This window comes from Bombus vancouverensis, chromosome 16 (genome assembly GCF_051014615.1).
Source record: "Bombus vancouverensis nearcticus chromosome 16, iyBomVanc1_principal, whole genome shotgun sequence".
Lineage (NCBI taxonomy): Eukaryota > Metazoa > Arthropoda > Insecta > Hymenoptera > Apidae > Bombus > Bombus vancouverensis.
The window spans coordinates 2,503,687-2,567,407 of record NC_134926.1 but is presented as its reverse complement, the minus strand read 5'-3'; the positions used below and the strand labels follow the sequence as shown (position 1 = coordinate 2,567,407).

The window sequence follows — 63,721 nt, the reverse complement described above, 5'->3', positions numbered from 1 at the left end:
AGTGACGGCTCTTTAGTTTTGTTTGATATCGAAGTAATTTTTCGTCTGTCGCTCGTTTTTCCTTATTCTACCGCAATTAGAACATTTATTTATTAATATTGTTTTAAAGTATAACTCGTGTGAATATACGTATATATATATGTTTATGTTGTGTGTCACTTCAGTATAGCTAATGTTTTGTAATTCTTCGATTGCGTTATTTATTGCTTTGAGTAGTTTATTTTATAGAGTATTCGATAATATAAAACATATGCACTCACACATATATATATATATATTTATATACGTATTTATATGCATATTTCTCTTGCCCATGTAGTGTTCATACGAAATGAAATGTTAATTATTTATTTTATATTAATTTCTTTTAATAAGATAGAACACGCACACGCACACGTATATATGTATATATTTCTGGCAAAGTGATTTTCATTTAGATTCTTTAGTGATATAGTGTTGTGTATTTGAGGTTATGTGTCAATCATTTGATTTCATATATACATATATATCTTGTATTGTGACAACATAGTATTGAAGGTTTTGTTTCTAGATTATTGTGCGTTTAATGTGTGTTTACATATTTGTGTTTGATAGTAGAATTTCTGTACCCAATTCCTCAAGTCGTTGCGCTGTTAATTGTTTTGAGCGTTTGGGCTATCGTCAGGTTGTCGCTTAGTCCCAAGTGTTGCGTTATGTGTTCTATAGTAGTTTTAGTTTAGAAAATAGATTATTTATATGTTTATGTAGAGACATGCATGTTTCGTAATGTAGTTCTTATTTTATAATTCTTTACTGGAACGTAAACTAGTTTTAAATATGTATCTTAGATTATCGATTTGAATCAATAATGTAGAATGAGCATACATAGATTTTTATATGTTTGCATAGAGACATGCATGTTTCGCAGTGTAGTTCTTGTTTTATAATTCTTTACTGGAACGTAAGCTAACTTTAAATATGTATCTTAGATTATCGATTTGAATCAATAACGTAGAATGCGCATACATTAATAGTAGTTTAGTTTATAGATTTTTTATATGTTTGCGTAGAGACATGCATGTTTCGTAATGTAGTTCTTATTTTGTAATTCTTTACCGGAATGTAGGCTAGTTTTAAGTATGTATCTTAGATTATCAATTTGAATCAATAATGTAGAAAGAGCATACATTAATAGTAGTTTAGTTTAGAATATAATTTATATATTTATATATAGACATGCATGTTTCGTAATGTAGTTCTTATTTTATAATTCTTTACCGGAATGTAGGCTAGTTTTAAGTATGCATCTGTTTGATAGAATGCGCACACATATATATATGTTTCTGACAATGTAACTTTTATTTCTTTAATAATTCAATATTGTATGTTTTATGTATTCGTTAGACTATTAGTTTTTGACTTCGTATATACTTATATTTCATAAATTGTTAATATAGTATTGGAAGCACTGTCTCTAATATTTACTAGTTTATTACATGTCTAGCATTAGTGTTTATACTTATATGTAACTCTCCAAGTTGATTGATTAAAATATATTTATATATACATGTATTTCTGGCGTTTCAATTATTTCCCCTTTTGTAGCTTTCTTATTTCCCGGTTTATTTGTTTGGTTCGTAACTCGTTCAATCCATTAGCTGGTTTTATTTGTTTTATTTTATACTGGTTGGATTTATTAGTCGCCCTCGTTTTGTTAATCCTTCCTTTAGTTTCGTAGCGCCGTGCGTTCGTTTGTGCATTCAAATCCTTATTCGCGCGTTTTGTATAGAATAGTTTTCTTGTTCTTGTTACGGCGCGTGCGGAGCGCGGGACGTGACACCCCCGCCCTTGGAGTTCAAATTTCCAAAGGAAATTTGACTGATTGTGTCACTGAGTTCGCTCAAGGCGGACGTAGATGTCGTTGGTTGTTGAGTGACTACTGGTGTTGTCGTCCATCGTTCCCAGGATGTTTACTGTTCCAGGGACGATTGTTTTTCCTGTCGCTCTTCTGGCCAATGTGTTCAGGACTGCAGTTTTTCCTGCCGGGAACATGACGTGGTCCCGTAGTGCATCCAGGTTTTTTTTTCGGGATATATATATATGTCGGATCAGGATTCGAATTTTGGGCGCGCGATGACTCTTCATGTGGACTAGCCATCGTTTCACAAAGCCGAGATTTTATTTACACGTATATACAGGTCTATCACTAAGATTAACAAATACTAAGTACAACTAATAATAAGTCTAACAAACACTAAGCCTAATGAATAATACGATCTACGAATAATTAAATTAAATAATACTATTAGCAATGTTTGAGTTCAAACGAATCCACGGTCACCGGGATAACTCCTTACTAAGCGAAACTAACTTAGACGCAAATGCGATCCTCGAAAACGCTCGATGTATCACTCTCCAAGGCAATCGCAAGAATGCCAGCCTCGTGGAGATTTTTCTCCCTGTACGATTGCATTTTGTTTTCTATCCCCGTTTGGAAGCATCGAGAAGGTTCCAAACGCCGTTGCTAGGCACACTCGTTGGAAGCATCGAGAAGGTTCCAAACGCCGTTGCTAGGCAGTTTCTGCCTGGAGTTTTGGTTACTAAATACAATGTATGTCCCATTGCATCGGCACCTCCGAGGCAACATCACACGTGGCTCGGCCCGCTCTCGAGGCCGCATGCCGCCACAACCACACTTCTCGGAAAACACATACAACCACTCCAGACCTCCGTTAGATAAAACATCCATCCCGTGACCGTGGCTACGTTCAGCGACCGATTGTCACCTCGAACCCAATCTCGCTTATTACAAATCTTAAACAATTACAACTATAATAAAATCTAGGCTAAGGTACTAGAGGATGTTCCCAAAATCTCCAAGGAAGGGCTTCGGCTTTCCTTTCATCTCCGACACGGCCATCCTGACTATCACACGTCCTCGGGTGTACCTTCGTCAACAAAACAAAAGGAAACAAGATTAGTGTCATTGTGATTAGCATTCAAAGTGCCAGTTGCATTCTGCGTGCTTTCAGTCGGGTCGTAATGACATGACGGACCATTCTCGATTTCACACCCAAATGGGTCTCATCCTTCGAATCGCACATACTCTCAAAGTTCGTTACATAACCAGCTTCGTAACACGATCGCTGTCAACACTAGACCGCCTCCAGCCTCGTGACATTGTCACTGTCGGTACTAGACCAGCTCCAGCTTCGTGACATCGTCGCTGTCGGTACTAGACCAGCTCCAAATCCGTGACATTGTCGCTGTCGGTACTAGACCAGCTCCAACCTCGTGACATTGTCGCTATCGGTACTAAACCAGCTCCAACCTCGTGGCATTGTCGCTGTCGGTACTAAACCGGCTCCCAGCTTCGTGACATCGTCGCTGTCGGTACTAAACCGGCTCCCAGCTTCGTGACATCGTCGCTGTCGGTACTAAACCGGCTCCCAGCTTCGTGACATCGTCACTCCCAGTGCCTGACCGCACTGAACTCCGTCCCATGGCCGCACCTGGGCTCATATAATTCTACGATCCTCTGGGATCGGGGTACTCGCATCGCCATGGTCACTGTTCTCGTCATCACAACAGACATCCAACTCCGCAGGAATGCGACTATCCGGCATTTTCCTTAACCTGTCATGACTGTACTTGTATGACCTTTTCCCATCCAGTGTTTTCAAGGTATATCGGTCTCCTTCCAGGACCTCCGATATCACAAACGGACCCCTGAATTTTGGATCCAATTTTGTCTGGTTCCTTTCTTCATTTTGGCGTAGTACCAAATCACCAGGATTAAACCTAACTACTTTAGCTTTGGTTTTATCGAATCTCTCTTTGTCATACCTAGCACTAGTTTCCATCTCCTTTATTGCCTGTTGTCTTACACTGGAGATATCTATTTCTTTTTCCTCGATGTTATCAGGTAGTAATAAGTCATACGGTCTTGCTGCTCTACCAATCAATAACTCTAAAGGACTCGATTTGGTTACGCGGTTGATGGTGCAATTCAAAGCCAATTGCATCTCCCCGATCGCGTCTTGCCACGAACGCCCGGTCGTTTCCACCGTTGTGAACATATTTTTTAACGTGCTCATAACACGCTCTACTTGCCCATTGGCCCTACTTGCACCGGTCGCGATCAAATGAACTTTGATTTGTTTGCTTGCACAGAATTCTTGAAACTCCCGGCCCGTGAAACATCTACCCTGATCTGCTATTATTCGACAGGGACTACCGAACAAAAACACGGCGGACTTAAGTGCCTTGATAACGCTGAGCGAATCCAATTTGCGTGTGTGATATAAGTGCACGAATTTCGTAAAGGCATCGATCAAGACGACGACATACTCTTTCGAGTCATTCTTGCCACTCAGCTTGCCCGTTATGTCCATATGCACCGTATGCCACGGTATGCCGGTCTTAGGTATAGGATGCAGTTCAGCCTGTATTTTACCTGAACTAGCCTTCGAAACTCTACAAGCATGACAGTTCTCGACAAACTTGCGAACATACTTCGCCATTCCCTCGAACCAATAATACTCATAGAGCTTCTCGAGCGTTTTATCCCATCCTAAGTGCATAATTGACTGATGCACATGGTTGATGACGGACCATCTAAAACCTCTCGGAACAATGGGTAAGCAAAGGGTTCTGCCCTTTCGTTGTACTTTACGGTAAAGTGTACCGGATCGCAGTTCGTAGGTATTCGCGATATCTTCCGCGAGCTCTTCGTTCTGTAATTTATTAACGATTTCGGAGATTTGCGGATCGCGACGTTGTTCCGCTAATAGCCAGTCTTCGGAGATCTCGGCCAGATTAATCTCTTTCTCTGCGGCCTTGTCTATCATACGGCGATTCAAGTCTACGGGGTTTCGCGAAAAGAAATCTACGTGGGCCATTCGTTTACCCTCTCGATACATGATGTCAAAATCGAATGTTTGCAAATAAGCCCACCACCTATAAACCCGGTCGTTTAAGTTTACTTTGTTGCTGGAGGCTTTCAAAGAATTACAGTCCGTAACTACTAAGAATTTCCGTCCATGTAAGTAGTGTCGGAAATGCTTAACGGCGCTTACTACTGCTAGTGTCTCCAGTTCGTACGAATGATACCTAGATTCCGCGGGACTGGTCCTTTTACTATAATATTCGATGACTCTGTTTTCCTTTTCGACTCTATGCATTAAAATAGCTCCATACCCCTCCGAACTAGCGTCGGTATGTAACTCTATGGGCCGATTGGGATCAAATATCATTAACACCGGCGCGTCGGTCAGAACGGAAATTATCTGTTGTCTTATCTTTTCGTGCCTGTCCGTCCAAGTTATGTGCTTGTTACTAGAAGTGAGTGCGTACAAGGGTTTCATCACTTGCGAAAATTTAGGAATAAATTTTCGGAAGTAAGAGGCCAAACCTATAAACTGCCTAAGCTGTGTGACGGTCGACGGTGCAGGTAAAGAATTCAAAGCTTGTATTTTTCCCGGGTTTGGACGAACTTCTCCGTTACGAATTACATATCCCAAATAAAGTACCGACGTCTTCAGAAAAGAACATTTAGCGAAATTGAAAGAAAATCCGGCGTTTACGAGAGTGTTTAGTACAGTGTGCAACCTTTCTAGAGCTTGATCTATTGAGTCGGCGATTATTAGAACGTCGTCCAAATAAACAACGACATACGAATAAGCGAGGTCGCCTAAGGCCTTGAAAATGGCTCTCTGGAAAACGGCTGGTGCATTTTTCAACCCAAACGGCATCGTCACGTATTCGTATTGACCGTCGGGGGTGACGAACGCAGTATATTCCGTCGAGTTAGGGTGAATGGGGATCTGGTGAAATCCGCTAGCCATGTCCAGGCTAATGAAGTATCTCGCACTCTGCAATCTCGCGATTTGGTCAGCAATAAGGGGTAAGGGATACCGATCCGCGACCGTATTTTTATTCAGCGCTCGAAAGTCTACGCACAATCTGTCTGAGCCGTCCTTCTTCTTCACGAGTATTATAGGGCTCGCGAACGGCGAATTACTAGGTTTTACAATTTGTGCTTTAATTAACTCGTCTATCCTCTCGCGTACTATTCTTCGCTCCTCCACGCTAAGCCTGTAAGGGCTTCTCTGCACGGTGACGTTGGGATCGATTAGCCGTATTTCCAACTGGCCCGTACTGACGCGAGTACGCGGGAAACCCGTAATGAATGATTCTTTGAATTTTTCGAGAACAGAGATTAATCGATCTTTATAGTTACCGATCACATCAGTGTCAACCTCGTTAATGTTGACCGCATCTTCTGCGACTTTACCACAAGCGTTAACGACCTTTGTTTTACAAATAACGAGGCTATCTTGCGCGATATTTACGTCGAATCCCTGGCTCAAAATCTCGCGACCAATCATGATGTCGTATTTTAGGTAATCGTCAGCAAGGACATGAAAAACTATCTCCAATGTAAGATCGTTAATACGAACAGTGGACAAAATCTGAAGTGTACTCTTAATACAAGTATTCCCGATTCCCCGCATCACTACCACATCGGTTATTCTTTTGCCCGAAAATTTCGAGGCTAGGGACTCTTTGATTAACGAACACTCGGCCCCAGAATCAAAGTAAAATGGATACGACTCACCCAGATGGCTTAATCTACCAGCCGGAGCTTCTACTACACAGGAGTCGATCCGGCGTTCGTCAATGGAATCGTAGTTTCTTTTCCGCGATGATGGGCAATTAGGCGCGATATGTCCCTCCTCGTGGCATTTGAAGCAGGTCACCTTCGACGATGCGGCTGGTCGTTTTTCCTTCGGGTTTCGTATATCCTGCTCCTTCCCCGTTTGTGTTTGCAGGCGACACTCCGTTCTCCTATGTCCGTGAGCACCACAGCGGTAGCACTTAATCCGAGGAACTGATAGCCTGCTGCGTTTAGCTTCAGGTTCCGTTAGTGAATTTCTTGGCGAAAATGTCGGCTGATCGTTGTAAAGGAGAATCCTCATTTCATCATGAAATTGGTCCTCCGTCCTGATATTATTCGCGAGCGTTAGTCGCCGAAAGCGTCGATCTTGTGAACTCAGCATATAAAGGGCGAGGGCATTGATCACTTCGGGCATCGTTAGATCTTGCAACTTCATCTGCAGCATGGAGCGGAGGCGACTACCGTACGCTCCCGGAGATTCAGTCTCCGACGGTCGTTCTCTGGATATCCTTATTAACGCCGAAGCGGCTGTCTCTCTGCCACCAAAACGCGAAAGAAATTGTTCCTTAAACGTTGGCCAGGTAAGCTTTCCACCGCGCACCATTTGTGAAAGCCAATGCGCAGCAGAACCCCTTAGGGCGCGATTTAGAGCGGAAAGTAACGCACTCTCTTGCATCGGGTGGTCTTTCAAAATCAGATCAGCATGAGAGCACCACGCGGATGGATCGGCGCCCGCGCCTTCGGGGTCAAAACGTGGTAACGTTGCATCCTTAGATTCCGTACTCGGTCGTTGCTCCCCCGTTTTGTGCGCTAGCGTCTGAATTAACTCGCGTATAAGGTCCATTTGCCCTTGTAGCACTTTAAACGGTTCTGATCCCACTTCTGATGTCGGATCAGGATTCGAATTTTGGGCGCGCGATGACTCTTCATGTGGACTAGCCATCGTTTCACAAAGCCGAGATTTTATTTACACGTATATACAGGTCTATCACTAAGATTAACAAATACTAAGTACAACTAATAATAAGTCTAACAAACACTAAGCCTAATGAATAATACGATCTACGAATAATTAAATTAAATAATACTATTAGCAATGTTTGAGTTCAAACGAATCCACGGTCACCGGGATAACTCCTTACTAAGCGAAACTAACTTAGACGCAAATGCGATCCTCGAAAACGCTCGATGTATCACTCTCCAAGGCAATCGCAAGAATGCCAGCCTCGTGGAGATTTTTCTCCCTGTACGATTGCATTTTGTTTTCTATCCCCGTTTGGAAGCATCGAGAAGGTTCCAAACGCCGTTGCTAGGCACACTCGTTGGAAGCATCGAGAAGGTTCCAAACGCCGTTGCTAGGCAGTTTCTGCCTGGAGTTTTGGTTACTAAATACAATGTATGTCCCATTGCATCGGCACCTCCGAGGCAACATCACACGTGGCTCGGCCCGCTCTCGAGGCCGCATGCCGCCACAACCACACTTCTCGGAAAACACATACAACCACTCCAGACCTCCGTTAGATAAAACATCCATCCCGTGACCGTGGCTACGTTCAGCGACCGATTGTCACCTCGAACCCAATCTCGCTTATTACAAATCTTAAACAATTACAACTATAATAAAATCTAGGCTAAGGTACTAGAGGATGTTCCCAAAATCTCCAAGGAAGGGCTTCGGCTTTCCTTTCATCTCCGACATATATATATATATATTTCGCTCGTGGCCAACGACGATGATGCTGAATATCGCCACGTTTGGCGCACGTCCGGGCGGAGTTTCTGTGGTGCGATTCCCTTGCCAAACGGGTAGCTCCGAGTAGCATTTTGTTGTATGTCGTACTTTTACTTGTACCGGAATGCATTTGACTATATGGACCGCTTCTCCTGCGATCAGAGCCATGCGTCCTGGGTTTTGGTTATGGTGTATGCAAATTCGTCGGGCGGTAAGTTTGCCAAGCTTAAAGCATTCTCTATTAGTTTCTTCTGTGTGTTGCGTCTTTGTGTCAGTATATCATGGTATAATGTTGTCATTTGTCGTTTTACTTTCGAGTTTATCAGAAATAAGAATAACTTTTTATTATTATTAATATATGTATAGAAAAAAAGAAAATTTTTATATTTATATATATATATATTATATTATTTTTTTCTCTCTCTTTTTTTTTTTTATTATTAAAACTTTTGTTTTATTTTAGGTTTTACGTACATGTTATCAGTGAAAATAAATATTATGAATGCTGGGTTATAATTATATACATATATGCATACGTATTGATAAGTAATATAGATGAGATTTGTTTTATCGTTATAAATATATAAGTATATATTATCAATAGGAATTCCAATTATAGCTTGTCTTTGAATATATATATATATATATATATATGTGCGTGTAATGGTAAATATGACGACTTATTTTACGAGTCACTTGCATTATCAATGGAAGTGAGTGTTATAAATATCGCCTACTTTACAACATGCGTGTATATATATTGGTAAACATAAGTGAAAATTATATGTATTGTTATAGATGTTGTTTGTTTACAGATGGATAGCAAAAGTATTTGGTTTCGTGAGTGGCGTACAGGTGCTTTACAGTTCTACGGTGCGGATTGCTATTCCTTGGACTAAAAAAAAAATTCTTTCGATGTCTGTCAGGTTTTTGTAAACGAACATGCATGGAAGGATTTTCTGCAGAGATTCAAAATGCTCTGTGGATTCCTCGTGAAACGTCTGGACAACACCTACATGTTCTTCCATCCGTCGTTCAGAGAATGGTTGATGAATTCGCCATCAGTTCTGTACACACCTACAAAAATAGTTAATATATACATATATTATATATTTTTTTTTTTTTATATATATGTTTCATTCGGACCTGTTCCTTGTATGAATACTGTATCTCTGTATATAGTATAATATATATAATATGTTATGATTACGTTAGTTGTTATTTACTATATATATTTGCCTTAACTCTCTCCCTTTTTTTTTTTTTTTTTTATTAGTACCTAACATTGCTATTATGATGCTGTATTACATTGTATTGGCTATTATTTGTATGTGCGCGCGACGAATTTTTCAACATGGTCGCTTGCGTATATCGTTTGTTTAATGTCAACAGTAGCGTGTTGTTGAAATAGTTAATTTGTTAATTATTATAATTTATTTTGTAGTGTTTCTGTAATATTGTTTGTGTTTCATGATATTGTGTGTGTGTCAATACTGTGTGCTACCTTAGTGCGATAGCATGGATTGTGTTGTTTTCGAATTTCGATAGTCATTGTTTTGATTATACGTGACTCGCATTTATATAAATCTCGTTTAATTTAGTTAATGTTTTTTTTTTTCGTCTTTTTTTTGTGTATTGTGTTACCAGTTATTTTGTGTAACGTAACTTTATTCCTTTGCACCGAGTTCAGTCATGTTGTTAATATTTAGTTAGTCTATCTTGATTAATTTCTAACCTATTCCTGTGTTTATTAACCTTTCTTATTTTCCCTATTAATTTATTATTGCATGTACTTGCTATTTGCTATTATTTTGTGTATGATATGAGTTAGTTCCCTTATTAGTGATTAAAATCTACTTGTTAGATTAACATTGTCTGTAATTCTTCAGATTCTACTCTTTCGATGTTGCATCACTTACCTAGATCATTCCCACAACATCATCTGATTCTTCGATATGCCTTGGATACTTACTACGGTTGTCTTCAATCGTCTTATATCTGTGGCCATAATGGTACTGTTTAGTTTATTTAGTTTAATATGTGTATAATGCATTGTGTGTGCGACCGCTATTGTGTATTACAAAATCCACTTCTACATGTTAGATATAATAATATAACAATACTACGTAGATTAATACATAATAAGATATCCTTTTACTTTCAATTAATCTATCTTAATTATTTTCTAACCACTTTCTACACTTATCAGCTATTTTATTTCTTCTTGTTAATCTGCGACATTCATGCATGTACACTACCTTGTATGGTGATTAATTGTTCACGAGGTAAGTTGCACTTCCACTGTTTTAGTTATTCGTTGAACTAACACGTTTTACATTCAAACAGTAATCGGAGCATTTGTAATAAACTTCTTTTTCTTTTCAGGTTTCCGCCATCTGTGTTGTTCGACGAACAGTGCCATGCTTCCATAGTATTGTTATAACATTTAGTACTGTTGTATTTTGCATTAAGGCAGTTGAAGTTAATTTGTTCATTTATTTTTCAGCTGGCTGTTGTACATGGTGTTTCGCAAACCGAGATCCATAACCTATTTTGCACGTAAACCTTCTCGTATGATGATTACTTGTTCACAAGGTAACTTTCACTTTCACTCTTTTAATTTTTATTGAATCAACACGTTGTATATTCAAACAATAATTGGAGTACACCTGATAATTTTCTTTTTTTTTCTTTTAGGTTTTTGCTATCTGTATTATTCGACCAACAGTGTCACACTTCCTTTTGATTTATCCACAATATAGTTATAACACTTAGTAACCTTGTATTTTGCACTGAGACAATTGAGACTAATTTATTCACTTATTTTAGGTAGCTGTCATACATTATGTTCCGCGAACAACGATCCATAACCTATACTTACACGTACACTTTCTTGTTTGTTGATCACTTGTTCACAAGGTAACTTTCACTTTCACTCTTTTAATTATTTATTGAATCAACACGTTTTATATTCAAACAATAATTAGAGTACACATAATAATTTTTCCTTTTCTCTTTTAGGTGTTCGATATCTGTATTATTCGACGAACAGCACTACAACATACACTACTGCACTACGTTGCCCACTGAAATCACTTTATTCATTGCTTATTTCGGTTATGCGCTAGTTTTAGCTTGTTTAAGTGCACCGTTCGCGGAATCCCTTTTACTTCAATCTTGACGTTCTGGTTCTGCAAGATTTCTAGCAGCTTGTATGGTCCAGTATATTGATCGGAGAATTTTCCTTTACTAGGTTCTTTTAGTAGATATATCGAATCTCCTGTTTTAAAATCTTGAGGGTTAATTCGTCGATCGTTAGTCTTAGTTTGGATTTTATCAAATTTTCTCTTGCCATTCGTTGTACAGTGTTAATTTTATTGAACAGATCTTCGAGATATTCTGCGCATGTTGGTTCCGTGTTCTCTTCGATTGTTACTTCACCAATAGGTTCTCTGGCTAGATGTCCGAAACTAATTTGTGCGGGGAGAATTTCGTTCCTTTCCTTCATTTTAGTTTTTATTTTGCGCCAAGACACAGGTTTACTGACATTGATCCAATTATCCAATTGCTTGCTAATAGCATTTAAGATACAAATTTTTGAGAGTGCCGCAGCCATATTAACCCAAAAATATTTTGTATATAGTATAGTGTGATACCATCCATATTTTCCTGGGGGAATCATAAGATCAGCACTACTTACTATGTTACCTACGTCAAATATTAGATGTAGTAACCAATAAAGTATTTTTAATCCAATTATAATCCAATGGCTAGCGTATTTATTCAAGTTTTTATATATATCTTCGACTGGTGATTCCCTGTTTTCTCCCTTTTGATTTCTTTGAGCTCGTTGAACTTGCGTTTCTTCAGCTTGAAAATGTTTAGAATCCTTTTCCTTAGTTACCCTTTTTTCTTCTTCATTTATTTTATTCGCAGCACCTTTATTTTTCTCTACCTTTTCAGGATGAATAGTTTTACTGGAAGTGCTTATTATAATTAAATTATTATTTATTTGTATGGAACGTTTAGGAATATTTTTGGTAGATTTGGAATTATTCTTTGAATTTTTATTACAAACCTTTTTGCTTATAGATTCTGTTTTGGATTTAGGGATAGCTATATTTTTATTTTCTATAGTGTAATCTTCCTTGCAATTTAATGATTTGGCTTTGAGTTCGATAAAGTTTCCTTCTGATGGTTTTATAGAAGTTTTTGAGTGAGATGTACTCGCTATCTCTTTTCCTATTATGGTTGAAACATTCACGAAATTCGTGGAGTCTTGCTTTTGTATCTTTACCAAGTCGAACGTGGAGAGGCGATTTGCACTTCCCAGCGGGTCCAATATCTCTGTGATGTTAGGCAGTGGATAAGCATTGCCTGTCGTCTCGTCGTTCAATTTCCTAGTTTCTGCTTTGTCTGAAAGTTCTTTGGCACTAATATTATTTATCTTGTTTGGTAACTCAGAAAATTTCTCACTCATGATCCTGTCTATGGCACCGTGCGTCCTTTTATTATTTAACGTGACATTATCCCTTATCACAGCAACGGAATGGTGTTTGCATTGAAAAGTTGATTGGTTGAAATGATCAGCATCTCTCTATTGATTTAGATCTCTATCGAGGTATTTATTTATGCGTTTTTCTTCCCAAGTTATTGCTCTTGTTTCTTTCCTGACATTTACTTCTATTCCCGGGTTGTTTAGATGTTTCTGCGACGGCGGTACAAATCTCCAGTCCTGGCGGTTGTTTACAGTATAGATACTATTGTATGGTGGATGAGCGTTGTTTTGGTTATAATTATCCGAAGGTGTCGGACGTTGGTATCGAATTCTATTGTTCACTTGTTTTAATTCTCGTGTTGCTTTCACGGCTTGGCGGTACGCATCGTCCAAGGATTGGTATCCTGCTATCTTTACTTGGGAGCCCCTTAACGAAAGCTTCCCTCGTGTCTCGATCTATCCTATCTTGAAATACGGTGCCGTACTCGTACCTTTCCCCGTTCATTATCGCCAGCCTGAGATCTTTGACGCGTTCTATGTAGTCCAAAATATCTTCTCCCGGTCGTTGAAATATTGTAGCTAATTCCCCTTTATATTCGTTAACCGTTTTTCCCGGACCGAACATATCTTTTAATTTATTCCCGAAATCGTTTGAACTTATTACTTCTGTGTCTTCTACGGCGAGAAACGCGTGTCCGCGAAGCTTATTCGTTAATAATTTTACTAACTGAGATTCTTGATGCCTAGGAACCATGTTTCGTGCACGCTCGCATGCTCTTAAAAATCGAAATACCGAGGGTCGATGTCCGTCGAACACTGGTACTGTCTCTATTGCATCTTTTAACTTAATTGATTGGGGATTAACTTCTATCGGTACTGTCGCTTGGGAAATTATCGGCGATGATACGGGTGTCTTGATTTCCTTTTTTATTTTCAGTGAACGCACATCGTCTTGTAATTTATTCATTGCTGTACTCATGTCGCGAAAATTCGCATCCCATGCTTTAAGTTTTTCCGATAACATCAAGATCATGCCTTTGTCCAACGATTCTAATTTAGTCGACATTATTTCTTAGGTATATATTTTATCGATAATCGTGACAACTTTAATCCCTTGTGGAGCGAATCGAACCGTTTAAACCAACTTTAATCCTCCGTGGAGCGTATCCCACCGCTGCCACCAAAAATTTATTACTTTACTCTGTTACGTATCTATTTGTTTAAATCGATCAAATCTAAAGTTAAATTTTACTGAAAATTTTTTTTTTATAGTTTGAGTTTTGAATTTAATCGGAAGGGAAATAAATTGAAATGATATTATTGTGTGTTTTAATACTGATTTAGATTTCTAATTAATACGGTAGTTGCTGCCACCAGAAATAGTCTAAGGACTATTTCAAAATATTTTATTTTTATTATTTTCTTTTACGTTTAATGGGTAGCGTTAACTGACGCTTAATGCAACTGGTAAACGAATTCCACTTTTCGGCTAACCTGCTATGCGCAGGGATACTAGCACGGGAGAGGATTAAAGCTGGGTACTATAAATATTTTTCCTCGTTGAACGGATTTTTATTTGAATGTAAAATGGCTTAGGTTATTATATATATATTTTATTAGCTAGATATATATATTTTAGCGTTGCTGGATTGGATAGGAATGTGAGATTTTTCGTTGTTTTATATAAATTTATTTTTACGTTTGACTTCTTCTTCTCTTTTAATTTCGCTGTAGTAGTTTGCCGTTAGAACCGAAATTCAATTCATTTACTACGATGGATTCTGTCACCACGATTTTCTTGCCTTTTGAGTTTAATAATCGAGGATGATTCTAACGATCCTCTCTGTGTGGGACTCGTGTGATTTCGCAAGCCTTGCCCAAAGACGGGTAATATTTTACCAACAGTGGGAGGAGGAATGCGAAGATCGATGGGTGTTTTCGATAATCGAAAACACCGTTTGCACAAGCCAACACAGCGAACGATCCTTTGGTTAAATTCTCGAAGGGAAATTGTTCTGTTATATCTCTCTTGCAATCGCATGCAATGATGACAAGAATATCGGTTAATAGCAATGCCGGTATTGTTCTTAATTTTCGATTGACCCCGACGATGTATTTAATAGTCCTTTCTGTGCGGGACTTGTGTGATTTCGCAAGCCTTGCCCAAAGACGGGTAATATTTTACCAACAATGGGAGGAGGAATGCGAAGATCAGTGGATATTTCAGTAGCTGAAAACACCGTTCGCACAAGCCGACACAGCGGACAACTCTTTTGTTAAAAGTTTAAACAATGATTCTATCTTCAAAACCGTTCACGAAAATAAAACGAAATCGATGATAGGAAGTTCTAATTCAATTCTCGAGGGCAACGAGATTACCAGAGAAGAAGGAAATTTTCAAAATTAATTTTCTTACCTTGAGGAGTAGGTGCTGTCTGGTGCCATTGCCTCAGCCGCTCCGGTGGTCGTCAAAGTTTTGTTGGGTTTATTATTTGAACTCGAATATAGTTTACTATCAACTCTTACTTTATTTATCTATTTTAATACAGACTGAGCAATTCACTTAGCTGGATTAATACCGCAATTACAATGCGCGTTTGTGTTTAAACGATGAAATGAGGACTTCAAAGATAAAATTTTCTTTTTACTTAGTCGCGACTCTCTTTTCTTGACCGAAAAACTAAAGACCCCGAAACGCAAAATACTATACAAAATTTCTAAACGCAGTGACGAGCGCAATAACGAACGTAGTAATAAATTAATAATGGGCCGTAATAACAAACGATCACAAGAATTATGAACAAACTAATGAGCGAAGAATAATGAGCCGTAAGGAATGAACACTATAAAAAATGAACGAACGCAAATTATAAGAAGAATGGACACTATAATAATGAACAAAGAATAATGAACCGTAATAAGAATGTTCACCAGAATAATAATGAGCGCTGCGCTATGTTGCTACGCTTATTTATAATGCCATCCCCCACGGGGTGGTGGTCCACTGGGGGTACGCTTCCGTGGGAATCGGGATGTTGCAGTTTGGGTTTCTTGGAATCGTACGTGACAAAATGTAAATTCCATATTTCGACTTAGTTTTTATCAGTCCTGTGTTTCTGCTGAGCTAGCGTCTAGGAGATTTTGAAGCATTCCACGCTGATCTAGTCCTTTCCGCGAGAAACTTCCACGTGCTGTACCGTGGGAATTACCGGTGTTTCTTCGGCGCGTGCAAGGGCTGGCGGCCGCAGCATCATTATCACTTCGATGCTCGCTCGGGCAACACGCGCGACATCCGCTGCTCTCCCACAACAAGGACCTCCTTCTTTGAGTTATTTTTCGTAAGTTTGGATATTCGCATATTCTGGTTGTTTTTTGCGATTTTAATGTTTTTTCCCTTTTTGTTGTTCCCCTAGGCTTCGGTGATCGACGTTCGGACAATGTTTGCGAAGGCATTTCCATCAGAGGTTCCTTATTATTATTATTTTTAGATGTATTTTGTTTTTATGTACGATGTATATATATATATATATATATATATGTCGGATCACGATTCGAATTTTGGGCGCGCGACGACTCTTCATGTGGACTAGGCATCGTTTCACAAAGCCGAGATTATTTACACGTATATACAGGTCTATCACTAAGCTTAACAAGTAATAAGTACAACTAATAATAAGTCTAACAAACACTAAGCCTAATGAATAATACGATCTACGAATAATTAAATTAAATAATACTATTAGCAATGTTTGAGTTCAAACGAATCCACGGTCACCGGGATAACTCCTTACTAAGCGAAACTAACTTAGACGCAAATGCGATCGTCGAAAATGCTCGATGTATCACTCTCCAAGGCAATCGCAAGAATGCCAGCCTCGTGGAGATTTTTTCTCCCTGTACGATTGCATTTTGTTTTCTATACCCGTTTGGAAGCATCGAGAAGGTTCCAAACGCCGTTGCTAGGCACACTCGTTGGAAGCATCGAGAAAGTTCCAAACGCCGTTGCTAGGCAGTTTCTGCCTGGAGTTTTGATTACTAATGCAATGTATGTCCCATTGCATCGGCACCTCCGAGGCAACATCACACGTGGCTAGGCCCGCTCTCGAGGCCGCATGCCGCCACAACCACATTTCTCGGAAAACACATACAACCACTCCAGACCTCCGTTAGATAAAACATCCATCCCGTGACCGTGGCTACGTTCAGCGACCGATTGTCACCTCGAACCCAATCTCGCTTATTACAAATCTTAAGCAATTACAACTATAATAAAATCTAGGCTAAGGTACTAGAGGATGTTCCCAAAATTTCCAAGGAAAGGCTTCGGCTTTCCTTTCATCTCCGACATATATATATATTTTTTAAATGTGTTATCTATTTTATGTACGTTAAATATATTTAATTTTATATTTCCCCCCTTTTTAATTAATTATATATATATATATATATTTTTACATTTGTAGTTGCGCATAGAATTTATTAAAGAAAAGTGTTAACAATGTGTTTTCGTGATTTGTTTCTCACGCCTGACTGCCATTAATCCCTAATATACCTGTCGCCATGACGCGTGTAAATCCAACATGGCTGCTCATAAATGTCATCAGCAAAGTTTTAGTGACGGCTCTTTAGTTTTGTTTGATATCGAAGTAATTTTTCGTCTGTCGCTCGTTTTTCCTTATTCTACCGCAATTAGAACATTTATTTATTAATATTGTTTTAAAGTATAACTCGTGTGAATATACGTATATATATATGTTTATGTTGTGTGTCACTTCAGTATAGCTAATGTTTTGTAATTCTTCGATTGCGTTATTTATTGCTTTGAGTAGTTTATTTTATAGAGTATTCGATAATATAAAACATATGCACTCACACATATATATATATATATTTATATACGTATTTATATGCATATTTCTCTTGCCCATGTAGTGTTCATACGAAATGAAATGTTAATTATTTATTTTATATTAATTTCTTTTAATAAGATAGAACACGCACACGCACACGTATATATGTATATATTTCTGGCAAAGTGATTTTCATTTAGATTCTTTAGTGATATAGTGTTGTGTATTTGAGGTTATGTGTCAATCATTTGATTTCATATATACATATATATCTTGTATTGTGACAACATAGTATTGAAGGTTTTGTTTCTAGATTATTGTGCGTTTAATGTGTGTTTACATATTTGTGTTTGATGGTAGAATTTCTGTACCCAATTCCTCAAGTCGTTGCGCTGTTAATTGTTTTGAGCGTTTGGGCTATCGTCAGGTTGTCGCTTAGTCCCAAGTGTTGCGTTGTGTGTTCTATAGTAGTTTTAGTTTAGAAAATAGATTATTTATATGTTTATGTAGAGACATGCATGTTTCGTAATGTAGTTCTTATTTTATAATTCTTTACTGGAACGTAAACTAGTTTTAAATATGTATCTTAGATTATCGATTTGAATCAATAATGTAGAATGAGCATACATAGATTTTTATATGTTTGCATAGAGACATGCATGTTTCGCAGTGTAGTTCTTGTTTTATAATTCTTTACTGGAACGTAAGCTAACTTTAAATATGTATCTTAGATTATCGATTTGAATCAATAACGTAGAATGCGCATACATTAATAGTAGTTTAGTTTATAGATTTTTTATATGTTTGCGTAGAGACATGCATGTTTCGTAATGTAGTTCTTATTTTGTAATTCTTTACCGGAATGTAGGCTAGTTTTAAGTATGTATCTTAGATTATCAATTTGAATCAATAATGTAGAAAGAGCATACATTAATAGTAGTTTAGTTTAGAATATAATTTATATATTTATATATAGACATGCATGTTTCGTAATGTAGTTCTTATTTTATAATTCTTTACCGGAATGTAGGCTAGTTTTAAGTATGCATCTGTTTGATAGAATGCGCACACATATATATATGTTTCTGACAATGTAACTTTTATTTCTTTAATAATTCAATATTGTATGTTTTATGTATTCGTTAGACTATTAGTTTTTGACTTCGTATATACTTATATTTCATAAATTGTTAATATAGTATTGGAAGCACTGTCTCTAATATTTACTAGTTTATTACATGTCTAGCATTAGTGTTTATACTTATATGTAACTCTCCAAGTTGATTGATTAAAATATATTTATATATACATGTATTTCTGGCGTTTCAATTATTTCCCCTTTTGTAGCTTTCTTATTTCCCGGTTTATTTGTTTGGTTCGTAACTCGTTCAATCCATTAGCTGGTTTTATTTGTTTTATTTTATACTGGTTGGATTTATTAGTCGCCCTCGTTTTGTTAATCCTTCCTTTAGTTTCGTAGCGCCGTGCGTTCGTTTGTGCATTCAAATCCTTATTCGCGCGTTTTGTATAGAATAGTTTTCTTGTTCTTGTTACGGCGCGTGCGGAGCGCGGGACGTGACACCCCCGCCCTTGGAGTTCAAATTTCCAAAGGAAATTTGACTGATTGTGTCACTGAGTTCGCTCAAGGCGGACGTAGATGTCGTTGGTTGTTGAGTGACTACTGGTGTTGTCGTCCATCGTTCCCAGGATGTTTACTGTTCCAGGGACGATTGTTTTTCCTGTCGCTCTTCTGGCCAATGTGTTCAGGACTGCAGTTTTTCCTGCCGGGAACATGACGTGGTCCCGTAGTGCATCCAGGTTTTTTTTTCGGGATATATATATATATATATATATTTCGCTCGTGGCCAACGACGATGATGCTGAATATCGCCACGTTTGGCGCACGTCCGGGCGGAGTTTCTGTGGTGCGATTCCCTTGCCAAACGGGTAGCTCCGAGTAGCATTTTGTTGTATGTCGTACTTTTACTTGTACCGGAATGCATTTGACTATATGGACCGCTTCTCCTGCGATCAGAGCCATGCGTCCTGGGTTTTGGTTATGGTGTATGCAAATTCGTCGGGCGGTAAGTTTGCCAAGCTTAAAGCATTCTCTATTAGTTTCTTCTGTGTGTTGCGTCTTTGTGTCAGTATATCATGGTATAATGTTGTCATTTGTCGTTTTACTTTCGAGTTTATCAGAAATAAGAATAACTTTTTATTATTATTAATATATGTATAGAAAAAAAGAAAATTTTTATATTTATATATATATATATTATATTATTTTTTTCTCTCTCTTTTTTTTTTTTATTATTAAAACTTTTGTTTTATTTTAGGTTTTACGTACATGTTATCAGTGAAAATAAATATTATGAATGCTGGGTTATAATTATATACATATATGCATACGTATTGATAAGTAATATAGATGAGATTTGTTTTATCGTTATAAATATATAAGTATATATTATCAATAGGAATTCCAATTATAGCTTGTCTTTGAATATATATATATATATATATATATGTGCGTGTAATGGTAAATATGACGACTTATTTTACGAGTCACTTGCATTATCAATGGAAGTGAGTGTTATAAATATCGCCTACTTTACAACATGCGTGTATATATATTGGTAAACATAAGTGAAAATTATATGTATTGTTATAGATGTTGTTTGTTTACAGATGGATAGCAAAAGTATTTGGTTTCGTGAGTGGCGTACAGGTGCTTTACAGTTCTACGGTGCGGATTGCTATTCCTTGGACTAAAAAAAAAATTCTTTCGATGTCTGTCAGGTTTTTGTAAACGAACATGCATGGAAGGATTTTCTGCAGAGATTCAAAATGCTCTGTGGATTCCTCGTGAAACGTCTGGACAACACCTACATGTTCTTCCATCCGTCGTTCAGAGAATGGTTGATGAATTCGCCATCAGTTCTGTACACACCTACAAAAATAGTTAATATATACATATATTATATATTTTTTTTTTTTTATATATATGTTTCATTCGGACCTGTTCCTTGTATGAATACTGTATCTCTGTATATAGTATAATATATATAATATGTTATGATTACGTTAGTTGTTATTTACTATATATATTTGCCTTAACTCTCTCCCTTTTTTTTTTTTTTTTTATTAGTACCTAACATTGCTATTATGATGCTGTATTACATTGTATTGGCTATTATTTGTATGTGCGCGCGACGAATTTTTCAACATGGTCGCTTGCGTATATCGTTTGTTTAATGTCAACAGTAGCGTGTTGTTGAAATAGTTAATTTGTTAATTATTATAATTTATTTTGTAGTGTTTCTGTAATATTGTTTGTGTTTCATGATATTGTGTGTGTGTCAATACTGTGTGCTACCTTAGTGCGATAGCATGGATTGTGTTGTTTTCGAATTTCGATAGTCATTGTTTTGATTATACGTGACTCGCATTTATATAAATCTCGTTTAATTTAGTTAATGTTTTTTTTTTTCGTCTTTTTTTTGTGTATTGTGTTACCAGTTATTTTGTGTAACGTAACTTTATTCCTTTGCACCGAGTTCAGTCATGTTGTTAATATTTAGTTAGTCTATCTTGATTAATTTCTAACCTATTCCTGTGTTTATTAACCTTTCTTATTTTCCCTATTAATTTATTATTGCATGTACTTGCTATTTGCTATTATTTTGTGTATGATATGAGTTAGTTCCCTTATTAGTGATTAAAATCTACTTGTTAGATTAACATTGTCTGTAATTCTTCAGATTCTACTCTTTCGATGTTGCATCACTTACCTAGATCATTCCCACAACATCATCTGATTCTTCGATATGCCTTGGATACTTACTACGGTTGTCTTCAATCGTCTTATATCTGTGGCCATAATGGTACTGTTTAGTTTATTTAGTTTAATATGTGTATAATGCATTGTGTGTGCGACCGCTATTGTGTATTACAAAATCCACTTCTACATGTTAGATATAATAATATAACAATACTACGTAGATTAATACATAATAAGATATCCTTTTACTTTCAATTAATCTATCTTAATTATTTTCTAACCACTTTCTACACTTATCAGCTATTTTATTTCTTCTTGTTAATCTGCGACATTCATGCATGTACACTACCTTGTATGGTGATTAATTGTTCACGAGGTAAGTTGCACTTCCACTGTTTTAGTTATTCGTTGAACTAACACGTTTTACATTCAAACAGTAATCGGAGCATTTGTAATAAACTTCTTTTTCTTTTCAGGTTTCCGCCATCTGTGTTGTTCGACGAACAGTGCCATGCTTCCATAGTATTGTTATAACATTTAGTACTGTTGTATTTTGCATTAAGGCAGTTGAAGTTAATTTGTTCATTTATTTTTCAGCTGGCTGTTGTACATGGTGTTTCGCAAACCGAGATCCATAACCTATTTTGCACGTAAACCTTCTCGTATGATGATTACTTGTTCACAAGGTAACTTTCACTTTCACTCTTTTAATTTTTATTGAATCAACACGTTGTATATTCAAACAATAATTGGAGTACACCTGATAATTTTCTTTTTTTTTCTTTTAGGTTTTTGCTATCTGTATTATTCGACCAACAGTGTCACACTTCCTTTTGATTTATCCACAATATAGTTATAACACTTAGTAACCTTGTATTTTGCACTGAGACAATTGAGACTAATTTATTCACTTATTTTAGGTAGCTGTCATACATTATGTTCCGCGAACAACGATCCATAACCTATACTTACACGTACACTTTCTTGTTTGTTGATCACTTGTTCACAAGGTAACTTTCACTTTCACTCTTTTAATTATTTATTGAATCAACACGTTTTATATTCAAACAATAATTAGAGTACACATAATAATTTTTCCTTTTCTCTTTTAGGTGTTCGATATCTGTATTATTCGACGAACAGCACTACAACATACACTACTGCACTACGTTGCCCACTGAAATCACTTTATTCATTGCTTATTTCGGTTATGCGCTAGTTTTAGCTTGTTTAAGTGCACCGTTCGCGGAATCCCTTTTACTTCAATCTTGACGTTCTGGTTCTGCAAGATTTCTAGCAGCTTGTATGGTCCAGTATATTGATCGGAGAATTTTCCTTTACTAGGTTCTTTTAGTAGATATATCGAATCTCCTGTTTTAAAATCTTGAGGGTTAATTCGTCGATCGTTAGTCTTAGTTTGGATTTTATCAAATTTTCTCTTGCCATTCGTTGTACAGTGTTAATTTTATTGAACAGATCTTCGAGATATTCTGCGCATGTTGGTTCCGTGTTCTCTTCGATTGTTACTTCACCAATAGGTTCTCTGGCTAGATGTCCGAAACTAATTTGTGCGGGGAGAATTTCGTTCCTTTCCTTCATTTTAGTTTTTATTTTGCGCCAAGACACAGGTTTACTGACATTGATCCAATTATCCAATTGCTTGCTAATAGCATTTAAGATACAAATTTTTGAGAGTGCCGCAGCCATATTAACCCAAAAATATTTTGTATATAGTATAGTGTGATACCATCCATATTTTCCTGGGGGAATCATAAGATCAGCACTACTTACTATGTTACCTACGTCAAATATTAGATGTAGTAACCAATAAAGTATTTTTAATCCAATTATAATCCAATGGCTAGCGTATTTATTCAAGTTTTTATATATATCTTCGACTGGTGATTCCCTGTTTTCTCCCTTTTGATTTCTTTGAGCTCGTTGAACTTGCGTTTCTTCAGCTTGAAAATGTTTAGAATCCTTTTCCTTAGTTACCCTTTTTTCTTCTTCATTTATTTTATTCGCAGCACCTTTATTTTTCTCTACCTTTTCAGGATGAATAGTTTTACTGGAAGTGCTTATTATAATTAAATTATTATTTATTTGTATGGAACGTTTAGGAATATTTTTGGTAGATTTGGAATTATTCTTTGAATTTTTATTACAAACCTTTTTGCTTATAGATTCTGTTTTGGATTTAGGGATAGCTATATTTTTATTTTCTATAGTGTAATCTTCCTTGCAATTTAATGATTTGGCTTTGAGTTCGATAAAGTTTCCTTCTGATGGTTTTATAGAAGTTTTTGAGTGAGATGTACTCGCTATCTCTTTTCCTATTATGGTTGAAACATTCACGAAATTCGTGGAGTCTTGCTTTTGTATCTTTACCAAGTCGAACGTGGAGAGGCGATTTGCACTTCCCAGCGGGTCCAATATCTCTGTGATGTTAGGCAGTGGATAAGCATTGCCTGTCGTCTCGTCGTTCAATTTCCTAGTTTCTGCTTTGTCTGAAAGTTCTTTGGCACTAATATTATTTATCTTGTTTGGTAACTCAGAAAATTTCTCACTCATGATCCTGTCTATGGCACCGTGCGTCCTTTTATTATTTAACGTGACATTATCCCTTATCACAGCAACGGAATGGTGTTTGCATTGAAAAGTTGATTGGTTGAAATGATCAGCATCTCTCTATTGATTTAGATCTCTATCGAGGTATTTATTTATGCGTTTTTCTTCCCAAGTTATTGCTCTTGTTTCTTTCCTGACATTTACTTCTATTCCCGGGTTGTTTAGATGTTTCTGCGACGGCGGTACAAATCTCCAGTCCTGGCGGTTGTTTACAGTATAGATACTATTGTATGGTGGATGAGCGTTGTTTTGGTTATAATTATCCGAAGGTGTCGGACGTTGGTATCGAATTCTATTGTTCACTTGTTTTAATTCTCGTGTTGCTTTCACGGCTTGGCGGTACGCATCGTCCAAGGATTGGTATCCTGCTATCTTTACTTGGGAGCCCCTTAACGAAAGCTTCCCTCGTGTCTCGATCTATCCTATCTTGAAATACGGTGCCGTACTCGTACCTTTCCCCGTTCATTATCGCCAGCCTGAGATCTTTGACGCGTTCTATGTAGTCCAAAATATCTTCTCCCGGTCGTTGAAATATTGTAGCTAATTCCCCTTTATATTCGTTAACCGTTTTTCCCGGACCGAACATATCTTTTAATTTATTCCCGAAATCGTTTGAACTTATTACTTCTGTGTCTTCTACGGCGAGAAACGCGTGTCCGCGAAGCTTATTCGTTAATAATTTTACTAACTGAGATTCTTGATGCCTAGGAACCATGTTTCGTGCACGCTCGCATGCTCTTAAAAATCGAAATACCGAGGGTCGATGTCCGTCGAACACTGGTACTGTCTCTATTGCATCTTTTAACTTAATTGATTGGGGATTAACTTCTATCGGTACTGTCGCTTGGGAAATTATCGGCGATGATACGGGTGTCTTGATTTCCTTTTTTATTTTCAGTGAACGCACATCGTCTTGTAATTTATTCATTGCTGTACTCATGTCGCGAAAATTCGCATCCCATGCTTTAAGTTTTTCCGATAACATCAAGATCATGCCTTTGTCCAACGATTCTAATTTAGTCGACATTATTTCTTAGGTATATATTTTATCGATAATCGTGACAACTTTAATCCCTTGTGGAGCGAATCGAACCGTTTAAACCAACTTTAATCCTCCGTGGAGCGTATCCCACCGCTGCCACCAAAAATTTATTACTTTACTCTGTTACGTATCTATTTGTTTAAATCGATCAAATCTAAAGTTAAATTTTACTGAAAATTTTTTTTTTATAGTTTGAGTTTTGAATTTAATCGGAAGGGAAATAAATTGAAATGATATTATTGTGTGTTTTAATACTGATTTAGATTTCTAATTAATACGGTAGTTGCTGCCACCAGAAATAGTCTAAGGACTATTTCAAAATATTTTATTTTTATTATTTTCTTTTACGTTTAATGGGTAGCGTTAACTGACGCTTAATGCAACTGGTAAACGAATTCCACTTTTCGGCTAACCTGCTATGCGCAGGGATACTAGCACGGGAGAGGATTAAAGCTGGGTACTATAAATATTTTTCCTCGTTGAACGGATTTTTATTTGAATGTAAAATGGCTTAGGTTATTATATATATATTTTATTAGCTAGATATATATATTTTAGCGTTGCTGGATTGGATAGGAATGTGAGATTTTTCGTTGTTTTATATAAATTTATTTTTACGTTTGACTTCTTCTTCTCTTTTAATTTCGCTGTAGTAGTTTGCCGTTAGAACCGAAATTCAATTCATTTACTACGATGGATTCTGTCACCACGATTTTCTTGCCTTTTGAGTTTAATAATCGAGGATGATTCTAACGATCCTCTCTGTGTGGGACTCGTGTGATTTCGCAAGCCTTGCCCAAAGACGGGTAATATTTTACCAACAGTGGGAGGAGGAATGCGAAGATCGATGGGTGTTTTCGATAATCGAAAACACCGTTTGCACAAGCCAACACAGCGAACGATCCTTTGGTTAAATTCTCGAAGGGAAATTGTTCTGTTATATCTCTCTTGCAATCGCATGCAATGATGACAAGAATATCGGTTAATAGCAATGCCGGTATTGTTCTTAATTTTCGATTGACCCCGACGATGTATTTAATAGTCCTTTCTGTGCGGGACTTGTGTGATTTCGCAAGCCTTGCCCAAAGACGGGTAATATTTTACCAACAATGGGAGGAGGAATGCGAAGATCAGTGGATATTTCAGTAGCTGAAAACACCGTTCGCACAAGCCGACACAGCGGACAACTCTTTTGTTAAAAGTTTAAACAATGATTCTATCTTCAAAACCGTTCACGAAAATAAAACGAAATCGATGATAGGAAGTTCTAATTCAATTCTCGAGGGCAACGAGATTACCAGAGAAGAAGGAAATTTTCAAAATTAATTTTCTTACCTTGAGGAGTAGGTGCTGTCTGGTGCCATTGCCTCAGCCGCTCCGGTGGTCGTCAAAGTTTTGTTGGGTTTATTATTTGAACTCGAATATAGTTTACTATCAACTCTTACTTTATTTATCTATTTTAATACAGACTGAGCAATTCACTTAGCTGGATTAATACCGCAATTACAATGCGCGTTTGTGTTTAAACGATGAAATGAGGACTTCAAAGATAAAATTTTCTTTTTACTTAGTCGCGACTCTCTTTTCTTGACCGAAAAACTAAAGACCCCGAAACGCAAAATACTATACAAAATTTCTAAACGCAGTGACGAGCGCAATAACGAACGTAGTAATAAATTAATAATGGGCCGTAATAACAAACGATCACAAGAATTATGAACAAACTAATGAGCGAAGAATAATGAGCCGTAAGGAATGAACACTATAAAAAATGAACGAACGCAAATTATAAGAAGAATGGACACTATAATAATGAACAAAGAATAATGAACCGTAATAAGAATGTTCACCAGAATAATAATGAGCGCTGCGCTATGTTGCTACGCTTATTTATAATGCCATCCCCCACGGGGTGGTGGTCCACTGGGGGTACGCTTCCGTGGGAATCGGGATGTTGCAGTTTGGGTTTCTTGGAATCGTACGTGACAAAATGTAAATTCCATATTTCGACTTAGTTTTTATCAGTCCTGTGTTTCTGCTGAGCTAGCGTCTAGGAGATTTTGAAGCATTCCACGCTGATCTAGTCCTTTCCGCGAGAAACTTCCACGTGCTGTACCGTGGGAATTACCGGTGTTTCTTCGGCGCGTGCAAGGGCTGGCGGCCGCAGCATCATTATCACTTCGATGCTCGCTCGGGCAACACGCGCGACATCCGCTGCTCTCCCACAACAAGGACCTCCTTCTTTGAGTTATTTTTCGTAAGTTTGGATATTCGCATATTCTGGTTGTTTTTTGCGATTTTAATGTTTTTTCCCTTTTTGTTGTTCCCCTAGGCTTCGGTGATCGACGTTCGGACAATGTTTGCGAAGGCATTTCCATCAGAGGTTCCTTATTATTATTATTTTTAGATGTATTTTGTTTTTATGTACGATGTATATATATATATATATATATGTCGGATCACGATTCGAATTTTGGGCGCGCGACGACTCTTCATGTGGACTAGCCATCGTTTCACAAAGCCGAGATTATTTACACGTATATACAGGTCTATCACTAAGCTTAACAAGTAATAAGTACAACTAATAATAAGTCTAACAAACACTAAGCCTAATGAATAATACGATCTACGAATAATTAAATTAAATAATACTATTAGCAATGTTTGAGTTCAAACGAATCCACGGTCACCGGGATAACTCCTTACTAAGCGAAACTAACTTAGACGCAAATGCGATCGTCGAAAATGCTCGATGTATCACTCTCCAAGGCAATCGCAAGAATGCCAGCCTCGTGGAGATTTTTTCTCCCTGTACGATTGCATTTTGTTTTCTATACCCGTTTGGAAGCATCGAGAAGGTTCCAAACGCCGTTGCTAGGCACACTCGTTGGAAGCATCGAGAAAGTTCCAAACGCCGTTGCTAGGCAGTTTCTGCCTGGAGTTTTGATTACTAATGCAATGTATGTCCCATTGCATCGGCACCTCCGAGGCAACATCACACGTGGCTAGGCCCGCTCTCGAGGCCGCATGCCGCCACAACCACATTTCTCGGAAAACACATACAACCACTCCAGACCTCCGTTAGATAAAACATCCATCCCGTGACCGTGGCTACGTTCAGCGACCGATTGTCACCTCGAACCCAATCTCGCTTATTACAAATCTTAAGCAATTACAACTATAATAAAATCTAGGCTAAGGTACTAGAGGATGTTCCCAAAATTTCCAAGGAAAGGCTTCGGCTTCCCTTTCATCTCCGACATACATATATATTTTTTAAATGTGTTATCTATTTTATGTACGTTAAATATATTTAATTTTATATTTCCCCCCTTTTTAATTAATTATATATATATATATATATTTTTACATTTGTAGTTGCGCATAGAATTTATTAAAGAAAAGTGTTAACAATGTGTTTTCGTGATTTGTTTCTCACGCCTGACTGCCATTAATCCCTAATATACCTGTCGCCATGACGCGTGTAAATCCAACATGGCTGCTCATAAATGTCATCAGCAAAGTTTTAGTGACGGCTCTTTAGTTTTGTTTGATATCGAAGTAATTTTTCGTCTGTCGCTCGTTTTTCCTTATTCTACCGCAATTAGAACATTTATTTATTAATATTGTTTTAAAGTATAACTCGTGTGAATATACGTATATATATATGTTTATGTTGTGTGTCACTTCAGTATAGCTAATGTTTTGTAATTCTTCGATTGCGTTATTTATTGCTTTGAGTAGTTTATTTTATAGAGTATTCGATAATATAAAACATATGCACTCACACATATATATATATATATTTATATACGTATTTATATGCATATTTCTCTTGCCCATGTAGTGTTCATACGAAATGAAATGTTAATTATTTATTTTATATTAATTTCTTTTAATAAGATAGAACACGCACACGCACACGTATATATGTATATATTTCTGGCAAAGTGATTTTCATTTAGATTCTTTAGTGATATAGTGTTGTGTATTTGAGGTTATGTGTCAATCATTTGATTTCATATATACATATATATCTTGTATTGTGACAACATAGTATTGAAGGTTTTGTTTCTAGATTATTGTGCGTTTAATGTGTGTTTACATATTTGTGTTTGATGGTAGAATTTCTGTACCCAATTCCTCAAGTCGTTGCGCTGTTAATTGTTTTGAGCGTTTGGGCTATCGACAGGTTGTCGCTTAGTCCCAAGTGTTGCGTTGTGTGTTCTATAGTAGTTTTAGTTTAGAAAATAGATTATTTATATGTTTATGTAGAGACATGCATGTTTCGTAATGTAGTTCTTATTTTATAATTCTTTACTGGAACGTAAACTAGTTTTAAATATGTATCTTAGATTATCGATTTGAATCAATAATGTAGAATGAGCATACATAGATTTTTATATGTTTGCATAGAGACATGCATGTTTCGCAGTGTAGTTCTTGTTTTATAATTCTTTACTGGAACGTAAGCTAACTTTAAATATGTATCTTAGATTATCGATTTGAATCAATAACGTAGAATGCGCATACATTAATAGTAGTTTAGTTTATAGATTTTTTATATGTTTGCGTAGAGACATGCATGTTTCGTAATGTAGTTCTTATTTTGTAATTCTTTACCGGAATGTAGGCTAGTTTTAAGTATGTATCTTAGATTATCAATTTGAATCAATAATGTAGAAAGAGCATACATTAATAGTAGTTTAGTTTAGAATATAATTTATATATTTATATATAGACATGCATGTTTCGTAATGTAGTTCTTATTTTATAATTCTTTACCGGAATGTAGGCTAGTTTTAAGTATGCATCTGTTTGATAGAATGCGCACACATATATATATGTTTCTGACAATGTAACTTTTATTTCTTTAATAATTCAATATTGTATGTTTTATGTATTCGTTAGACTATTAGTTTTTGACTTCGTATATACTTATATTTCATAAATTGTTAATATAGTATTGGAAGCACTGTCTCTAATATTTACTAGTTTATTACATGTCTAGCATTAGTGTTTATACTTATATGTAACTCTCCAAGTTGATTGATTAAAATATATTTATATATACATGTATTTCTGGCGTTTCAATTATTTCCCCTTTTGTAGCTTTCTTATTTCCCGGTTTATTTGTTTGGTTCGTAACTCGTTCAATCCATTAGCTGGTTTTATTTGTTTTATTTTATACTGGTTGGATTTATTAGTCGCCCTCGTTTTGTTAATCCTTCCTTTAGTTTCGTAGCGCCGTGCGTTCGTTTGTGCATTCAAATCCTTATTCGCGCGTTTTGTATAGAATAGTTTTCTTGTTCTTGTTACGGCGCGTGCGGAGCGCGGGACGTGACACCCCCGCCCTTGGAGTTCAAATTTCCAAAGGAAATTTGACTGATTGTGTCACTGAGTTCGCTCAAGGCGGACGTAGATGTCGTTGGTTGTTGAGTGACTACTGGTGTTGTCGTCCATCGTTCCCAGGATGTTTACTGTTCCAGGGACGATTGTTTTTCCTGTCGCTCTTCTGGCCAATGTGTTCAGGACTGCAGTTTTTCCTGCCGGGAACATGACGTGGTCCCGTAGTGCATCCAGGTTTTTTTTTCGGGATATATATATATATATATATATATTTCGCTCGTGGCCAACGACGATGATGCTGAATATCGCCACGTTTGGCGCACGTCCGGGCGGAGTTTCTGTGGTGCGATTCCCTTGCCAAACGGGTAGCTCCGAGTAGCATTTTGTTGTATGTCGTACTTTTACTTGTACCGGAATGCATTTGACTATATGGACCGCTTCTCCTGCGATCAGAGCCATGCGTCCTGGGTTTTGGTTATGGTGTATGCAAATTCGTCGGGCGGTAAGTTTGCCAAGCTTAAAGCATTCTCTATTAGTTTCTTCTGTGTGTTGCGTCTTTGTGTCAGTATATCATGGTATAATGTTGTCATTTGTCGTTTTACTTTCGAGTTTATCAGAAATAAGAATAACTTTTTATTATTATTAATATATGTATAGAAAAAAAGAAAATTTTTATATTTATATATATATATATATATTATATTATTTTTTTCTCTCTCTTTTTTTTTTTTATTATTAAAACTTTTGTTTTATTTTAGGTTTTACGTACATGTTATCAGTGAAAATAAATATTATGAATGCTGGGTTATAATTATATACATATATGCATACGTATTGATAAGTAATATAGATGAGATTTGTTTTATCGTTATAAATATATAAGTATATATTATCAATAGGAATTCCAATTATAGCTTGTCTTTGAATATATATATATATATATATATGTGCGTGTAATGGTAAATATGACGACTTATTTTACGAGTCACTTGCATTATCAATGGAAGTGAGTGTTATAAATATCGCCTACTTTACAACATGCGTGTATATATATTGGTAAACATAAGTGAAAATTATATGTATTGTTATAGATGTTGTTTGTTTACAGATGGATAGCAAAAGTATTTGGTTTCGTGAGTGGCGTACAGGTGCTTTACAGTTCTACGGTGCGGATTGCTATTCCTTGGACTAAAAAAAAAATTCTTTCGATGTCTGTCAGGTTTTTGTAAACGAACATGCATGGAAGGATTTTCTGCAGAGATTCAAAATGCTCTCTGGATTCCTCGTGAAACGTCTGGACAACACCTACATGTTCTTCCATCCGTCGTTCAGAGAATGGTTGATGAATTCGCCATCAGTTCTGTACACACCTACAAAAATAGTTAATATATACATATATTATATATTTTTTTTTTTTTATATATATGTTTCATTCGGACCTGTTCCTTGTATGAATACTGTATCTCTGTATATAGTATAATATATATAATATGTTATGATTACGTTAGTTGTTATTTACTATATATATTTGCCTTAACTCTCTCCCTTTTTTTTTTTTTTTTTTATTAGTACCTAACATTGCTATTATGATGCTGTATTACATTGTATTGGCTATTATTTGTATGTGCGCGCGACGAATTTTTCAACATGGTCGCTTGCGTATATCGTTTGTTTAATGTCAACAGTAGCGTGTTGTTGAAATAGTTAATTTGTTAATTATTATAATTTATTTTGTAGTGTTTCTGTAATATTGTTTGTGTTTCATGATATTGTGTGTGTGTCAATACTGTGTGCTACCTTAGTGCGATAGCATGGATTGTGTTGTTTTCGAATTTCGATAGTCATTGTTTTGATTATACGTGACTCGCATTTATATAAATCTCGTTTAATTTAGTTAATGTTTTTTTTTTTTCGTCTTTTTTTTGTGTATTGTGTTACCAGTTATTTTGTGTAACGTAACTTTATTCCTTTGCACCGAGTTCAGTCATGTTGTTAATATTTAGTTAGTCTATCTTGATTAATTTCTAACCTATTCCTGTGTTTATTAACCTTTCTTATTTTCCCTATTAATTTATTATTGCATGTACTTGCTATTTGCTATTATTTTGTGTATGATATGAGTTAGTTCCCTTATTAGTGATTAAAATCTACTTGTTAGATTAACATTGTCTGTAATTCTTCAGATTCTACTCTTTCGATGTTGCATCACTTACCTAGATCATTCCCACAACATCATCTGATTCTTCGATATGCCTTGGATACTTACTACGGTTGTCTTCAATCGTCTTATATCTGTGGCCATAATGGTACTGTTTAGTTTATTTAGTTTAATATGTGTATAATGCATTGTGTGTGCGACCGCTATTGTGTATTACAAAATCCACTTCTACATGTTAGATATAATAATATAACAATACTACGTAGATTAATACATAATAAGATATCCTTTTACTTTCAATTAATCTATCTTAATTATTTCCTAACCACTTTCTACACTTATCAGCTATTTTATTTCTTCTTGTTAATCTGCGACATTCATGCATGTACACTTCCTTGTATGGTGATTAATTGTTCACGAGGTAAGTTGCACTTCCACTGTTTTAGTTATTCGTTGAACTAACACGTTTTACATTCAAACAGTAATCGGAGCATTTGTAATAAACTTCTTTTTCTTTTCAGGTTTCCGTCATCTGTGTTGTTCGACGAACAGTGCCATGCTTCCATAGTATTGTTATAACATTTAGTACTGTTGTATTTTGCATTAAGGCAGTTGAAGTTAATTTGTTCATTTATTTTTCAGCTGGCTGTTGTACATGGTGTTTCGCAAACCGAGATCCATAACCTATTTTGCACGTAAACCTTCTCGTATGATGATTACTTGTTCACAAGGTAACTTTCACTTTCACTCTTTTAATTTTTATTGAATCAACACGTTGTATATTCAAACAATAATTGGAGTACACCTGATAATTTTCTTTTTTTTTCTTTTAGGTTTTTGCTATCTGTATTATTCGACCAACAGTGTCACACTTCCTTTTGATTTATCCACAATATAGTTATAACACTTAGTAACCTTGTATTTTGCACTGAGACAATTGAGACTAATTTATTCACTTATTTTAGGTAGCTGTCATACATTATGTTCCGCGAACAACGATCCATAACCTATACTTACACGTACACTTTCTTGTTTGTTGATCACTTGTTCACAAGGTAACTTTCACTTTCACTCTTTTAATTATTTATTGAATCAACACGTTTTATATTCAAACAATAATTAGAGTACACATAATAATTTTTCCTTTTCTCTTTTAGGTGTTCGATATCTGTATTATTCGACGAACAGCACTACAACATACACTACTGCACTACGTTGCCCACTGAAATCACTTTATTCATTGCTTATTTCGGTTATGCGCTAGTTTTAGCTTGTTTAAGTGCACCGTTCGCGGAATCCCTTTTACTTCAATCTTGACGTTCTGGTTCTGCAAGATTTCTAGCAGCTTGTATGGTCCAGTATATTGATCGGAGAATTTTCCTTTACTAGGTTCTTTTAGTAGATATATCGAATCTCCTGTTTTAAAATCTTGAGGGTTAATTCGTCGATCGTTAGTCTTAGTTTGGATTTTATCAAATTTTCTCTTGCCATTCGTTGTACAGTGTTAATTTTATTGAACAGATCTTCGAGATATTCTGCGCATGTTGGTTCCGTGTTCTCTTCGATTGTTACTTCACCAATAGGTTCTCTGGCTAGATGTCCGAAACTAATTTGTGCGGGGAGAATTTCGTTCCTTTCCTTCATTTTAGTTTTTATTTTGCGCCAAGACACAGGTTTACTGACATTGATCCAATTATCCAATTGCTTGCTAATAGCATTTAAGATACAAATTTTTGAGAGTGCCGCAGCCATATTAACCCAAAAATATTTTGTATATAGTATAGTGTGATACCATCCATATTTTCCTGGGGGAATCATAAGATCAGCACTACTTACTATGTTACCTACGTCAAATATTAGATGTAGTAACCAATAAAGTATTTTTAATCCAATTATAATCCAATGGCTAGCGTATTTATTCAAGTTTTTATATATATCTTCGACTGGTGATTCCCTGTTTTCTCCCTTTTGATTTCTTTGAGCTCGTTGAACTTGCGTTTCTTCAGCTTGAAAATGTTTAGAATCCTTTTCCTTAGTTACCCTTTTTTCTTCTTCATTTATTTTATTCGCAGCACCTTTATTTTTCTCTACCTTTTCAGGATGAATAGTTTTACTGGAAGTGCTTATTATAATTAAATTATTATTTATTTGTATGGAACGTTTAGGAATATTTTTGGTAGATTTGGAATTATTCTTTGAATTTTTATTACAAACCTTTTTGCTTATAGATTCTGTTTTGGATTTAGGGATAGCTATATTTTTATTTTCTATAGTGTAATCTTCCTTGCAATTTAATGATTTGGCTTTGAGTTCGATAAAGTTTCCTTCTGATGGTTTTATAGAAGTTTTTGAGTGAGATGTACTCGCTATCTCTTTTCCTATTATGGTTGAAACATTCACGAAATTCGTGGAGTCTTGCTTTTGTATCTTTACCAAGTCGAACGTGGAGAGGCGATTTGCACTTCCCAGCGGGTCCAATATCTCTGTGATGTTAGGCAGTGGATAAGCATTGCCTGTCGTCTCGTCGTTCAATTTCCTAGTTTCTGCTTTGTCTGAAAGTTCTTTGGCACTAATATTATTTATCTTGTTTGGTAACTCAGAAAATTTCTCACTCATGATCCTGTCTATGGCACCGTGCGTCCTTTTATTATTTAACGTGACATTATCCCTTATCACAGCAACGGAATGGTGTTTGCATTGAAAAGTTGATTGGTTGAAATGATCAGCATCTCTCTATTGATTTAGATCTCTATCGAGGTATTTATTTATGCGTTTTTCTTCCCAAGTTATTGCTCTTGTTTCTTTCCTGACATTTACTTCTATTCCCGGGTTGTTTAGATGTTTCTGCGACGGCGGTACAAATCTCCAGTCCTGGCGGTTGTTTACAGTATAGATACTATTGTATGGTGGATGAGCGTTGTTTTGGTTATAATTATCCGAAGGTGTCGGACGTTGGTATCGAATTCTATTGTTCACTTGTTTTAATTCTCGTGTTGCTTTCACGGCTTGGCGGTACGCATCGTCCAAGGATTGGTATCCTGCTATCTTTACTTGGGAGCCCCTTAACGAAAGCTTCCCTCGTGTCTCGATCTATCCTATCTTGAAATACGGTGCCGTACTCGTACCTTTCCCCGTTCATTATCGCCAGCCTGAGATCTTTGACGCGTTCTATGTAGTCCAAAATATCTTCTCCCGGTCGTTGAAATATTGTAGCTAATTCCCCTTTATATTCGTTAACCGTTTTTCCCGGACCGAACATATCTTTTAATTTATTCCCGAAATCGTTTGAACTTATTACTTCTGTGTCTTCTACGGCGAGAAACGCGTGTCCGCGAAGCTTATTCGTTAATAATTTTACTAACTGAGATTCTTGATGCCTAGGAACCATGTTTCGTGCACGCTCGCATGCTCTTAAAAATCGAAATACCGAGGGTCGATGTCCGTCGAACACTGGTACTGTCTCTATTGCATCTTTTAACTTAATTGATTGGGGATTAACTTCTATCGGTACTGTCGCTTGGGAAATTATCGGCGATGATACGGGTGTCTTGATTTCCTTTTTTATTTTCAGTGAACGCACATCGTCTTGTAATTTATTCATTGCTGTACTCATGTCGCGAAAATTCGCATCCCATGCTTTAAGTTTTTCCGATAACATCAAGATCATGCCTTTGTCCAACGATTCTAATTTAGTCGACATTATTTCTTAGGTATATATTTTATCGATAATCGTGACAACTTTAATCCCTTGTGGAGCGAATCGAACCGTTTAAACCAACTTTAATCCTCCGTGGAGCGTATCCCACCGCTGCCACCAAAAATTTATTACTTTACTCTGTTACGTATCTATTTGTTTAAATCGATCAAATCTAAAGTTAAATTTTACTGAAAATTTTTTTTTTATAGTTTGAGTTTTGAATTTAATCGGAAGGGAAATAAATTGAAATGATATTATTGTGTGTTTTAATACTGATTTAGATTTCTAATTAATACGGTAGTTGCTGCCACCAGAAATAGTCTAAGGACTATTTCAAAATATTTTATTTTTATTATTTTCTTTTACGTTTAATGGGTAGCGTTAACTGACGCTTAATGCAACTGGTAAACGAATTCCACTTTTCGGCTAACCTGCTATGCGCAGGGATACTAGCACGGGAGAGGATTAAAGCTGGGTACTATAAATATTTTTCCTCGTTGAACGGATTTTTATTTGAATGTAAAATGGCTTAGGTTATTATATATATATTTTATTAGCTAGATATATATATTTTAGCGTTGCTGGATTGGATAGGAATGTGAGATTTTTCGTTGTTTTATATAAATTTATTTTTACGTTTGACTTCTTCTTCTCTTTTAATTTCGCTGTAGTAGTTTGCCGTTAGAACCGAAATTCAATTCATTTACTACGATGGATTCTGTCACCACGATTTTCTTGCCTTTTGAGTTTAATAATCGAGGATGATTCTAACGATCCTCTCTGTGTGGGACTCGTGTGATTTCGCAAGCCTTGCCCAAAGACGGGTAATATTTTACCAACAGTGGGAGGAGGAATGCGAAGATCGATGGGTGTTTTCGATAATCGAAAACACCGTTTGCACAAGCCAACACAGCGAACGATCCTTTGGTTAAATTCTCGAAGGGAAATTGTTCTGTTATATCTCTCTTGCAATCGCATGCAATGATGACAAGAATATCGGTTAATAGCAATGCCGGTATTGTTCTTAATTTTCGATTGACCCCGACGATGTATTTAATAGTCCTTTCTGTGCGGGACTTGTGTGATTTCGCAAGCCTTGCCCAAAGACGGGTAATATTTTACCAACAATGGGAGGAGGAATGCGAAGATCAGTGGATATTTCAGTAGCTGAAAACACCGTTCGCACAAGCCGACACAGCGGACAACTCTTTTGTTAAAAGTTTAAACAATGATTCTATCTTCAAAACCGTTCACGAAAATAAAACGAAATCGATGATAGGAAGTTCTAATTCAATTCTCGAGGGCAACGAGATTACCAGAGAAGAAGGAAATTTTCAAAATTAATTTTCTTACCTTGAGGAGTAGGTGCTGTCTGGTGCCATTGCCTCAGCCGCTCCGGTGGTCGTCAAAGTTTTGTCGGGTTTATTATTTGAACTCGAATATAGTTTACTATCAACTCTTACTTTATTTATCTATTTTAATACAGACTGAGCAATTCACTTAGCTGGATTAATACCGCAATTACAATGCGCGTTTGTGTTTAAACGATGAAATGAGGACTTCAAAGATAAAATTTTCTTTTTACTTAGTCGCGACTCTCTTTTCTTGACCGAAAAACTAAAGACCCCGAAACGCAAAATACTATACAAAATTTCTAAACGCAGTGACGAGCGCAATAACGAACGTAGTAATAAATTAATAATGGGCCGTAATAACAAACGATCACAAGAATTATGAACAAACTAATGAGCGAAGAATAATGAGCCGTAAGGAATGAACACTATAAAAAATGAACGAACGCAAATTATAAGAAGAATGGACACTATAATAATGAACAAAGAATAATGAACCGTAATAAGAATGTTCACCAGAATAATAATGAGCGCTGCGCTATGTTGCTACGCTTATTTATAATGCCATCCCCCACGGGGTGGTGGTCCACTGGGGGTACGCTTCCGTGGGAATCGGGATGTTGCAGTTTGGGTTTCTTGGAATCGTACGTGACAAAATGTAAATTCCATATTTCGACTTAGTTTTTATCAGTCCTGTGTTTCTGCTGAGCTAGCGTCTAGGAGATTTTGAAGCATTCCACGCTGATCTAGTCCTTTCCGCGAGAAACTTCCACGTGCTGTACCGTGGGAATTACCGGTGTTTCTTCGGCGCGTGCAAGGGCTGGCGGCCGCAGCATCATTATCACTTCGATGCTCGCTCGGGCAACACGCGCGACATCCGCTGCTCTCCCACAACAAGGACCTCCTTCTTTGAGTTATTTTTCGTAAGTTTGGATATTCGCATATTCTGGTTGTTTTTTGCGATTTTAATGTTTTTTCCCTTTTTGTTGTTCCCCTAGGCTTCGGTGATCGACGTTCGGACAATGTTTGCGAAGGCATTTCCATCAGAGGTTCCTTATTATTATTATTTTTAGATGTATTTTGTTTTTATGTACGATGTATATATATATATATATATGTCGGATCACGATTCGAATTTTGGGCGCGCGACGACTCTTCATGTGGACTAGCCATCGTTTCACAAAGCCGAGATTATTTACACGTATATACAGGTCTATCACTAAGCTTAACAAGTAATAAGTACAACTAATAATAAGTCTAACAAACACTAAGCCTAATGAATAATACGATCTACGAATAATTAAATTAAATAATACTATTAGCAATGTTTGAGTTCAAACGAATCCACGGTCACCGGGATAACTCCTTACTAAGCGAAACTAACTTAGACGCAAATGCGATCGTCGAAAATGCTCGATGTATCACTCTCCAAGGCAATCGCAAGAAATGCCAGCCTCGTGGAGATTTTTCTCCCTGTACGATTGCATTTTGTTTTCTATACCCGTTTGGAAGCATCGAGAAGGTTCCAAACGCCGTTGCTAGGCACACTCGTTGGAAGCATCGAGAAAGTTCCAAACGCCGTTGCTAGGCAGTTTCTGCCTGGAGTTTTGATTACTAATGCAATGTATGTCCCATTGCATCGGCACCTCCGAGGCAACATCACACGTGGCTAGGCCCGCTCTCGAGGCCGCATGCCGCCACAACCACATTTCTCGGAAAACACATACAACCACTCCAGACCTCCGTTAGATAAAACATCCATCCCGTGACCGTGGCTACGTTCAGCGACCGATTGTCACCTCGAACCCAATCTCGCTTATTACAAATCTTAAGCAATTACAACTATAATAAAATCTAGGCTAAGGTACTAGAGGATGTTCCCAAAATTTCCAAGGAAAGGCTTCGGCTTTCCTTTCATCTCCGACATATATATATATTTTTTAAATGTGTTATCTATTTTATGTACGTTAAATATATTTAATTTTATATTTCCCCCCTTTTTAATTAATTATATATATATATATATATATATATATATATATTTACATTTGTAGTTGCGCATAGAATTTATTAAAGAAAAGTGTTAACAATGTGTTTTCGTGATTTGTTTCTCACGCCTGACTGCCATTAATCCCTAATATTCCTGTCGCCATGACGCGTGTAAATCCAACATGGCTGCTCATAAATGTCATCAGCAAAGTTTTAGTGACGGCTCTTTAGTTTTGTTTGATATCGAAGTAATTTTTCGTCTGTCGCTCGTTTTTCCTTATTCTACCGCAATTAGAACATTTATTTATTAATATTGTTTTAAAGTATAACTCGTGTGAATATACGTATATATATATGTTTATGTTGTGTGTCACTTCAGTATAGCTAATGTTTTGTAATTCTTCGATTGCGTTATTTATTGCTTTGAGTAGTTTATTTTATAGAGTATTCGATAATATAAAACATATGCACTCACACATATATATATATATATTTATATACGTATTTATATGCATATTTCTCTTGCCCATGTAGTGTTCATACGAAATGAAATGTTAATTATTTATTTTATATTAATTTCTTTTAATAAGATAGAACACGCACACGCACACGTATATATGTATATATTTCTGGCAAAGTGATTTTCATTTAGATTCTTTAGTGATATAGTGTTGTGTATTTGAGGTTATGTGTCAATCATTTGATTTCATATATACATATATATCTTGTATTGTGACAACATAGTATTGAAGGTTTTGTTTCTAGATTATTGTGCGTTTAATGTGTGTTTACATATTTGTGTTTGATGGTAGAATTTCTGTACCCAATTCCTCAAGTCGTTGCGCTGTTAATTGTTTTGAGCGTTTGGGCTATCGACAGGTTGTCGCTTAGTCCCAAGTGTTGCGTTGTGTGTTCTATAGTAGTTTTAGTTTAGAAAATAGATTATTTATATGTTTATGTAGAGACATGCATGTTTCGTAATGTAGTTCTTATTTTATAATTCTTTACTGGAACGTAAACTAGTTTTAAATATGTATCTTAGATTATCGATTTGAATCAATAATGTAGAATGAGCATACATAGATTTTTATATGTTTGCATAGAGACATGCATGTTTCGCAGTGTAGTTCTTGTTTTATAATTCTTTACTGGAACGTAAGCTAACTTTAAATATGTATCTTAGATTATCGATTTGAATCAATAACGTAGAATGCGCATACATTAATAGTAGTTTAGTTTATAGATTTTTTATATGTTTGCGTAGAGACATGCATGTTTCGTAATGTAGTTCTTATTTTGTAATTCTTTACCGGAATGTAGGCTAGTTTTAAGTATGTATCTTAGATTATCAATTTGAATCAATAATGTAGAAAGAGCATACATTAATAGTAGTTTAGTTTAGAATATAATTTATATATTTATATATAGACATGCATGTTTCGTAATGTAGTTCTTATTTTATAATTCTTTACCGGAATGTAGGCTAGTTTTAAGTATGCATCTGTTTGATAGAATGCGCACACATATATATATGTTTCTGACAATGTAACTTTTATTTCTTTAATAATTCAATATTGTATGTTTTATGTATTCGTTAGACTATTAGTTTTTGACTTCGTATATACTTATATTTCATAAATTGTTAATATAGTATTGGAAGCACTGTCTCTAATATTTACTAGTTTATTACATGTCTAGCATTAGTGTTTATACTTATATGTAACTCTCCAAGTTGATTGATTAAAATATATTTATATATACATGTATTTCTGGCGTTTCAATTATTTCCTCTTTTGTAGCTTTCTTATTTCCCGGTTTATTTGTTTGGTTCGTAACTCGTTCAATCCATTAGCTGGTTTTATTTGTTTTATTTTATACTGGTTGGATTTATTAGTCGCCCTCGTTTTGTTAATCCTTCCTTTAGTTTCGTAGCGCCGTGCGTTCGTTTGTGCATTCAAATCCTTATTCGCGCGTTTTGTATAGAATAGTTTTCTTGTTCTTGTTACGGCGCGTGCGGAGCGCGGGACGTGACACCCCCGCCCTTGGAGTTCAAATTTCCAAAGGAAATTTGACTGATTGTGTCACTGAGTTCGCTCAAGGCGGACGTAGATGTCGTTGGTTGTTGAGTGACTACTGGTGTTGTCGTCCATCGTTCCCAGGATGTTTACTGTTCCAGGGACGATTGTTTTTCCTGTCGCTCTTCTGGCCAATGTGTTCAGGACTGCAGTTTTTCCTGCCGGGAACATGACGTGGTCCCGTAGTGCATCCAGGTTTTTTTTTCGGGATATATATATATATATATATATTTCGCTCGTGGCCAACGACGATGATGCTGAATATCGCCACGTTTGGCGCACGTCCGGGCGGAGTTTCTGTGGTGCGATTCCCTTGCCAAACGGGTAGCTCCGAGTAGCATTTTGTTGTATGTCGTACTTTTACTTGTACCGGAATGCATTTGACTATATGGACCGCTTCTCCTGCGATCAGAGCCATGCGTCCTGGGTTTTGGTTATGGTGTATGCAAATTCGTCGGGCGGTAAGTTTGCCAAGCTTAAAGCATTCTCTATTAGTTTCTTCTGTGTGTTGCGTCTTTGTGTCAGTATATCATGGTATAATGTTGTCATTTGTCGTTTTACTTTCGAGTTTATCAGAAATAAGAATAACTTTTTATTATTATTAATATATGTATAGAAAAAAAGAAAATTTTTATATTTATATATATATATATATTATATTATTTTTTTCTCTCTCTTTTTTTTTTTATTATTAAAACTTTTGTTTTATTTTAGGTTTTACGTACATGTTATCAGTGAAAATAAATATTATGAATGCTGGGTTATAATTATATACATATATGCATACGTATTGATAAGTAATATAGATGAGATTTGTTTTATCGTTATAAATATATAAGTATATATTATCAATAGGAATTCCAATTATAGCTTGTCTTTGAATATATATATATATATATATATGTGCGTGTAATGGTAAATATGACGACTTATTTTACGAGTCACTTGCATTATCAATGGAAGTGAGTGTTATAAATATCGCCTACTTTACAACATGCGTGTATATATATTGGTAAACATAAGTGAAAATTATATGTATTGTTATAGATGTTGTTTGTTTACAGATGGATAGCAAAAGTATTTGGTTTCGTGAGTGGCGTACAGGTGCTTTACAGTTCTACGGTGCGGATTGCTATTCCTTGGACTAAAAAAAAAATTCTTTCGATGTCTGTCAGGTTTTTGTAAACGAACATGCATGGAAGGATTTTCTGCAGAGATTCAAAATGCTCTCTGGATTCCTCGTGAAACGTCTGGACAACACCTACATGTTCTTCCATCCGTCGTTCAGAGAATGGTTGATGAATTCGCCATCAGTTCTGTACACACCTACAAAAATAGTTAATATATACATATATTATATATTTTTTTTTTTTTATATATATGTTTCATTCGGACCTGTTCCTTGTATGAATACTGTATCTCTGTATATAGTATAATATATATAATATGTTATGATTACGTTAGTTGTTATTTACTATATATATTTGCCTTAACTCTCTCCCTTTTTTTTTTTTTTTTTTATTAGTACCTAACATTGCTATTATGATGCTGTATTACATTGTATTGGCTATTATTTGTATGTGCGCGCGACGAATTTTTCAACATGGTCGCTTGCGTATATCGTTTGTTTAATGTCAACAGTAGCGTGTTGTTGAAATAGTTAATTTGTTAATTATTATAATTTATTTTGTAGTGTTTCTGTAATATTGTTTGTGTTTCATGATATTGTGTGTGTGTCAATACTGTGTGCTACCTTAGTGCGATAGCATGGATTGTGTTGTTTTCGAATTTCGATAGTCATTGTTTTGATTATACGTGACTCGCATTTATATAAATCTCGTTTAATTTAGTTAATGTTTTTTTTTTTTCGTCTTTTTTTTGTGTATTGTGTTACCAGTTATTTTGTGTAACGTAACTTTATTCCTTTGCACCGAGTTCAGTCATGTTGTTAATATTTAGTTAGTCTATCTTGATTAATTTCTAACCTATTCCTGTGTTTATTAACCTTTCTTATTTTCCCTATTAATTTATTATTGCATGTACTTGCTATTTGCTATTATTTTGTGTATGATATGAGTTAGTTCCCTTATTAGTGATTAAAATCTACTTGTTAGATTAACATTGTCTGTAATTCTTCAGATTCTACTCTTTCGATGTTGCATCACTTACCTAGATCATTCCCACAACATCATCTGATTCTTCGATATGCCTTGGATACTTACTACGGTTGTCTTCAATCGTCTTATATCTGTGGCCATAATGGTACTGTTTAGTTTATTTAGTTTAATATGTGTATAATGCATTGTGTGTGCGACCGCTATTGTGTATTACAAAATCCACTTCTACATGTTAGATATAATAATATAACAATACTACGTAGATTAATACATAATAAGATATCCTTTTACTTTCAATTAATCTATCTTAATTATTTCCTAACCACTTTCTACACTTATCAGCTATTTTATTTCTTCTTGTTAATCTGCGACATTCATGCATGTACACTACCTTGTATGGTGATTAATTGTTCACGAGGTAAGTTGCACTTCCACTGTTTTAGTTATTCGTTGAACTAACACGTTTTACATTCAAACAGTAATCGGAGCATTTGTAATAAACTTCTTTTTCTTTTCAGGTTTCCGTCATCTGTGTTGTTCGACGAACAGTGCCATGCTTCCATAGTATTGTTATAACATTTAGTACTGTTGTATTTTGCATTAAGGCAGTTGAAGTTAATTTGTTCATTTATTTTTCAGCTGGCTGTTGTACATGGTGTTTCGCAAACCGAGATCCATAACCTATTTTGCACGTAAACCTTCTCGTATGATGATTACTTGTTCACAAGGTAACTTTCACTTTCACTCTTTTAATTTTTATTGAATCAACACGTTGTATATTCAAACAATAATTGGAGTACACCTGATAATTTTCTTTTTTTTTCTTTTAGGTTTTTGCTATCTGTATTATTCGACCAACAGTGTCACACTTCCTTTTGATTTATCCACAATATAGTTATAACACTTAGTAACCTTGTATTTTGCACTGAGACAATTGAGACTAATTTATTCACTTATTTTAGGTAGCTGTCATACATTATGTTCCGCGAACAACGATCCATAACCTATACTTACACGTACACTTTCTTGTTTGTTGATCACTTGTTCACAAGGTAACTTTCACTTTCACTCTTTTAATTATTTATTGAATCAACACGTTTTATATTCAAACAATAATTAGAGTACACATAATAATTTTTCCTTTTCTCTTTTAGGTGTTCGATATCTGTATTATTCGACGAACAGCACTACAACATACACTACTGCACTACGTTGCCCACTGAAATCACTTTATTCATTGCTTATTTCGGTTATGCGCTAGTTTTAGCTTGTTTAAGTGCACCGTTCGCGGAATCCCTTTTACTTCAATCTTGACGTTCTGGTTCTGCAAGATTTCTAGCAGCTTGTATGGTCCAGTATATTGATCGGAGAATTTTCCTTTACTAGGTTCTTTTAGTAGATATATCGAATCTCCTGTTTTAAAATCTTGAGGGTTAATTCGTCGATCGTTAGTCTTAGTTTGGATTTTATCAAATTTTCTCTTGCCATTCGTTGTACAGTGTTAATTTTATTGAACAGATCTTCGAGATATTCTGCGCATGTTGGTTCCGTGTTCTCTTCGATTGTTACTTCACCAATAGGTTCTCTGGCTAGATGTCCGAAACTAATTTGTGCGGGGAGAATTTCGTTCCTTTCCTTCATTTTAGTTTTTATTTTGCGCCAAGACACAGGTTTACTGACATTGATCCAATTATCCAATTGCTTGCTAATAGCATTTAAGATACAAATTTTTGAGAGTGCCGCAGCCATATTAACCCAAAAATATTTTGTATATAGTATAGTGTGATACCATCCATATTTTCCTGGGGGAATCATAAGATCAGCACTACTTACTATGTTACCTACGTCAAATATTAGATGTAGTAACCAATAAAGTATTTTTAATCCAATTATAATCCAATGGCTAGCGTATTTATTCAAGTTTTTATATATATCTTCGACTGGTGATTCCCTGTTTTCTCCCTTTTGATTTCTTTGAGCTCGTTGAACTTGCGTTTCTTCAGCTTGAAAATGTTTAGAATCCTTTTCCTTAGTTACCCTTTTTTCTTCTTCATTTATTTTATTCGCAGCACCTTTATTTTTCTCTACCTTTTCAGGATGAATAGTTTTACTGGAAGTGCTTATTATAATTAAATTATTATTTATTTGTATGGAACGTTTAGGAATATTTTTGGTAGATTTGGAATTATTCTTTGAATTTTTATTACAAACCTTTTTGCTTATAGATTCTGTTTTGGATTTAGGGATAGCTATATTTTTATTTTCTATAGTGTAATCTTCCTTGCAATTTAATGATTTGGCTTTGAGTTCGATAAAGTTTCCTTCTGATGGTTTTATAGAAGTTTTTGAGTGAGATGTACTCGCTATCTCTTTTCCTATTATGGTTGAAACATTCACGAAATTCGTGGAGTCTTGCTTTTGTATCTTTACCAAGTCGAACGTGGAGAGGCGATTTGCACTTCCCAGCGGGTCCAATATCTCTGTGATGTTAGGCAGTGGATAAGCATTGCCTGTCGTCTCGTCGTTCAATTTCCTAGTTTCTGCTTTGTCTGAAAGTTCTTTGGCACTAATATTATTTATCTTGTTTGGTAACTCAGAAAATTTCTCACTCATGATCCTGTCTATGGCACCGTGCGTCCTTTTATTATTTAACGTGACATTATCCCTTATCACAGCAACGGAATGGTGTTTGCATTGAAAAGTTGATTGGTTGAAATGATCAGCATCTCTCTATTGATTTAGATCTCTATCGAGGTATTTATTTATGCGTTTTTCTTCCCAAGTTATTGCTCTTGTTTCTTTCCTGACATTTACTTCTATTCCCGGGTTGTTTAGATGTTTCTGCGACGGCGGTACAAATCTCCAGTCCTGGCGGTTGTTTACAGTATAGATACTATTGTATGGTGGATGAGCGTTGTTTTGGTTATAATTATCCGAAGGTGTCGGACGTTGGTATCGAATTCTATTGTTCACTTGTTTTAATTCTCGTGTTGCTTTCACGGCTTGGCGGTACGCATCGTCCAAGGATTGGTATCCTGCTATCTTTACTTGGGAGCCCCTTAACGAAAGCTTCCCTCGTGTCTCGATCTATCCTATCTTGAAATACGGTGCCGTACTCGTACCTTTCCCCGTTCATTATCGCCAGCCTGAGATCTTTGACGCGTTCTATGTAGTCCAAAATATCTTCTCCCGGTCGTTGAAATATTGTAGCTAATTCCCCTTTATATTCGTTAACCGTTTTTCCCGGACCGAACATATCTTTTAATTTATTCCCGAAATCGTTTGAACTTATTACTTCTGTGTCTTCTACGGCGAGAAACGCGTGTCCGCGAAGCTTATTCGTTAATAATTTTACTAACTGAGATTCTTGATGCCTAGGAACCATGTTTCGTGCACGCTCGCATGCTCTTAAAAATCGAAATACCGAGGGTCGATGTCCGTCGAACACTGGTACTGTCTCTATTGCATCTTTTAACTTAATTGATTGGGGATTAACTTCTATCGGTACTGTCGCTTGGGAAATTATCGGCGATGATACGGGTGTCTTGATTTCCTTTTTTATTTTCAGTGAACGCACATCGTCTTGTAATTTATTCATTGCTGTACTCATGTCGCGAAAATTCGCATCCCATGCTTTAAGTTTTTCCGATAACATCAAGATCATGCCTTTGTCCAACGATTCTAATTTAGTCGACATTATTTCTTAGGTATATATTTTATCGATAATCGTGACAACTTTAATCCCTTGTGGAGCGAATCGAACCGTTTAAACCAACTTTAATCCTCCGTGGAGCGTATCCCACCGCTGCCACCAAAAATTTATTACTTTACTCTGTTACGTATCTATTTGTTTAAATCGATCAAATCTAAAGTTAAATTTTACTGAAAATTTTTTTTTTATAGTTTGAGTTTTGAATTTAATCGGAAGGGAAATAAATTGAAATGATATTATTGTGTGTTTTAATACTGATTTAGATTTCTAATTAATACGGTAGTTGCTGCCACCAGAAATAGTCTAAGGACTATTTCAAAATATTTTATTTTTATTATTTTCTTTTACGTTTAATGGGTAGCGTTAACTGACGCTTAATGCAACTGGTAAACGAATTCCACTTTTCGGCTAACCTGCTATGCGCAGGGATACTAGCACGGGAGAGGATTAAAGCTGGGTACAATAAATATTTTTCCTCGTTGGACGGATTTTTATTTGAATGTAAAATGGCTTAGGTTATTATATATATATTTTATTAGCTAGATATATATATTTTAGCGTTGCTGGATTGGATAGGAATGTGAGATTTTTCGTTGTTTTATATAAATTTATTTTTACGTTTGACTTCTTCTTCTCTTTTAATTTCGCTGTAGTAGTTTGCCGTTAGAACCGAAATTCAATTCATTTACTACGATGGATTCTGTCACCACGATTTTCTTGCCTTTTGAGTTTAATAATCGAGGATGATTCTAACGATCCTCTCTGTGTGGGACTCGTGTGATTTCGCAAGCCTTGCCCAAAGACGGGTAATATTTTACCAACAGTGGGAGGAGGAATGCGAAGATCGATGGGTGTTTTCGATAATCGAAAACACCGTTTGCACAAGCCAACACAGCGAACGATCCTTTGGTTAAATTCTCGAAGGGAAATTGTTCTGTTATATCTCTCTTACAATCGCATGCAATGATGGCAAGAATATCGGTTAATAGCAATGCCGGTATTGTTCTTAATTTTCGATTGACCCCGACGATGTATTTAATAGTCCTTTCTGTGCGGGACTTGTGTGATTTCGCAAGCCTTGCCCAAAGACGGGTAATATTTTACCAACAATGGGAGGAGGAATGCGAAGATCAGTGGATATTTCAGTAGCTGAAAACACCGTTCGCACAAGCCGACACAGCGGACAACTCTTTTGTTAAAAGTTTAAACAATGATTCTATCTTCAAAACCGTTCACGAAAATAAAACGAAATCGATGATAGGAAGTTCTAATTCAATTCTCGAGGGCAACGAGATTACCAGAGAAGAAGGAAATTTTCAAAATTAATTTTCTTACCTTGAGGAGTAGGTGCTGTCTGGTGCCATTGCCTCAGCCGCTCCGGTGGTCGTCAAAGTTTTGTTGGGTTTATTATTTGAACTCGAATATAGTTTACTATCAACTCTTACTTTATTTATCTATTTTAATACAGACTGAGCAATTCACTTAGCTGGATTAATACCGCAATTACAATGCGCGTTTGTGTTTAAACGATGAAATGAGGACTTCAAAGATAAAATTTTCTTTTTACTTAGTCGCGACTCTCTTTTCTTGACCGAAAAACTAAAGACCCCGAAACGCAAAATACTATACAAAATTTCTAAACGCAGTGACGAGCGCAATAACGAACGTAGTAATAAATTAATAATGGGCCGTAATAACAAACGATCACAAGAATTATGAACAAACTAATGAGCGAAGAATAATGAGCCGTAAGGAATGAACACTATAAAAAATGAACGAACGCAAATTATAAGAAGAATGGACACTATAATAATGAACAAAGAATAATGAACCGTAATAAGAATGTTCACCAGAATAATAATGAGCGCTGCGCTATGTTGCTACGCTTATTTATAATGCCATCCCCCACGGGGTGGTGGTCCACTGGGGGTACGCTTCCGTGGGAATCGGGATGTTGCAGTTTGGGTTTCTTGGAATCGTACGTGACAAAATGTAAATTCCATATTTCGACTTAGTTTTTATCAGTCCTGTGTTTCTGCTGAGCTAGCGTCTAGGAGATTTTGAAGCATTCCACGCTGATCTAGTCCTTTCCGCGAGAAACTTCCACGTGCTGTACCGTGGGAATTACCGGTGTTTCTTCGGCGCGTGCAAGGGCTGGCGGCCGCAGCATCATTATCACTTCGATGCTCGCTCGGGCAACACGCGCGACATCCGCTGCTCTCCCACAACAAGGACCTCCTTCTTTGAGTTATTTTTCGTAAGTTTGGATATTCGCATATTCTGGTTGTTTTTTGCGATTTTAATGTTTTTTCCCTTTTTGTTGTTCCCCTAGGCTTCGGTGATCGACGTTCGGACAATGTTTGCGAAGGCATTTCCATCAGAGGTTCCTTATTATTATTATTTTTAGATGTATTTTGTTTTTATGTACGATGTATATATATATATATATATGTCGGATCACGATTCGAATTTTGGGCGCGCGACGACTCTTCATGTGGACTAGCCATCGTTTCACAAAGCCGAGATTATTTACACGTATATACAGGTCTATCACTAAGCTTAACAAGTAATAAGTACAACTAATAATAAGTCTAACAAACACTAAGCCTAATGAATAATACGATCTACGAATAATTAAATTAAATAATACTATTAGCAATGTTTGAGTTCAAACGAATCCACGGTCACCGGGATAACTCCTTACTAAGCGAAACTAACTTAGACGCAAATGCGATCGTCGAAAATGCTCGATGTATCACTCTCCAAGGCAATCGCAAGAAATGCCAGCCTCGTGGAGATTTTTCTCCCTGTACGATTGCATTTTGTTTTCTATACCCGTTTGGAAGCATCGAGAAGGTTCCAAACGCCGTTGCTAGGCACACTCGTTGGAAGCATCGAGAAAGTTCCAAACGCCGTTGCTAGGCAGTTTCTGCCTGGAGTTTTGATTACTAATGCAATGTATGTCCCATTGCATCGGCACCTCCGAGGCAACATCACACGTGGCTAGGCCCGCTCTCGAGGCCGCATGCCGCCACAACCACATTTCTCGGAAAACACATACAACCACTCCAGACCTCCGTTAGATAAAACATCCATCCCGTGACCGTGGCTACGTTCAGCGACCGATTGTCACCTCGAACCCAATCTCGCTTATTACAAATCTTAAGCAATTACAACTATAATAAAATCTAGGCTAAGGTACTAGAGGATGTTCCCAAAATTTCCAAGGAAAGGCTTCGGCTTTCCTTTCATCTCCGACATATATATATATTTTTTAAATGTGTTATCTATTTTATGTACGTTAAATATATTTAATTTTATATTTCCCCCCTTTTTAATTAATTATATATATATATATATATATATATATATATATATATATATATATTTTTACATTTGTAGTTGCGCATAGAATTTATTAAAGAAAAGTGTTAACAATGTGTTTTCGTGATTTGTTTCTCACGCCTGACTGCCATTAATCCCTAATATTCCTGTCGCCATGACGCGTGTAAATCCAACATGGCTGCTCATAAATGTCATCAGCAAAGTTTTAGTGACGGCTCTTTAGTTTTGTTTGATATCGAAGTAATTTTTCGTCTGTCGCTCGTTTTTCCTTATTCTACCGCAATTAGAACATTTATATATTAATATTGTTTTAAAGTATAACTCGTGTGAATATACGTATATATATATGTTTATGTTGTGTGTCACTTCAGTATAGCTAATGTTTTGTAATTCTTCGATTGCGTTATTTATTGCTTTGAGTAGTTTATTTTATAGAGTATTCGATAATATAAAACATATGCACTCACACATATATATATATGTCGGATCACGATTCGAATTTTGGGCGCGCGACGACTCTTCATGTGGACTAGCCATCGTTTCACAAAGCCGAGATTTTATTTACACGTATATACAGGTCTATCACTAAGCTTAACAAATAATAGGTACAACTAATAATAAGTCTAACAAACACTAAGCCTAATGAATAATACGATCTACGAATAATTAAATTAAATAATACTATTAGCAATGTTTGAGTTCAAAGGAATCCACGGTCACCGGGATAACTCCTTACTAAGCGAAACTAACTTAGACGCAAATGCGATCGTCGAAAATGCTCGATGTATCACTCTCCAAGGCAATCGCAAGAATGCCAGCCTCGTGGAGATTTTTTCTCCCTGTACGATTGCATTTTGTTTTCTATACCCGTTTGGAAGCATCGAGAAGGTTCCAAACGCCGTTGCTAGGCACACTCGTTGGAAGCATCGAGAAAGTTCCAAACGCCGTTGCTAGGCAGTTTCTGCCTGGAGTTTTGATTACTAATGCAATGTATGTCCCATTGCATCGGCACCTCCGAGGCAACATCACACGTGGCTAGGCCCGCTCTCGAGGCCGCATGGCGCCACAACCACATTTCTCGGAAAACACATACAACCACTCCAGACATCCGTTAGATAAAACATCCATCCCGTGACCGTGGCTATTTCAAAGTCCAAGCGATGCAACGATACGCTCTTACGCGTTGCTCGCTCGCTCCGCTCGCTCGAAAAAAAAAAATAGCCCAACCCAAAACCAATCCCTTTTGCGTTCGTTCTTCGATTTCATCGAAATCTTCGTTGGAACGCGCGGGATCGGTTTAGGGTTGGGCTAGATTGGTCCGAGCGAGCGCAGCGAGCGAGCATTTATCGCGTCCTTTCTCCTCGTTTTCGTCTCTCGCGTGAAGCGGGAAAAAACGTGAATGAACGCGAACGAACGCGAATGAGCGCGGATGAACGCGAAAGAACGCGAAAGAACGTGAAAGATGTTAGAAGGGCGCGCACGGCGCGTCGCGCCCCGCAGCGTGCCTTAAGAGAGTCATAGTTACTCCCGCCGTTTACCCGCTGAATTTGACGTGCGCGCGCAGCGGCGTATTGCTTTTTACTCGTACGCGACCGACATAAACCATTATTCCCGACGTATTTTATCGAGGTACGTCGATTTATGCAAAGATATTCCTACCTTGTAACGATTTTTAGCGGGTCATTTCGATGGGAACATCCGGCCTCTTCGTAGCGGAGCGACAAAATTCCAAGTTCCAACCTCCCGGTCATTTTGGTCCGGCGGACGAAATTTTTCAAAAAAATAAAGTGAAATCGTTACTTTCGGCCAGATTACGTCGTAACATAGCGATTTCGCGCAAAATTTCGATACATTATAACGCTTTTCAGCGAGTTATTTCTACTCGAACGTTCGAACAGAGGCGGATGTTTCAAAGTCCATGCGATGCAACGATACGCTCTTACGCGTTGCTCGCTCGCTCCGCTCGCTCGAAAAAAAAATAGCCCAACCCAAAACCAATCCCTTTTGCGTTCGTTCTTCGATTTCATCGAAATCTTCGTTGGAACGCGCGGGATCGGTTTTGGGTTGGGCTAGATTGGTCCGAGCGAGCGCAGCGAGCGAGCATTTATCGCGACCTTTCTCCTCGTTTTCGTCTCTCTCGTGAAGCGGTAAAAAACGTGAATGAACGCGAACGAACGCGAATGAACGCGAATGAACGCGAAAGAACGCGAAAGAACGTGAAAGAGGTTAGAAGGGCGCGCGCGCGCGCGCGCACGGCGCGTCGCGCCCCGCAGCGTGCCTTAAGAGAGTCATAGTTACTCCCGCCGTTTACCCGCTGAATTTGACGTGCGCGCGCAGCGGCGTATTGCTTTTTACTCGTACGCGACCGACATAAACCATTATTCCCGACGTATTTTATCGAGGTACGTCGATTTGTGCAAAGATATTCCTACCTTGTAACGATTTTTAGCAGGTCATTTCGATGGGAACATCCGGCCTCTTCGTAGCGGGGCGACAAAATTCCAAGTTCCAACCTCCCGGTCATTTTGGTCCGGCGGACGAAATTTTTCAAAAAAATAAAGTGAAATCGTTACTTTCGGCCAGATTACGTCGTAACATAGCGCTTTCGCGCAAAATTTCGATACATTATAACGCTTTTCAGCGAGTTATTTCTACTCGAACGTTCGAACAGAGGCGGATGTTTCAAAGTCCATGGGATGCATTTTGGGTTGGGCTAGATTGGTCCGAGCGAGCGCAGCGAGCGAGCATTTATCGCGACCTTTCTCCTCGTTTTCGTCTCTCTCGTGAAGCGGTAAAAAACGTGAATGAACGCGAACGAACGCGAATGAACGCGAATGAACGCGAAAGAACGCGAAAGAACGTGAAAGAGGTTAGAAGGGCGCGCGCGCGCGCGCGCACGGCGCGTCGCGCCCCGCAGCGTGCCTTAAGAGAGTCATAGTTACTCCCGCCGTTTACCCGCTGAATTTGACGTGCGCGCGCAGCGGCGTATTGCTTTTTACTCGTACGCGACCGACATAAACCATTATTCCCGACGTATTTTATCGAGGTACGTCGATTTGTGCAAAGATATTCCTACCTTGTAACGATTTTTAGCAGGTCATTTCGATGGGAACATCCGGCCTCTTCGTAGCGGGGCGACAAAATTCCAAGTTCCAACCTCCCGGTCATTTTGGTCCGGCGGACGAAATTTTTCAAAAAAATAAAGTGAAATCGTTACTTTCGGCCAGATTACGTCGTAACATAGCGATTTCGCGCAAAATTTCGATACATTATAACGCTTTTCAGCGAGTTATTTCTACTCGAACGTTCGAACAGAGGCGGATGTTTCAAAGTCCATGCGATGCAACGATACGCTCTTACGCGTTGCTCGCTCGCTCCGCTCGCTCGAAAAAAAAATAGCCCAACCCAAAACCAATCCCTTTTGCGTTCGTTCTTCGATTTCATCGAAATCTTCGTTGGAACGCGCGGGATCGGTTTTGGGTTGGGCTAGATTGGTCCGAGCGAGCGCAGCGAGCGAGCATTTATCGCGACCTTTCTCCTCGTTTTCGTCTCTCTCGTGAAGCGGTAAAAAACGTGAATGAACGCGAACGAACGCGAATGAACGCGAATGAACGCGAAAGAACGCGAAAGAACGTGAAAGAGGTTAGAAGGGCGCGCGCGCGCGCGCGCACGGCGCGTCGCGCCCCGCAGCGTGCCTTAAGAGAGTCATAGTTACTCCCGCCGTTTACCCGCTGAATTTGACGTGCGCGCGCAGCGGTGTATTGCTTTTTACTCGTACGCGACCGACATAAACCATTATTCCCGACGTATTTTATCGAGGTACGTCGATTTGTGCAAAGATATTCCTACCTTGTAACGATTTTTAGCAGGTCATTTCGATGGGAACATCCGGCCTCTTCGTAGCGGGGCGACAAAATTCCAAGTTCCAACCTCCCGGTCATTTTGGTCCGGCGGACGAAAGTTTTCAAAAAAATAAAGTGAAATCGTTACTTTCGGCCAGATTACGTCGTAACATAGCGATTTCGCGCAAAATTTCGGTACATTATAACGCTTTTCAGCGAGTTATTTCTACTCGAACGTTCGAACAGAGGCGGATGTTTCAAAGTCCATGCGATGCAACGATACGCTCTTACGCGTTGCTCGCTCGCTCCGCTCGCTCGAAAAAAAAATAGCCCAACCCAAAACCAATCCCTTTTGCGTTCGTTCTTCGATTTCATCGAAATCTTCGTTGGAACGCGCGGGATCGGTTTTGGGTTGGGCTAGATTGGTCCGAGCGAGCGCAGCGAGCGAGCATTTATCGCGACCTTTCTCCTCGTTTTCGTCTCTCTCGTGAAGCGGTAAAAAACGTGAATGAACGCGAACGAACGCGAATGAACGCGAATGAACGCGAAAGAACGCGAAAGAACGTGAAAGAGGTTAGAAGGGCGCGCGCGCGCGCGCGCACGGCGCGTCGCGCCCCGCAGCGTGCCTTAAGAGAGTCATAGTTACTCCCGCCGTTTACCCGCTGAATTTGACGTGCGCGCGCAGCGGCGTATTGCTTTTTACTCGTACGCGACCGACATAAACCATTATTCCCGACGTATTTTATCGAGGTACGTCGATTTGTGCAAAGATATTCCTACCTTGTAACGATTTTTAGCAGGTCATTTCGATGGGAACATCCGGCCTCTTCGTAGCGGGGCGACAAAATTCCAAGTTCCAACCTCCCGGTCATTTTGGTCCGGCGGACGAAATTTTTCAAAAAAAATAAAGTGAAATCGTTACTTTCGGCCAGATTACGTCGTAACATAGCGATTTCGCGCAAAATTTCGATACATTAGAACGCTTTTCAGCGAGTTATTTCTACTCGAACGTTCGAACAGAGGCGGATGTTTCAAAGTCCATGCGATGCAACGATACGCTCTTACGCGTTGCTCGCTCGCTCCGCTCGCTCGAAAAAAAATAGCCCAACCCAAAACCAATCCCTTTTGCATTCGTTCTTCGATTTCATCGAAATCTTCGTTGGAACGCGCGGGATCGGTTTTGGGTTGGGCTAGATTGGTCCGAGCGAGCGCAGCGAGCGAGCATTTATCGCGACCTTTCTCCTCGTTTTCGTCTCTCTCGTGAAGCGGTAAAAAACGTGAATGAACGCGAACGAACGCGAATGAACGCGAATGAACGCGAAAGAACGCGAAAGAAAGTGAAAGAGGTTAGAAGGGCGCGCGCGCGCGCGCGCACGGCGCGTCGCGCCCCGCAGCGTGCCTTAAGAGAGTCATAGTTACTCCCGCCGTTTACCCGCTGAATTTGACGTGCGCGCGCAGCGGCGTATTGCTTTTTACTCGTACGCGACCGACATAAACCATTATTCCCGACGTATTTTATCGAGGTACGTCGATTTGTGCAAAGATATTCCTACCTTGTAACGATTTTTAGCAGGTCATTTTGATGGGAACATCCGGCCTCTTCGTAGCGGGGCGACAAAATTCCAAGTTCCAACCTCCCGGTCATTTTGGTCCGGCGGACGAAATTTTTCAAAAAAATAAAGTGAAATCGTTACTTTCGGCCAGATTACGTCGTAACATAGCGATTTCGCGCAAAATTTCGATACATTATAACGCTTTTCAGCGAGTTATTTCTACTCGAACGTTCGAACAGAGGCGGATGTTTCAAAGTCCATGCGATGCAACGATACGCTCTTACGCGTTGCTCGCTCGCTCCGCTCGCTCGAAAAAAAAATAGCCCAACCCAAAACCAATCCCTTTTGCGTTCGTTCTTCGATTTCATCGAAATCTTCGTTGGAACGCGCGGGATCGGTTTTGGGTTGGGCTAGATTGGTCCGAGCGAGCGCAGCGAGCGAGCATTTATCGCGACCTTTCTCCTCGTTTTCGTCTCTCTCGTGAAGCGGTAAAAAACGTGAATGAACGCGAACGAACGCGAATGAACGCGAATGAACGCGAAAGAACGCGAAAGAACGTGAAAGAGGTTAGAAGGGCGCGCGCGCGCGCGCGCACGGCGCGTCGCGCCCCGCAGCGTGCCTTAAGAGAGTCATAGTTACTCCCGCCGTTTACCCGCTGAATTTGACGTGCGCGCGCAGCGGCGTATTGCTTTTTACTCGTACGCGACCGACATAAACCATTATTCCCGACGTATTTTATCGAGGTACGTCGATTTGTGCAAAGATATTCCTACCTTGTAACGATTTTTAGCAGGTCATTTCGATGGGAACATCCGGCATCTTCGTAGCGGGGCGACAAAATTCCAAGTTCCAACCTCCCGGTCATTTTGGTCCGGCGGACGAAATTTTTCAAAAAAATAAAGTGAAATCGTTACTTTCGGCCAGATTACGTCGTAACATAGCGATTTCGCGCAAAATTTCGATACATTATAACGCTTTTCAGCGAGTTATTTCTACTCGAACGTTCGAACAGAGGCGGATGTTTCAAAGTCCATGCGATGCAACGATACGCTCTTACGCGTTGCTCGCTCGCTCCGCTCGCTCGAAAAAAAAATAGCCCAACCCAAAACCAATCCCTTTTGCGTTCGTTATCCGATTTCATCGAAATCTTCGTTGGAACGCGCGGGATCGGTTTTGGGTTGGGCTAGATTGGTCCGAGCGAGCGCAGCGAGCGAGCATTTATCGCGACCTTTCTCCTCGTTTTCGTCTCTCTCGTGAAGCGGTAAAAAACGTGAATGAACGCGAACGAACGCGAATGAACGCGAATGAACGCGAAAGAACGCGAAAGAACGTGAAAGAGGTTAGAAGGGCGCGCGCGCGCGCGCGCACGGCGCGTCGCGCCCCGCAGCGTGCCTTAAGAGAGTCATAGTTACTCCCGCCGTTTACCCGCTGAATTTGACGTGCGCGCGCAGCGGCGTATTGCTTTTTACTCGTACGCGACCGACATAAACCATTATTCCCGACGTATTTTATCGAGGTACGTCGATTTGTGCAAAGATATTCCTACCTTGTAACGATTTTTAGCAGGTCATTTCGATGGGAACATCCGGCATCTTCGTAGCGGGGCGACAAAATTCCAAGTTCCAACCTCCCGGTCATTTTGGTCCGGCGGACGAAATTTTTCAAAAAAATAAAGTGAAATCGTTACTTTCGGCCAGATTACGTCGTAACATAGCGATTTCGCGCAAAATTTCGATACATTATAACGCTTTTCAGCGAGTTATTTCTACTCGAACGTTCGAACAGAGGCGGATGTTTCAAAGTCCATGCGATGCAACGATACGCTCTTACGCGTTGCTCGCTCGCTCCGCTCGCTCGAAAAAAAAATAGCCCAACCCAAAACCAATCCCTTTTGCGTTCGTTATCCGATTTCATCGAAATCTTCGTTGGAACGCGCGGGATCGGTTTTGGGTTGGGCTAGATTGGTCCGAGCGAGCGCAGCGAGCGAGCATTTATCGCGACCTTTCTCCTCGTTTTCGTCTCTCTCGTGAAGCGGTAAAAAACGTGAATGAACGCGAACGAACGCGAATGAACGCGAATGAACGCGAAAGAACGCGAAAGAACGTGAAAGAGGTTAGAAGGGCGCGCGCGCGCGCGCGCACGGCGCGTCGCGCCCCGCAGCGTGCCTTAAGAGAGTCATAGTTACTCCCGCCGTTTACCCGCTGAATTTGACGTGCGCGCGCAGCGGCGTATTGCTTTTTACTCGTACGCGACCGACATAAACCATTATTCCCGACGTATTTTATCGAGGTACGTCGATTTGTGCAAAGATATTCCTACCTTGTAACGATTTTTAGCAGGTCATTTCGATGGGAACATCCGGCCTCTTCGTAGCGGGGCGACAAAATTCCAAGTTCCAACCTCCCGGTCATTTTGGTCCGGCGGACGAAATTTTTCAAAAAAATAAAGTGAAATCGTTACTTTCGGCCAGATTACGTCGTAACATAGCGATTTCGCGCAAAATTTCGATACATTATAACGCTTTTCAGCGAGTTATTTCTACTCGAACGTTCGAACAGAGGCGGATGTTTCAAAGTCCATGCGATGCAACGATACGCTCTTACGCGTTGCTCGCTCGCTCCGCTCGCTCGAAAAAAAAATAGCCCAACCCAAAACCAATCCCTTTTGCGTTCGTTCTTCGATTTCATCGAAATCTTCGTTGGAACGCGCGGGATCGGTTTTGGGTTGGGCTAGATTGGTCCGAGCGAGCGCAGCGAGCGAGCATTTATCGCGACCTTTCTCCTCGTTTTCGTCTCTCTCGTGAAGCGGTAAAAAACGTGAATGAACGCGAACGAACGCGAATGAACGCGAATGAACGCGAAAGAACGCGAAAGAACGTGAAAGAGGTTAGAAGGGCGCGCGCGCGCGCGCGCACGGCGCGTCGCGCCCCGCAGCGTGCCTTAAGAGAGTCATAGTTACTCCCGCCGTTTACCCGCTGAATTTGACGTGCGCGCGCAGCGGTGTATTGCTTTTTACTCGTACGCGACCGACATAAACCATTATTCCCGACGTATTTTATCGAGGTACGTCGATTTGTGCAAAGATATTCCTACCTTGTAACGATTTTTAGCAGGTCATTTCGATGGGAACATCCGGCCTCTTCGTAGCGGGGCGACAAAATTCCAAGTTCCAACCTCCCGGTCATTTTGGTCCGGCGGACGAAAGTTTTCAAAAAAATAAAGTGAAATCGTTACTTTCGGCCAGATTACGTCGTAACATAGCGATTTCGCGCAAAATTTCGGTACATTATAACGCTTTTCAGCGAGTTATTTCTACTCGAACGTTCGAACAGAGGCGGATGTTTCAAAGTCCATGCGATGCAACGATACGCTCTTACGCGTTGCTCGCTCGCTCCGCTCGCTCGAAAAAAAAATAGCCCAACCCAAAACCAATCCCTTTTGCGTTCGTTCTTCGATTTCATCGAAATCTTCGTTGGAACGCGCGGGATCGGTTTTGGGTTGGGCTAGATTGGTCCGAGCGAGCGTAGCGAGCGAGCATTTATCGCGACCTTTCTCCTCGTTTTCGTCTCTCTCGTGAAGCGGTAAAAAACGTGAATGAACGCGAACGAACGCGAATGAACGCGAATGAACGCGAAAGAACGCGAAAGAACGTGAAAGAGGTTAGAAGGGCGCGCGCGCGCGCGCGCACGGCGCGTCGCGCCCCGCAGCGTGCCTTAAGAGAGTCATAGTTACTCCCGCCGTTTACCCGCTGAATTTGACGTGCGCGCGCAGCGGCGTATTGCTTTTTACTCGTACGCGACCGACATAAACCATTATTCCCGACGTATTTTATCGAGGTACGTCGATTTGTGCAAAGATATTCCTACCTTGTAACGATTTTTAGCAGGTCATTTCGATGGGAACATCCGGCCTCTTCGTAGCGGGGCGACAAAATTCCAAGTTCCAACCTCCCGGTCATTTTGGTCCGGCGGACGAAATTTTTCAAAAAAATAAAGTGAAATCGTTACTTTCGGCCAGATTACGTCGTAACATAGCGATTTCGCGCAAAATTTCGATACATTATAACGCTTTTCAGCGAGTTATTTCTACTCGAACGTTCGAACAGAGGCGGATGTTTCAAAGTCCATGCGATGCAACGATACGCTCTTACGCGTTGCTCGCTCGCTCCGCTCGCTCGAAAAAAAAATAGCCCAACCCAAAACCAATCCCTTTTGCGTTCGTTCTTCGATTTCATCGAAATCTTCGTTGGAACGCGCGGGATCGGTTTTGGGTTGGGCTAGATTGGTCCGAGCGAGCGCAGCGAGCGAGCATTTATCGCGACCTTTCTCCTCGTTTTCGTCTCTCTCGTGAAGCGGTAAAAAACGTGAATGAACGCGAACGAACGCGAATGAACGCGAATGAACGCGAAAGAACGCGAAAGAACGTGAAAGAGGTTAGAAGGGCGCGCGCGCGCGCGCGCACGGCGCGTCGCGCCCCGCAGCGTGCCTTAAGAGAGTCATAGTTACTCCCGCCGTTTACCCGCTGAATTTGACGTGCGCGCGCAGCGGCGTATTGCTTTTTACTCGTACGCGACCGACATAAACCATTATTCCCGACGTATTTTATCGAGGTACGTCGATTTGTGCAAAGATATTCCTACCTTGTAACGATTTTTAGCAGGTCATTTCGATGGGAACATCCGGCCTCTTCGTAGCGGGGCGACAAAATTCCAAGTTCCAACCTCCCGGTCATTTTGGTCCGGCGGACGAAATTTTTCAAAAAAATAAAGTGAAATCGTTACTTTCGGCCAGATTACGTCGTAACATAGCGATTTCGCGCAAAATTTCGATACATTATAACGCTTTTCAGCGAGTTATTTCTACTCGAACGTTCGAACAGATGCGGATGTTTCAAAGTCCATGCGATGCAACGATACGCTCTTACGCGTTGCTCGCTCGCTCCGCTCGCTCGAAAAAAAATAGCCCAACCCAAAACCAATCCCTTTTGCGTTCGTTCTTCGATTTCATCGAAATCTTCGTTGGAACGCGCGGGATCGGTTTTGGGTTGGGCTAGATTGGTCCGAGCGAGCGCAGCGAGCGAGCATTTATCGCGACCTTTCTCCTCGTTTTCGTCTCTCTCGTGAAGCGGTAAAAAACGTGAATGAACGCGAACGAACGCGAATGAACGCGAATGAACGCGAAAGAACGCGAAAGAACGTGAAAGAGGTTAGAAGGGCGCGCGCGCGCGCGCGCACGGCGCGTCGCGCCCCGCAGCGTGCCTTAAGAGAGTCATAGTTACTCCCGCCGTTTACCCGCTGAATTTGACGTGCGCGCGCAGCGGCGTATTGCTTTTTACTCGTACGCGACCGACATAAACCATTATTCCCGACGTATTTTATCGAGGTACGTCGATTTGTGCAAAGATATTCCTACCTTGTAACGATTTTTAGCAGGTCATTTCGATGGGAACATCCGGCCTCTTCGTAGCGGGGCGACAAAATTCCAAGTTCCAACCTCCCGGTCATTTTGGTCCGGCGGACGAAATTTTTCAAAAAAATAAAGTGAAATCGTTACTTTCGGCCAGATTACGTCGTAACATAGCGATTTCGCGCAAAATTTCGATACATTATAACGCTTTTCAGCGAGTTATTTCTACTCGAACGTTCGAACAGAGGCGGATGTTTCAAAGTCCATGCGATGCAACGATACGCTCTTACGCGTTGCTCGCTCGCTCCGCTCGCTCGAAAAAAAAATAGCCCAACCCAAAACCAATCCCTTTTGCGTTCGTTCTCCGATTTCATCGAAATCTTCGTTGGAACGCGCGGGATCGGTTTTGGGTTGGGCTAGATTGGTCCGAGCGAGCGCAGCGAGCGAGCATTTATCGCGACCTTTCTCCCCGTTTTCGTCTCTCTCGTGAAGCGGTAAAAAACGTGAATGAACGCGAACGAACGCGAATGAACGCGAATGAACGCGAAAGAACGCGAAAGAACGTGAAAGAGGTTAGAAGGGCGCGCGCGCGCGCGCGCACGGCGCGTCGCGCCCCGCAGCGTGCCTTAAGAGAGTCATAGTTACTCCCGCCGTTTACCCGCTGAATTTGACGTGCGCGCGCAGCGGCGTATTGCTTTTTACTCGTACGCGACCGACATAAACCATTATTCCCGACGTATTTTATCGAGGTACGTCGATTTGTGCAAAGATATTCCTACCTTGTAACGATTTTTAGCAGGTCATTTCGATGGGAACATCCGGCCTCTTCGTAGCGAGGCGACAAAATTCCAAGTTCCAACCTCCCGGTCATTTTGGTCCGGCGGACGAAATTTTTCAAAAAAATAAAGTGAAATCGTTACTTTCGGCCAGATTACGTCGTAACATAGCGATTTCGCGCAAAATTTCGATACATTATAACGCTTTTCAGCGAGTTATTTCTACTCGAACGTTCGAACAGAGGCGGATGTTTCAAAGTCCATGCGATGCAACGATACGCTCTTACGCGTTGCTCGCTCGCTCCGCTCGCTCGAAAAAAAAATAGCCCAACCCAAAACCAATCCCTTTTGCGTTCGTTCTTCGATTTCATCGAAATCTTCGTTGGAACGCGCGGGATCGGTTTTGGGTTGGGCTAGATTGGTCCGAGCGAGCGCAGCGAGCGAGCATTTATCGCGACCTTTCTCCTCGTTTTCGTCTCTCTCGTGAAGCGGTAAAAAACGTGAATGAACGCGAACGAACGCGAATGAACGCGAATGAACGCGAAAGAACGCGAAAGAACGTGAAAGAGGTTAGAAGGGCGCGCGCGCGCGCGCGCACGGCGCGTCGCGCCCCGCAGCGTGCCTTAAGAGAGTCATAGTTACTCCCGCCGTTTACCCGCTGAATTTGACGTGCGCGCGCAGCGGTGTATTGCTTTTTACTCGTACGCGACCGACATAAACCATTATTCCCGACGTATTTTATCGAGGTAAGTCGATTTGTGCAAAGATATTCCTACCTTGTAACGATTTTTAGCAGGTCATTTCGATGGGAACATCCGGCCTCTTCGTAGCGGGGCGACAAAATTCCAAGTTCCAACCTCCCGGTCATTTTGGTCCGGCGGACGAAAGTTTTCAAAAAAATAAAGTGAAATCGTTACTTTCGGCCAGATTACGTCGTAACATAGCGATTTCGCGCAAAATTTCGGTACATTATAACGCTTTTCAGCGAGTTATTTCTACTCGAACGTTCGAACAGAGGCGGATGTTTCAAAGTCCATGCGATGCAACGATACGCTCTTACGCGTTGCTCGCTCGCTCCGCTCGCTCGAAAAAAAAATAGCCCAACCCAAAACCAATCCCTTTTGCGTTCGTTCTTCGATTTCATCGAAATCTTCGTTGGAACG

At 38.7% G+C, this 63,721-nt stretch overlaps 3 protein-coding genes and 3 long non-coding RNA genes across 26 annotated transcripts; 3 read left to right on the top strand and 3 right to left on the bottom strand.

Annotated features, from left to right (window-relative positions):
* Positions 1–9,735: 9,735 nt before the first annotated feature.
* LOC143303745 (uncharacterized) lies at positions 9,736–10,897 on the bottom strand. The gene is made up of 2 exons (XR_013060346.1): positions 10,649–10,897; positions 9,736–10,388 (listed from the first exon to the last, which is right to left on the bottom strand). It is a non-coding gene; the product is annotated as an uncharacterized LOC143303745 (long non-coding RNA).
* LOC143303742 (uncharacterized) lies at positions 10,286–32,040 on the top strand. 15 transcript variants are annotated; one of them, XM_076625441.1, is made up of 13 exons: positions 10,387–10,675; positions 10,776–10,821; positions 10,897–10,985; positions 11,088–11,309; positions 11,412–16,226; positions 16,302–19,822; positions 20,075–20,324; positions 20,427–21,895; positions 21,996–22,041; positions 22,117–27,446; positions 27,522–31,040; positions 31,297–31,544; positions 31,647–32,040. In XM_076625441.1, the coding sequence occupies exons 1-4, from the start codon at positions 10,429–10,431 to the stop codon at positions 11,150–11,152; spliced, it is 447 nt and encodes a 148-aa protein (XP_076481556.1). In that variant the 5' UTR covers positions 10,387–10,428; the 3' UTR covers positions 11,153–11,309; positions 11,412–16,226; positions 16,302–19,822; positions 20,075–20,324; positions 20,427–21,895; positions 21,996–22,041; positions 22,117–27,446; positions 27,522–31,040; positions 31,297–31,544; positions 31,647–32,040. The 15 variants fall into 15 exon arrangements, with proteins under 15 accessions (XP_076481569.1, XP_076481562.1, XP_076481556.1 ...); XM_076625448.1 differs by having other exon boundaries at positions 11,088–16,226; positions 20,427–21,020; positions 21,500–21,622; XM_076625446.1 differs by having other exon boundaries at positions 11,088–16,226; positions 20,427–21,020; positions 21,500–21,895.
* LOC143303746 (uncharacterized) lies at positions 31,602–32,109 on the bottom strand. Its single transcript, XR_013060347.1, has 2 exons — positions 31,978–32,109; positions 31,602–31,908 (listed from the first exon to the last, which is right to left on the bottom strand). It is a non-coding gene; the product is annotated as an uncharacterized LOC143303746 (long non-coding RNA).
* A 618-nt stretch (positions 32,110–32,727) lies between these two features.
* LOC143303741 (uncharacterized) lies at positions 32,728–39,737 on the top strand. 2 transcript variants are annotated; one of them, XM_076625438.1, is made up of 5 exons: positions 32,728–32,844; positions 33,218–33,263; positions 33,339–33,427; positions 33,530–38,668; positions 38,744–39,737. In XM_076625438.1, the coding sequence occupies exons 1-4, from the start codon at positions 32,736–32,738 to the stop codon at positions 33,592–33,594; spliced, it is 309 nt and encodes a 102-aa protein (XP_076481553.1). In that variant the 5' UTR covers positions 32,728–32,735; the 3' UTR covers positions 33,595–38,668; positions 38,744–39,737. The 2 variants fall into 2 exon arrangements, with proteins under 2 accessions (XP_076481553.1, XP_076481552.1); XM_076625437.1 differs by lacking the exon at positions 32,728–32,844 and adding an exon at positions 32,871–33,117.
* Positions 39,738–42,130: 2,393 nt separating this feature from the next.
* Positions 42,131–50,964, top strand: LOC143303743 (uncharacterized). 6 transcript variants are annotated; one of them, XR_013060344.1, is made up of 6 exons: positions 42,131–42,270; positions 42,524–42,771; positions 42,874–44,071; positions 44,566–44,654; positions 44,757–49,895; positions 49,971–50,964. XR_013060344.1 is itself a non-coding variant. In XM_076625456.1 (6 exons), exons 1-4 carry the CDS (start codon positions 44,098–44,100, stop codon positions 44,819–44,821), a joined length of 447 nt encoding a protein of 148 aa, XP_076481571.1. In that variant the 5' UTR covers positions 44,054–44,097; the 3' UTR covers positions 44,822–44,978; positions 45,081–49,895; positions 49,971–50,964. The 6 variants fall into 6 exon arrangements, 4 of the variants coding, with proteins under 4 accessions (XP_076481573.1, XP_076481571.1, XP_076481570.1 ...); XM_076625456.1 differs by lacking the exons at positions 42,131–42,270; positions 42,524–42,771 and adding an exon at positions 44,445–44,490 and having other exon boundaries at positions 44,054–44,344; positions 44,757–44,978; positions 45,081–49,895; XR_013060343.1 differs by having other exon boundaries at positions 44,566–49,895.
* On the bottom strand, positions 43,404–44,569 carry LOC143303744 (uncharacterized). The gene is made up of 2 exons (XR_013060345.1): positions 44,318–44,569; positions 43,404–44,057 (listed from the first exon to the last, which is right to left on the bottom strand). It is a non-coding gene; the product is annotated as an uncharacterized LOC143303744 (long non-coding RNA).
* Positions 50,965–63,721: the final 12,757 nt, after the last annotated feature.

What these genes read in the sequence shown, in the direction of transcription:
- LOC143303742 (XM_076625447.1), top strand. Translation starts at nt 10,429, where the DNA reads ATGTGTATAATGCATTGTGTGTGCGACCGCTATTGTGTATTACAAAAT. An exon ending in GGTGATTAATTGTTCACGAG is followed by an intron (nt 10,676 to 10,775) that starts GTAAGTTGCACT and finishes TTTTCTTTTCAG; the next exon opens with GTTTCCGCCATCTGTGTTGT. An exon ending in GATGATTACTTGTTCACAAG is followed by an intron (nt 10,986 to 11,087) that starts GTAACTTTCACT and finishes TTTTTCTTTTAG; the next exon opens with GTTTTTGCTATCTGTATTAT.
- LOC143303741 (XM_076625437.1), top strand. Translation starts at nt 32,871, where the DNA reads ATGTGTATAATGCATTGTGTGTGCGACCGCTATTGTGTATTACAAAAT. An exon ending in GGTGATTAATTGTTCACGAG is followed by an intron (nt 33,118 to 33,217) that starts GTAAGTTGCACT and finishes TTTTCTTTTCAG; the next exon opens with GTTTCCGTCATCTGTGTTGT. An exon ending in GATGATTACTTGTTCACAAG is followed by an intron (nt 33,428 to 33,529) that starts GTAACTTTCACT and finishes TTTTTCTTTTAG; the next exon opens with GTTTTTGCTATCTGTATTAT.
- LOC143303743 (XM_076625456.1), top strand. Translation starts at nt 44,098, where the DNA reads ATGTGTATAATGCATTGTGTGTGCGACCGCTATTGTGTATTACAAAAT. An exon ending in AACAGTGCCATGCTTCCATA is followed by an intron (nt 44,491 to 44,565) that starts GTATTGTTATAA and finishes TTTATTTTTCAG; the next exon opens with CTGGCTGTTGTACATGGTGT. An exon ending in GATGATTACTTGTTCACAAG is followed by an intron (nt 44,655 to 44,756) that starts GTAACTTTCACT and finishes TTTTTCTTTTAG; the next exon opens with GTTTTTGCTATCTGTATTAT.